General features: G+C 41.7%; 2 protein-coding genes across 2 annotated transcripts; both read left to right on the forward strand.

Moving 5' to 3' along the window:
* The first annotated feature begins 17,224 nt into the window (after window positions 1–17,224).
* On the forward strand, window positions 17,225–18,148 carry LOC130911259 (odorant receptor 131-2-like). Its single transcript, XM_057829106.1, has one exon. The coding sequence runs from the start codon at window positions 17,225–17,227 to the stop codon at window positions 18,146–18,148; it is 924 nt and encodes a 307-aa protein (XP_057685089.1).
* A 12,290-nt stretch (window positions 18,149–30,438) lies between these two features.
* Window positions 30,439–59,766, forward strand: LOC130911200 (prolyl 4-hydroxylase subunit alpha-3-like). Its single transcript, XM_057829009.1, has 14 exons — window positions 30,439–30,678; window positions 37,242–37,396; window positions 42,616–42,842; window positions 45,128–45,277; window positions 45,336–45,387; window positions 46,314–46,462; window positions 50,593–50,600; window positions 52,029–52,197; window positions 54,426–54,490; window positions 58,555–58,714; window positions 58,798–58,860; window positions 59,340–59,408; window positions 59,491–59,587; window positions 59,696–59,766. Exons 1-14 carry the CDS (start codon window positions 30,479–30,481, stop codon window positions 59,764–59,766), a joined length of 1,635 nt encoding a protein of 544 aa, XP_057684992.1. The 5' UTR covers window positions 30,439–30,478.
* The last annotated feature ends 1,182 nt before the right edge of the window (window positions 59,767–60,948 follow it).

Below are 60,948 nucleotides of genomic sequence, written 5' to 3' on the forward strand. Positions count from 1 at the left end.
AAGACGTTTCTCTTTCTTCCCTACATTTCACTTGACTCTTAATAGAAAAAACAAGTTTGCGCTGGGTACATGAATCTGCAGTGTTGAGACACCAATTCCAAGTACGCTGTTTTTTTTAGTTCGTGTCGTATATAATTCGCTATCCATTTTATAAATATGACAGATTATTTATCAGTTGTTTATAACAGCTCTATGAGATGTTATGTGCAGTGGCGCCTCCAGAAATTTTTCATAGGTGTGGCCAGATGGGGCCACTTAAAATCTTGGGGTGGCCAAGACTAAAAGCCATAATTTCAGGTTTTCATTATATTATTGCAGTAAAAAGGTCAGGGGAGAACTATCAGAAAGAAATTAGGACACCACTACTGATATACTTTGGTGTATTGTGTAGTATTTGATGTTACTAATGATTTGATGTGCATAGTCCGTAACTCTCCAGGCAACATTTTGATGTTTTATTGTGTTATGTATATATTAGGCATAAGGTGTACATTTAACTAGGGCTGTCAAACGATTAAAAATTTTAATCGAGTTAATCACGGCTTAAAAATGAATTAATTGTAATTAATTGCAATTCAAACCATCTCTAAAATAAGCTATATTTTTCTGTAAATTATTGTTGGAATGCAAAGATAAGACAAGATGGATATATACATTCAACATACTGTACATAAGTACTGTATTTGTTTATTATAACAATAAATCCACAAGATGGCATTAACATTATTAACATTCTTTCTGTGAAAGGGATCCACGGATAGAAAGACTTGTAATTCTTAAAGGAAAAATGTGAGTTTGTATATTGTGACTAAATATTGCCATCTAGTGTATTTGTTGCGCTTTCAGTAAATGTTACTGTAGCAACTTAACTGTTCTGCCCAAATGCATGATGGGAAGTGGTGCAACCATGACTGTGTGTGGTGGCTGCAAATGCTGTATTTTCTCTGCATTGGGTACACTACAGGGTGTTAAGAAAAAGATCAACTCCTGTCATTCTTCCCCACATCGCTTCCCACAATATTTATAGTTGCTGTGGGAGAGATGACAAAGCTTTTGTCAATTAAAATCACAGCCCCAATGAATGCTTTTATCTACTCCACTCACTTGACACTGCCTCTTATCTCTGTATTGAAGTAGAATGACGCCATTGTAGGCTGTTTGCGGCAATGCGTGAATGAGTCGTACTGCGAATGCGTTAATTGCGATAAATATTTTCACGTTATTAATTGAAAAATAATAATTACCGCCCGTTAACGCGATAAATTTGACAGCCCTACATTTAACAAAACAAAATGAATGCATTAATTTGGGATGAAATGCATAACTGATGCTTCAACAATCTAACGATATACTGGCAAGCGGGGTGGCCAGTGGGGTGGCCAACCAATTTATAGGGGTGGCCGTGGCCACCCCTGGCCACCCCGTGGTGGCGCCATTGGTTATGTGCCATAAATTTTAAATGTGCACAAAGATATAAAGGCACCGACACAACCAAGGATTTGCCTGTTTTTGACGGACTGCGTGGCACACAGTCAACACTGAACCGGTGTTCGGCCATTCTTTACTACGCGGCGAAACGTCCTACACAATGCTCAGGGCGCTTGCGCATGCATTCACACGCATGCGCACATCGGTTAGAGGCGGCGATTACTCACTATTTTTGTTTTTATTTAGTTATTTAGAACCTTTTCACAGCCTCAAAGATACGTTTTGCATGTATTACCCTCTCATACTTTTAACCATTGTGTTTTTTTGTGTTAGCTTTGAAGCAGTTGACCACATTAGTCACGTGGCGTGTTTAAACCCTCCTTATTTGATATAACTACATTTAAGTATTTTCTGCAGGCATTTTTTTTAATACCTTATTCCTGTATGCATCTAAACAAAACAAGTTTAGAGCGCACGGTAGTACTTTAGGTGTCAAATTCGACTAATGTAGGACGTTTCGCCGATGTAGGATATTTTGGCAGAACAACGGTAGTACCTTAGGTGTCAAATTTGACTAATGTAGAACGTTTCGCCGATGTAGCATATTTTGGCAGAACACCGGACCGGAACTGCAACAATCACGCATGCGGTGTACTTGGGCCTTGAGAGAGGTGATAAACCTACACAAAAACACGCCTCCAGCAACGTATCTATGAATCATCAGCGAGACACAGACAGCAGACAGAAACTGCATTTCAAGCCGTGATGTTTCTAAAAAACGAATTAGCAAAAAATGGAAGTTTAGTCGGACATACCTAAGGCTACGTTCATACTACAGGTCTTAATGCACGAATTCGATTTTTTCGTGTTTTTCCGACTCGAGTGAGGTATTAACTTGACGGTCTGAACGTGACAAGTCGCGTAGAACTGGACCATTTCAAATCCGATCTGGGTCACTTTCGTATGTGGATCAAATCCGATCTGGGCCACATTTTTCCAGACTGTCGCGGCGGTCTGTACTGTCCACTCTCCCAAATCGGATTTCATGCAGCAATTACGTCATCAAATAGCGAGAGAGACGCTACCGTACCGGTGCAGCTGTGCGTTATTAGCGCCTAGCTTGCAGTGACGACCCGTCTTCAGCTTTCGGGCAGAGGGCAACAGATTTTGATTTAAAATGTCCTGGTATTTCAAAGCATTGAAAAGCACCTCATACCCACTGTGAAGTATGGGGGTGGGTCAGTGATGCGGTGGGGCTGTTTCGCTTCCAAAGGCCCTGGGAACCTTGTTAGGATGCATGGCATCATGAATGCTTTGAAATACCTGAACATTTCAAAATCCGTTGCCCTCTGCCCGAAAGCTGAAGATGGCTCGTCACTGGGTCTTTCAGCAAGACAATGACCCTAAACATATGGCCAAATCTACACAGAAATGGTTCACCAGACACAAAATCAAGCTCCTCCCATGGCCATCTCAGTCCCCAGACCTTGTTTTGTTGGCAAAAGGGGGTTGTACAAAGTATTAACACCAGGGGTGCTAATAATTGTGACACACATTATTTGATGTCAAATAATTATTTCTTTATGTGAGATTTTTTCCCCACTGAATAAATGCACTTGTATTGAATGTTGGATTTTCCCCTTTTTTTCCATTAAGGTCCCATATTATTTGAATTTAAAAAATTATTAGAAGCTAAAAAACACATCGTAACCAGGGGTGCCAATAATTGTGGAGGGCACTGTATAATGACAGACATACAAATATGATCGACAGAGACAGACATATGAACATGACTGATATGATGACAGACAGATGTGATGATAGGTAGGTAGTTATAGTTAGGTAGATATAAGTAGATAGATGAATGATAACAAATTTTAAAAAATAAAATAAAATGAACCCCCCAAAAATTAATGCAGCCTCAATGGGACACAAGCCAGTGTCCTACTTGCGCCAGGCCTAAGCCCGTAGAAATGCAGAGGGTTAAAAAAAAAAAAAGCCTTCATTGGGGGTGCCCCCTCAAGATTTCTTAGTGCCCACTCTGGTGGATAAACCTAGATCCGGGCCTGCTTCGTTGTCTGATAATTGACCAGCAGCAGCTAGTACGTGACGTAACTTAGTTTCACAAGTCGAAAACACGTCAGAAAGCTGCTGTAGGAGGTGTGTAACAGCACCATTTAGCTCTTAAAAAGCACGTTATGATGATGCATGCTTCTCCTTCTTTTACAAAGGAATATTCTGACTTATATACTTACCACCAGTGTTGTTAATCTTACTGAAAAAAGTAATTAATTATAGTTACAAATTACTTCTCCCAAAAAGTAATTGCATTAGTAACTCAATTACCTGAATGTAAGAGTAACTTACTTATTACTTGGCAAAGTAATTGGTGATAATTACTTTTTTTTTCCCTCAAAAAAAAATAAAAAAAATACACATTGGCCACACAATGGGAAGTTTTTTTGTGAAGGTTTTTGGTACAATTAGCCCGAGCCCAATTCTTTACCCTAATTTACCCTTTACCCTGAATCAACTGTTAAAAGTTGTTAAAATTGCTCCTATTATTGCATTAGTTCCCTTCTCTCTACTTTCGACATATGAAAGTTTTAAAACTGTTTCATCATTTAAAGATAGATTCAAGTCAAGATTTTGCCGATTTAGAAGTATTTTAGATTACGGTAAAAGTTACTTAGGTTCGCTAGGAAGGTTCTCTACAACAGAGCCGTCCTAAAAAGTCTACTGCTTTAAGATGGCGGCTGTCTACTAACTCATTTAGTGCCATGTCTGTCATTTTGCATCTAGTTATATCTATGTACAGTACATGTGATATCTACCATGTCTTCCATATTTACCATAACATGCGAACGTAGTTTGTAGGCTATCGGCTACAACATGTATTATTGGAGCTATCTAGCATCGCATTTGCTCGGCGTCACAACTTTCTTGCCTCCTCACTACTCCTGCTCTGCTCTGTCGTCTCGGTGAGTCCGTCTCCCTCAGACTTTTCGACCAAAATAGTAACGCATAGTAACGCATGCCTTTCCGTCCTCAGTCACGGTAACAGCGTTGCCAAGATGAGAAAAGTAATTCATTAGATTACCCACTACTGAAAAAAATAACGCCGTTAGTAACGCCGTTATATTGTAACGCCGTTATTAACAACACTGCTTACCACTTACCGTATTTTTCGGACTTCAAGTCGCACCTGAGTATAAGTCGCACCAGTCATGACATGCCCAACGAAGAGATAAAAAAATTTTTACAAGTCGCACCGGAGTATAAGTCGCATTTTTGGGGGAAATTTACTTGATAAAATCCAACACATAGAACAGACATGTCATCTTGAAAGGCAATTTAATATAAAAATACAATAGAGAACAACATGCTGAATAAGTGTACAGTGCATGAACAACGAAATGCGAATATACTGTCCTCACCAGGACGCTACGGCTCGGTCGGTCCTGGCTATTCAGCGGGCTAAACTCCCAAATGACGATGCTGGACGTCCGTATAATTTGCTGAATCAATTTTGTCCTCGATACCAAACAGGTTCGCATCGACGTAAATAAATGATAATTAGGTTAGGGTGAGCAAACGTCCTCTTTTGCCCGGACAAGTCCTACTTTCACGTAGTATCTTTGTCGTCCGGGCGGGTTTTACAAATTCATAAAAATGTCCGTTTTTTATGATTTTTCACGGGACCAATTTGAAGAGAATCCCTCCGGCCGCTGGGTGGCAGAAGTTGACATGGCTCCTACTAGAAGGGAGGGAAAAAGTAGTTCTTGTTTTCGTTGGCAGTTTACCCCTAGCATGAGGCATGACCGCCATCTACTGGGTTGACGATTTGGCCACAACGCCTGCCCAGTTGTTAAGTTTTTTACGATAACAACGTATATAATGACAACTGTTGACCTCTGTCGGAGCTTTGACTGTAAAATGCCGTTTGGTGTCGCATCGTTGTGCTGCCGATGATTTTTATAGCAAAGTTTGATTTTTGCCTCAGCTAGCTATCAGTAAGCTAAACCACGCCAGGCATTATGGGAAACGAAGTTTTGGACTGCTACGTTTGGAAACATGCTGGTTGAATAGTTTGTCAGTTTATTTCGGTTTTTGTTTGTGTGCAATCTAGAACATTGAATGAGAATATAAATTGAATGGTGTTATGAACGTGGGCTGAGAACCCTCAAAACAGGCACGAGAGATAATGAGGATATGAGTTTATTGTAGCAGCAGTTATCGTTCACAGGGCTGTGGAGTCTGGCGTGAAGATTCCGGGCGACGGTACCAATAACGAGAGGCATAGGCAAGATCCTGGAACAAGGCAAAAAGTCGATGATCAGTTGAGTCCACACAGAGAGATGCAAAAACGCGAGAGGGCACTAACAGTAAACTGAAAGAGACGATCCAGCGACGGGGTGGAGCTCTGGCTGGCTTATGTAGGCTGTTGATGATGATTGCAGGCAGCTGCCGTCGCTCCACCCGTCAGGTGCTGATCCTAATTGATTGACAGACACTTGCCTGGCCCTGGGCCTGACAGTACCCCCCCCTCTATGTGCGCCTCCAGGCGCGCGACGCAGAGAACCCGGGTGGGCCCGATGGAAATCCCGGATAAGGGAACGACAAAGGATCTGGCGTGCCGGGACCCAACTACGCTCCTCCGGGCCATAACCCTCCCAATCCACCAAATATTGCAGGCCGCGGCCACGGCGGCGCACATCCAGGAGCCGCTCTACCCTGAAGGCCGGATGCCCGTCGATTGACAGAGGCGGTGGAGGAGACGGAATAGGGGGAGACAACGGACTTGCCCCGACAGGCTTAATTTGGGACATGTGAAACGTTGGGTGGATGCGGAGGGCTGCCGGGAGCCTAAGACGCACGGCACATGGATTGATCACACTCACAATTTCGTAGGGGCCGATGAAGCGCGGTGACAGCTTTCTGGACTCAGTCTTTAGGGGAAGGTCCTTGGAGGACAACCATACCTTCTGGCCGACCTTGTAGGAAGGCGCTGGTGCACGGCGGCGGTTGGCCTGCTTCTGGGTACACGCAGAAGAACGACCCAGCGCAGCACGGGCTCGGTCCCAGACCTTGGCACATTCGGAAAGGTGCGCCTGTACTGACGGGACTGCTATCTCTGCCTCCAAAAATGGAAATAAGGGAGGCTGATAGCCAAGCGAACACTGAAAGGGGGATAAATTGGTAGATGCATTAGGGAGTGAATTGTGAGCATACTCAACCCAGGGCAGGTGATCACTCCAGGTGGTGGGACGGGCCTGCGTGGTGCAACGGAGCGCCGCCTCCAACTGCTGGTTTGCACGTTCGCACTGTCCATTGGTCTGGGGGTGATAACCGGAGGAGAGGCTCACAGTAATACCAAGAGCGGAACAGAAGGCTGACCAGACGTGAGAGGTGAACTGGGGGCCGCGGTCTGAGACGATGTCGGCCGGAATCCCATGCAGGCGGAACACGTGCTGGACCAGTATGTCGGCGGTTTCCTTGGCAGTGGGGAGTTTGTGGAGGGCGACGAAGTGAGCAGCCTAGGAGAAACGGTCGACTATGGTTAGTATGACGGTATTACCACGAGAAGGCGGGAGACCGGTGACGAAATCCATGGCGATGTGAGACCACGGACGGCTAGGAATAGGCAGCGGGAGGAGGAGGCCTGAACTTGGCTTGGTGGACGACTTGCTACGGGCACACACGTGGCAGGCAGACACGAAGGAACGGCAATCCTCTCTCATAGTCGGCCACCAGAAACGCTGGCGTAATACTGCCAAGGTGCGGGTGATACCAGGATGACAAGTCAGGCGTGATGTGTGTGCCCACTCCAGCACCTTGGGACGGACTGATTCAGGGACAAACAGATCCCTCTGCGTACCCTGTCGGGGGTCCGGTTGCCCACCCTGAGCCCTCAAAACTTCGGCCTCTAGGTCCGTCATGGTGGCAGCCACCACACAGGAAGGTGGGAGAATTGGTGCGGGCTCCTCTTCGGAGTCGATGGGTTGATACAAGCGAGACAGGGCATCAGCCTTCCCGTTCTTTGAACCTGGGACATAGGACAAGGTGAAATTGAATCTAGTAAAAAACAAAGCCCACCTGGCTTGACGGGGATTCAGTCTGCGGGCGGACTTGATATACTCCAAGTTTTTGTGGTCTGTCCAAACCACGAATGGATGGCGTGCTCCCTCCAGTAGGTGCCGCCACTCCTCCAGGGCCAACTTCACCGCTAGCAGCTCCCGATCCCCAATGCCATAGTTGCGCTCCGCAGGAGTGAGCCTATGGGAGAAGAAGGCACAGGGGTGTACCCTCCCACCCCCCAGCCCACGCTGTGAGAGAACAGCGCCCACCCCCAACTCCGAAGCGTCCACCTCCACAATGAACTGCAATGCGGGGTCGGGATGAGCGAGCACAGGAGCTGATGTGAAGCGGGCCTTGAGGTCGCAGAAGGCGGCTTCCGCAGTATCCGACCACCGGAACGGGGCGCTGGTGGACGTGAGGGCCGTGAGGGGGGCTGCAATCTGGCTATAATTGCGGATGTACCGCCGATAAAAGTTTGCAAACCCCAGGAAGCGCTGTAGCTGTTTGCGATCGCCCAGCCTGGGCCACTGTGAGACTGCGGACACCTTCGCAGGATCCATCCGGAGTTCCCCGTCGGCCACTATGAAGCCAAGGAAGGCAGTCTCGGATACATGGAAGGCACATTTTTCTGCCTTAACATAAAGGCGATTCTCCAGGAGTCTCTGTAGCACTTGCCTCACATGCTGCTTGTGTTCTGCGGGGGTACGAGAAAAAATCAGTATGTCATCTAGATATACGAACACGAACCTGTTTAGCATGTCTCGAAGGACGTCGTTGACGAGGGCCTGGAACACAGCGGGCGCATTGCAGAGGCCAAATGGCATGACTAAATATTCGAAATGGCCCAGGGAGGTGGTGAAGGCGGTCTTCTATTCATCTCCCTCTCGGATGCGAACAAGGTGGTAAGCGTTGCGGAGGTCCAGCTTTGTGAAAATGCGTGCGCCATGGAGCGGTGTAAAGGCAGAGTCAATGAGTGGCAGAGGGTACCTGTTCTTGATCGTGATGTCGTTCAGACCCCGGTAGTCAACGCAGGGCTGCAGCGAGCCATCCTTTTTCCCAACAAAAAAGAACCCCGCGCCAACTGGGGAAGAGGAGGAGCGGATTATGCCTGCGGCCAACGAGTCTGCAATGTACCTCTCCATGGCCTCCTGCTCGGCCGCGAGATGTTGTAAAGGCGTGCCTTTGGCATGGCGGCACCAGGCAAGAGCTCGATGGCGCAATCATAAGGGCGATGAGGAGGAAGGGCCAAGGCGTGGTCCTTGCTGAAAACGTGCGCAAGGTCATGGCAACAGTCTGGAATGGCAGAGAGGTCAGGTGTGGGTGGTACTGGAGCCGGTGTATTGGGAATAAGAGCGGACTGGAGGCACTTCGTGTGGCACGCAGGACTCCAGGCTGTCAACTTGGGGTGAGACCAGTCTATACTGGGGTTGTGCTCACGGAGCCAAGGGAGGCCCAGCACTAATGGTGTAAGTGGGCAATCAAAGACATAAAAAGTGGTTACCTCATGATGGTTCCCGGATAGGCAGAGGTTAATTGGCTCGGTCTGACGTTCCACCCGGCACAAAAGCTGACCATTGAGTGCGGTGGTTCTCAAAGGAGCATCCAGCTGGCGGGTCTTGATGCCCAATCGCGACACGATGGAGCGGTCTATGAAGCTCTCGTCTGCCCCGCAATCGACCAACGCAGTAACCTTGCTAACGCGGCCCTCCCATGAGAGGGAAGCCTGTAGCAGAAGACAACGGGAGGAAGCGTTCGTAGTATGGCTCACCAATGCCTCCCTTCCTATCGGCGAGCCTGGGCGGACTGGGCAGGTCTGTAGAAGATGATTACTATCACCGCAATAAAAACATAAACTCGAGCGCAATCGGTGAGAGCGTTCCACTGCTGAGAGCCTGGTACGGCCCTGTTGCATGGGCTCCGACCCCCCTACTGGGGCCGAGGCCACCGCTGCAGGAGGCGACAACGGGACGGGCCTCTCCAAAGGATGCGTGGGGATGGCAGGCGGGGGTTCACGCCACTGCCGTCTACGCTCCCTGAGTCGACAATCTATCCTGATCGCCAGACTAACGAGCGCGTCGAGAGAGTTGGGTTCGTCACGAGAGGCCAGTTCATCCTTCAGAGACTCACTAAGGCCGCCGACGAACACTTCTTGGAGGGCTTCCTCGTTGAATCTGCTCTCGGCGGCGAGGGTACGGAATTCCACGGAGTATTCTGCCACGCTGCGAGTGCCTTGGTGAAGCGACATCAAACGCTTAGCGGCCTCCCTACCGCGCACTGGGTGGTCAAATACCTTTCGCATCTCCTCTGTGAAGCAGGCATAGGAGGAACATGCCGCTGAGCCCCTTTCCCACTCGGCGCTCGCCCACGACAAGGCGTTGCCACGAAGACAGCCAATAAGATAGGCGATCTTGGCTCGGTCGTTGCTATATGTGAGGCTTTGCTGCTCAAACACGAGGCTGCATTGGACCAGAAACGCCCTGCAAGCACCCAGGTCGCCATCATAGGGAGCGGGCGTCGGCACCATGGGTTCATGCAGGGGCTGCACAAGCGGTGTTGCAAACGGGGCAGGTGCTTGTTGAGGTGACGGAGGTCGGTGTGCATGTGGCAAAGACGTGAGCTTGGCTTGAAGTGAAAGCAGTGATTGTGAGATATTTGCTACCTGGGTGAGGAGGTATTGGATTGCCTGGTTGTGCTGGTCCTCCAACGGAGCTGGTTGGTGCTGGGGTGTGTCTTCTGTGCCTGCGGGGTCCATATTGTGGCTGGATCGTGTTGTTATGAACGTGGGCTGAGAACCCTCAAAACAGGCACGAGAGATAATGAGGATATGAGTTTATTGTAGCAGCAGTTATCGTTCACAGGGCTGTGGAGTCTGGCGTGAAGATTCCGGGCGACGGTACCAATAACAAGAGGCGTAGGCAAGATCCTGGAACAAGGCAAAAAGTCGATGATCAGTTGAGTCCACACAGAGAGATGCAAAAACGCGAGAGGGCACTAACAGTAAACTGAAAGAGACGATCCAGCGACGTGGTGGAGCTCTGGCTGGCTTATGTAGGCTGTTGATGATGATTGCAGGCAGCTGCCGTCGCTCCACCCGTCAGGTGCTGATCCTAATTGATTGACAGACACTATCTGACCCAGTTGGGACCGTGTGCTTTGGTCAGATAAGACCAAGATTGAGCTTTTTGGCAACAAACACTCTAAGTGGGTCTGGCGTACCACGAAAGATGTGCATGCTGAAAAGCACCTCATACCCACTGTGAAGTATGGGGGTGGGTCAGTGATGCTGTGGGGTTGTTTTGCTTCCAAAGGCCCTGGCAACCTTGTTAGGGTGCATGGCATCATGAATGCTTTGAAATACCAGGACATTTTAAATCAAAATCTGTTGCCCTCTGCCCAAAAGCTGAAAATGGGTCGTCACTGGGTCTTTCAGCAAGACAATGACCCTAAACATATGGCCAAACCTACACAGAAATGGTTCCCCAGACACAAAATCAAGCTCCTCCCATGGCCATCTCAGTTCCCAGACCTTGTTTTGTTGGCAAAAGAGGGTTGTACAAAGCATTAACACCAGGGGTGCTAATAATTGTGACACACATTATTTGATGTCAAATAATTATTTCTTTATGCGGGATTTTTTCCCCACTGAATGAATGCACTTGTATTGAAGGTTGGATTTTTCTCTTTTTTTCCATTAAGGTCCCATATAATTTGAATAAAAGAAAAAAATATTAGAAGCTAAAAAAACATCTTTTTCAGGGGGGCCAATAATTATGGAGGGCACTGTATGTATTCCGTTGTGTTTGAAATAATTAAAACACCTTTGCAATATAGTGTTACAGTATGACATTTATTCTTTATCTTATTCACATTCAGATCAAATTAAGACTTGTAAAATTGTCAATGTCATTTGGCTATGTTGCACTTAAGTCCTTATTTGATTTGTTTTTGAATTAGATGAACAAATCAACGTCAGACTTGCTCAACTACCATACTGTCACACTTGGATGAAATGGAGCGAACTCAAATGCAGAATTCAGTCTGTTGTTAACAAATGGTCAGAGGCAAGAACAAACTGAGGGTGCTCCAGGAGGAGGAAATAACGGGCTATGAAACAAAAATGATATAAACAAGAAACAAGGACGCCAGATGAAAAGCGCTGGAGTAGGTAGCTACTAGTACAACAAAGGACTAGGCATGAGGCGCAAAGAACAAACTGACAACTTACAATATCTGTCTTTCTGAAACGCATAAATATTACACATGAAGGAAGCCCACTTTGTGACAGTAATGTTGTTTTTATTGTTAAATAGATATGTGTTAAATAGATATGTGTTTAAAGATGTTCAGTTTGGAGATTAAAATAAACGGTTATTTTGAAAAGTCATATTTTTGTAGGAAGAGAGAGTATGTCATCAAAAATATAAAATCAATATAATGTTCAATACAGTATTGGTTTGTTTGTTTATTTTAGGAAACAGAGCATTCATAAAATTCAGTTACAGTGGGGCAAATAAGTATTTAGTCAACCACTAATTGTGCAAGTTCTCCCACTTGAAAATATTAGAGAGGCCTGTAATTGTCAACGTGGGTGAACCTCAACCATGAAAGACAAAATGTGGAAAAAAGAAACTGAAAATCATATTTTTTTATTCTTTAGATAATTTATATGCAAATCATGGTGGAAAATAAGTATTTGGTCAATACCAAAGGTTCATCTCAATACTTTGTTATGTACCCTTTGTTGGCAATAACGGAGGCCAAACGTTTTCTGTAACTCTTTACAAGCTTTTCACACACTATTGCTGGTATTTTGGCCCATTCCTCCATGCAGATCTCCTCTAGAGCAGTGATGCTTTAGGGCTGTCGTTGGGCAACACGGACTTTCAACTCCCTCCGCAGATTTTCTATGGGGTTGGGACTTGGAGACTGGCTAGGCCACTCCAGGACCTTGAAATGCTTCTTACGAAGCCACTCTTTTGTTGCCCTGGCTGTTTGTTTGGGATCATTGTCATGCTGAAAGACCCAGCCACGTCTCATCTTTAATGCCCTTGCTGATGGAAGGAGATTTTCACTCAAAATCTCTCGATACATGGCCCCGGGTCATTCTTTCCTTTACACAGATCAGTCGTCCTGGTCCCTTTGCAGAAAAACAGCCCCAAAGCATCTTTCCACCCCCATGCTTCACAGTGGGTATGGTGCAATTCAGTATTCTTTTTCCTCCAAACAAGAGAACCTGTGTTTCTACCAAAAAGTTCTATTTTGGTTTCATCTGACCATAACACATTCTCCCAATCCTCTTCCGGATCATCCAAATGCTCTCTAGCGAACCGCAGACGGGCCTGGACGTGTACTTTCTTCAGCAGGGGGACACGTCTGGCAGTGCAGGATTTTAGTCCCTGGCGGCGCATTGTGTTACTGATAGTAGCCTTTGTTACTGTGGTCCCAGCTCTCTGTAGGTCATTCACTAGGTCCCCCCGTGTTTAGGGATTTTTGCTCCCCGTTCTTGTTATCATTTTGACGCCACGGGGTGAGGAGGGAGTTGAAAGTCCGTGTTGCCCAACGACAGCCCCAAAACATCACTGCTCTAGAGGAGATCTGCATGGAGGAATGGGCCAAAATACCAGCAACAGTGTGTGAAAAGCTTGTGAAGAGTAACAGAAAACGATTGGCCTCCGTTATTGCCAACAAAGGGTACATAACAAAGTATTGAAATGAACTTTTGGTATAGACCAAAATAGAAAAAAAATAGACCACTTCTTTTCTACCATGATTTGCAAATAATTTTTTTTTTAAAAATCAAAAAATGTGATTTTCTGGGGGGTTTTCCACATTCTGTCTCTCATGGTTGAGGTTTACACATGTTGACAATTACAGGCCTCTCTAATATTTTCAAGTGGGAGAACTTACACAATTAGTGGTTGACTAAATACTTATTTGCCCCACTGTATTCTTGAGGCATGTTTTGCAGAAAGAAATTGCAATGTTGCAAAAATAAAGAAGCACTACGATTGTTTTTTGTTTTGTTTTCTCAGAAATACATTTTAATGTTACAACAAGAAAGAACCAAAAAGTGAAATACAGTTTAGGAAGTCTTTTTGTGAAGGAAAGGTAGGTATTAAGAAAATGTTCACTCTTTTTTGTGTGATAAAAATCAGTTTTCTTTTGAGGGAGAAATAGTACTGTATAGTGATATATTGAGCTCCCAAAAATTGATAAAAAAACGCATTTTTTTTTAGAGAAATTAAAGCATTTTAGAAACAAAAATCAATATTTAAAAGAATATTTTCTTAGAAAACAATTTTAATGAAAAAAATAAATATTTGATAATACTGTAGTAATAGGAAAATTGTCATAAAAGTAGATGTTACTTACAGAAATAGTAGTAGCGTTACAAAAATAAGGACATATATTTCGAGAGACAGCGAGAACCAAAAGTGGTATTTGGCATGTGGCAAAAATGTTTTGCCATGTGGCATTTTTTTTTTGCCATGTGGCAAAACGGTTTTGCCATGTGGCAATTTTTTTTTGCCATGTGGCAAAATTGTTTTGCCATGTGGCAATTTTTTTGCCATGTGGCAAAGTGTTTTTGCCATGTGGCAAAATGTTTTTGCCATGTGGAATTCTTTTTTGCCATGTGGCAATTTTTTTTGCCATGTGGCAATATTTTTTTGCCATGTGGCAATTTTTTTTGCCATGTGGCAAAATGTTTTTGCCATTTGGCTTTTTTTTTTTTTGCCATGTGGCAAAATGTTTTTGCCATGTGGCAAAATGGATTTTGCCATGTGGCATTTATTTGGGGTATGTGGCAAAATGCATTTCGGTTTGTGGGGGGGTATATGGTATTTTGGGGGGTATATGGCTGTTTTGCAGGCCATACAAGTCCATGCCATTGACGGCTATGCACGTCCAAATTGTATTTTCATTTTAAATGGCAGAAAAACATCTGTGGCTGTGTTTTTTGACTGTACACTTTACATTAGAGCTTATCGGCATTCATCTGGAACCCCAAGTAAGGCTCTGCCATTGACGGCTATGCACGTCCAAATTGTTTTTTCAATTTAAATGGCAGAAAAACATCTGTGGCTGTGTTTTTTGACCGTATACTTTAAATTAGAGCTTATCGGCATTCATCTGGAACCCCAAGTAAGGCTCTGCCATTGACAGCTATGCACGTCCAAATTGTTTTTTCATTTTAAATGGCAGAAAAACATCTGTGGCTGTGTTTTTTGACCGTACACTTTAAATTAGAGCATATCGGCATTCAACTGGAACCCCAAGTAAGGCTCTGCCATTGACAGCTATGCACGTCCAAATTGTTTTTTCATTTTAAATGGCAGAAAAACATCTGTGGCTGTGTTTTTTTGTTTTTTGACCGTACACTTTACATTAGAGCATATCGGCATTCAACTGGAACCTCAAGTAAGGCTCTGCCATTGACGGCTATGCACGTCCATGCCATGGATACCAGTGTTTTACCAGTGCAATTATTATAATTTTTTTTCTGCCAGTCAAGTGATTTGGATATGGGACCATGTTGGACAATCCCTTTGGGCTCCGTAATTATCAAAAGGTTAAGATGCTCTGGTCTAGAGGATCCACACATGTGCACAAAGATACCAAATGCCATACAGTCCGTTTTTACCAACTTGTCAGTTTTCTTCTAGTGGTATGTGCTGCTTTTACTTGCCTGTCAGTCTTCATCTGGCGGCATTTTCAGTTTTGTTTTTCTGTTGCTAACCAGTAAGAACAAGAAACATTCAAGCTCTAACAAAACATGATTGAAACATCTTTTTTTTTTTTTTGCACACAGGAAACAAGAGTGCAAGAATGAAATAAATAAAAAGTGAAATGAAAAAATGTATAAATCAACAAATAATGAAATAAATAAAAATGTTAATAAAGAAATATATATTGGAATAAATAAATAAATGTTGAGATGAATAAAAAATGGAAATAAAAATTAAAATAAATAAAAAGTGAAACAACTTTTAAAAAATGAAATATAAAATGAAATATTGAAATAGAAGCACTTTAATGACACTCTTAATTATTTATTTAATTGCGTATTTATTTAATTTTTGCACTCCTGGTCCTCCATAGTTAAAGAGTGACATGCTAGATGAAATCTCACAAATTCAACCAGTAATTGTTAAATGAAATCAAAAAACACAGCCACAGATGTTTTTCTGCCATTTAAAATGAAAAAACAATTTGGACGTGCATAGCCGTCAATGGCAGAGCCTTACTTGGGGTTCCAGATGAATGCCGATAAGCTCTAATGTAAAGTGTACGGTCAAAAAACACAGCCACAGATGTTTTTCTGCCATTTAAAATGAAAAAACAATTTGGACGTGCATAGCCGTCAATGGCAGAGCCGTACTTGGGGTTCCAGTTGAATGCCGATATGCTCTAATGTAAAGTGTACGGTCAAAAAACACAGCCACAGATGTTTTTCTGCCATTTAAAATGAAAAAAACAATTTGGACGTGCATAGCCGTCAATGGCAGAGCCTTACTTGGCGTTCCAGATTAATGCCGATATGCTCTAATGTAAAGTGTACGGTCAAAAAACACAGCCACAGATGTTTTTCTGCCATTTAAAATGAAAAAAACAATTTGGACGTGCATAGCCGTCAATGGCAGAGCCTTACTTGGGGTTCCAGTTGAATGCCGATATGCTGTAATATAAAGTGTACGGTCAAAAAACACAGCCACAGATGCTTTTCTGCCATTTAAAATGAAAATACAATTTGGACGTGCATAGCCGTCAATGGCATGGACTTGTATGGCCTGCAAAACAGCCATATACCCCCCAAAATACCATATACCCCCCCCCCCCCCCCCCCCACAAACCGAAATGCATTTTGCCACATACCCCAAATAAATGCCACATGGCAAAATCCATTTTGCCACATGGCAAAAAAAAAATGCTACATGGCAAAAATATTTTGCCACATGGCAAAAAAAATTGCCACATGGCAAAAAAAAATTGCCACATGGCAAAAAAAATTGTCACATGACAAAAACATTTTGCCACATGGCAAAAAAAATTGCCACATGGCAAAAAAGAATTCCACATGGCAAAATCATTTTGCCACATGGCAAAAAAAATTGCCACATGGCAAAAAAAAATGCCACATGGCAAAAACATTTTGCCACATGGCAAAAAAAATTGCCACATGGCAAAAACATTTTGTCACATGGCAAAAATAATTGCCACATGGCAAAAACATTTTGCCACATGGCAAAAAAAATTGCCACATGGCAAAAACATTTTGCCACATGGCAAAAAAAATTGCCACATGGCAAAAACCACTTTTGGTTTTCGGCCCTGCTGTTTCAGTGAAAAAGTAACAGTTTGATATTCAAATATATATAAAAATTCCACTGAGCAAGCATGTTTAAAAAAAAACTTGTGGGTGGGAAGCCAATAAAATTATACAGTTGTACAAAGTGCTGAATTTCTTTTCATCAGGCAAAAAGTCATTTTCCCCCAGAAAGATGGTAATTATGTTAAGAAAGACATTTTTTTCTCAAGAAAAGGCAAAAGTGGATACAATCTCATGTTTTCATGACACTGTATTAGAGAAAATTGAGTCATTTTCCCCTATAGAAAATGAATATTTTTAGAGTAAAGATTTGAAAACTTCATATTTTCTCAAAAAAGACAATATAAATCAGTTTTTCATCTCCTTCACGACAGGTGGCGCGTGCCCAAAATGTCTTCCCTTGAGCTCCGCGCAAACGTGACATGGTCGCTCAACCAGGCGAGGGCCATCATGATAGCAACTGTGCTGCCGTTGTTCTGCGTGTTCCTGTCATGTGCCGGAATCATGCTATACGCTATGGCCAAGCTTCCTCACTCCCTCGACACATCTCGTTACCTCCTCTTCGCGTGGATGGTAGTCAACGATAGCATCCAGCTGATGTCGTCCGTGCTCCTCTTCATGCTGGCCATGTTTGGTGTGCGGTTGGCGCTGTTCTGCTGCATCTCCCTTATCTTCATTTCTCAAGCCAGCTTCTTCAACTCGCCGCTAATCCTGGCCACCATGTCATTAGAGCGCTTTGTTGCAATCTTCTACCCGTTGCGCCGCCCGGCCGCCTGGCGAGCCGACCGCATCTGGATCATCATCCTGGCCATGTGGCTGCTGAGCTGCATGAGCCCCGTCTTGGACAACATATTCCAAGATCCACAAACCTTGACCGTCGGCAGTGAACCCGTGCAGTGCAAGAGCCATCAACTGAATGCCACTCCAGCCCAGGCCTTGCGCCGCGCAATCAACAGCGCGATCATCTTTACCCTTATGACTCTTGTCATCATCTGGACATACATAGGCATCATGGTGCAGACGCGCAAGCTGCGCAGGGCCGGGGATTCAGCGAGTCGCGCTCAGCGGACTGTTCTGATACACGCCGCACAATTACTGCTCTGCGGGCTGGCCTTCACGATACCTATTACTGAAACGCTCATTAAGCTAGACTCCATCCAGTCAAGACATTTAGTGATCTTCTTCAATTACCTCTGCTTTGTCCTTTTCCCGAGGGCCCTCAGTCCGCTCATCTACGGATTCCGGGACCAGACCCTGCGCGGGCAGATGGTTAAGGTCTTCGCGGCCAATGCCAGGTCGAAGGTCGGTGCCTGAAAATGGAGGCAGTCATGTTGTAGGAAATTATAATGCCGATTATTTTTTTCTCAAATAAAGGTGGAATTTTGGGCATGATAACAGTTTCAATGTTTTATCAATATTCTTTTATTTATCCGAGGTCGGATCATGGCTGTTATGTACGGGATGGAGGAACTAGTTGCGTATCGCAGACACAGGATTTTATGGATGTTGACAGGCAAAGGAAACAGTTCAGTTCAAGTTTATTGTCCTCTAAGAAGGGAAACTTATCTTTGGAGCTGAAACGAATACTCAAGCAACTCGAGTAACTCGAGTTTAAAAACTAGGGTGACCATTTTTTGATTTCCAAAAAAGAGGACACTCGGCCCGACCTCGAGATACTTGAATTTTACTCGAAGATCACTCAAAGATGCCTATATCACCCACTTTTTTTTTTTTACTCAACTGGTTACTCAACAGGCTTTATTCTTAAAAAAAAATACTCAAAAAAACAAAAACAAATAATGATTAAAAAATATATATATAATGCAGACTCATGGAAATGTAGTCCAGTCAATACACACACACAGTAGGCTATGTGCCAACTCAACAATTTTTAAAATTACTATCACGACAATTGTCGTTGACAAATTGTTATTCCCACTCAATTTTTATTCTCATTCAATGTTCTACATTGCATGAAAACATCAACTGAAACAAACTGACAAGCTATTCAACCAGCATGTTTCCAAACGCAGCAGTTCAAAACTACACTACCCGTAATGCTTAGCGCGGCTGCGTCCACTGATTGCTACCCAGTTAGCGAGTACGGAAGGCGAGGCAAAATCAGACTTTGCTATAAAAGTTTACAATCATCGGCAGCGCAAAGATGCGACACCAAACGGGATTTTACAGATTACACCAGTACAAATCAACAGTTGCCGTTATATATGTATTTATCGTATAAAAACAACAACTCATAACACAGATATTTAGACTGTAATACTAGCATTCAACCAAATAAACTAACGCAGAACAATTACAAGACTCATCCAATATACTGCATATCTGTGTACACATATAACCTTATATACAACAGAAGACACGTGACATTAACAGTAGATAAACTTACAGAAAGGTGTATGGAGCCACGTCTTTTAGAACTCCTTATTGAACTCCTTACTGTAGTCTGATCTCTCGCCAAAACGTCAGTAGATGGTGGTAATTCCCCTATGAGACAAAGGGTAAACTGCCAACAAAAAAGAAGATCTACTCCTTCTCCCGCCCCTACTAGTAGGAGCTACGTCAAAGCAGGGAGGCGCTGCCCCCTAGCGGCCGGGGGGATTCTCTTCAAATTAGTCCCGTGAAAAATCATAAAAACCGGACATTTTCATGAATTTATGAAACCCAGCCGGACCCTCCGGAGGGCACGTAATAAGAGGACATGTCCGGGCAAAAGAGGACGTTTGGTCACCCTATTAAAAACTGAACCGAGTAATTTTATTTACCTCGAGTAATCGTTTGACAGCTCTAAGCATCACGTTTTGCTCGGACTACTTTTAATGCGGGACAACACGTTGATGTCACGTGCAAATGACGCCGACGTTGCTAAATACTAGCCCGCACGATGCTACGTTGGTAGCAGGTAGCGTCTGATGAGTCTCATACATGCATGTTGAACTAGATGCGAAATGACAGACTCGGCCGCGTCTGGGCAGCGTTAGTAAACAGCCGCCAACTTAAAGCAGTAGAGCGCTAAGCGCTAATAAAGAGCGTTAAGCGCTAATAAATAAGATTACCGTTACTGTCACTTGCTCACGTAACGTTAGCCCTGCGGAGGGCTAGGTTTCTATTAATGATGACCACTTTCGATGCGTGGCTAACGTGTCTTACATACAGGCTTTAACATAACATAGCGTTGTGGAGTGATGAGGGTGTAAAATAAAAACTCAATAATGCTAGCTTAGTGGTCAGAGCAAACGCCATTCGTCCCTGACACGTCGTGCGCGGGTTCGAGTCCTGGTCAGAACGTGATGACCGGATCGCCGCGCGATTCCGAATCTTTTGATTTTACTATTAAAGTTTTTTTTGTTTTTTTTTTTGCAGGTGAAATGTCGCATTTGTACTTTGTATATGACTAACCTGTCATATAAAAACAGTTGCCACCTCCTCAATGCTGAAGCATTATTGGGCCAAGCATGAGAATGAAGTTTCTGATAATCCCAAAATAAACACAGGTATAGAACCATTCCTTTACTTTCACACAATCACTTTTCTTGTAATTTATTAGAAATCTGTAATTAAGCTATAATTTATTTTTTGTCCACTTCAATTACTTTCTGATGGGCTATGGTAGCACTTAGATGACAAAGTGGGGAGTCAAGGAGACAATGCAACTGTAGATGAAATTGCAAAAGTGCAACGATGCATGGCTCAGCCGAACATGGCACGTAATGCCGGTTTTCTTCAATACTGGAGGAGCCAATGGACAACTGGAAATTCTTGTGCATGCTGGCATCGTTGGTTCCATGCGAGTGTGTTATCCACAGCAGGCTTGTTTCAAAAAAAAAAAAAAAAAAAAAGTAACCAATTAAATTTTAAACATTAAAGAAAAAAAAAACTACGTTTTTGAATAAAATTTTATCTGAACAAAAAGTCCACAGGCATTCCTTATTCACCCATTCATTATTACTTACATTTTCACATTATAATATATGTTCACATGGATATGTGTTGACGTAATTATCGGGGTTTGATTGATTAAATGTTTGCTTGGTTGGTTGATTGAATATTTGCTTGTGCTCATATATACAATAAATAATACATATTGCCATATTTTTCTTACTTATATAACCAGTAAATGATTATTGCTTGCTATACCAGGTTGTAGTATAATGCTTAAGTGTTACAAAGAGTAAAAGAGGGTCGGGATGACAACTGTTTTGCTTCATGGCCGCATCATTGCGTAACTAGACCTTCCGAGGCATCTTCAGCACCTGGCGTCTGGACTTCCGTCTAGACCTTCGAGGACAATTTTCCATCCGAGGACATCTTCCATGGCCGCAGCGTTGCATAACTGAAGTGTCTGGAATATTTTGACTGTTTATATGATTGTTTTGACTGTTTACATGATTGTTTACATAAGCTCTTGCTCCCACACGTGTATTCACTTAGTTCCACCTACATGCACACACATATCCAATCGAAAACCACATGGGTGTCTCCAGCTTGCTCTCCCCTCCCTTAGGGCGGCATCCATTTTTGTTTACGACAAACCCCTAAATAAAATACCAAGGAGGATTTTTTCCCTATAGATCATTTTGGTGACTCTCGAGTCACATTTTGCTCTCCTTGGCCAAGAAAACTGAGTGTCTTCTCTCCTTATTTCTGGGTAATTTTACAAATGTCTACCTAAGGATCTATTTTTGATATTTTTGAACTTGACAATATGGAATAATGCAATATGAATGCAAAGACTTAAATGATTTGATTTTACATGCTGTGTCATCAATTCAGTGTCAGTCTGTCAACTGGGTTGCTTGTAGGGATTTTTTACGTCCAGCAAGAGTCAGTATTCAATGACACAGTATCCACACTGTGTCAACACAATGTGTCACTGTGTCGACACGCTTCATGAGGTCTCACGGACCCATCACTAGGGGTGAGTGCATGCCCCAGGTGGAGGACTTCCAAGTATCTTGGGATCTTGTTCACGTGTAAGGGTAGGTCAGAGCGTGAGATCAACAGTCAGATTTGAGCGACCTCCCCTGTTAAGTGGGTGTTAAACTGGTCTGTTGTAGTGAAGAGCCGGAAGGCAAGCTCTCAATTTACCGGTCAATCTACGTTCTTACCCTCACCTATGGCCATGATTCATGAACATTGGGTAATGACCAAAAGAACAAGATTGCAGATACAAGCGGTTGAAATGAGTCTCCTTTACAGAGTGGCCGGGCTCAGCCTTAGCGATAGTGTGAGGAGTTCGATCATCCGGGAGGGACTCTGATTAGAGCCGCTGCTCCTTTATGTCTAAGAGCCAACTGAGGTGGTTCGGACATCTGGTTAGGATGCCCCCTGGACGCCTCCCTCAGGAGTTGCTTCAGGCATTCAGGCATGTCCGACTGGGAGGAGACCTTGGGGGCGACCCACTTTTACTTTTACTTGACTCATAATATTTTGAAGTAACGCTACTCTTACAGCTTCTTAGGCCTTAATTACATTTTCAGACGTCTTCACCTTGTCTCTGTCTTGACCCCTAAAGGTCATACATTTGATCTCGGGAAAGTCTGGATCTCGTATAGTGTGGTCTCCAGCATTAAAGTTTCAATCCCCAATTCACAAAAAAAATGCACATGCACTATTTTAACTTTTAAATAGGTGTTTTTCATTGTATATGCACATGCACACATCACGTTTTGTGTTTTTACACATTACTGAGTCGACTGCTGTACTTACAGTATCATGTAAGAGATTAAATTTAAACACTCATGAATAAGCATTGCTTAATATATAAGTAATGTGATTTTAACTTGGGTTGTTCCGATCATGTTTTTTTGCTCCCGATCCGATCCTGATCGTTTTAGTTTGAGTATCTGCCGATCCCGATATTTCCCGATCCGATTGCTTTTTTTGCTGCTGATTCAATTCCAATCATTCCCGATAATTTTTCCCGATCACATACATTTTGGCAGTGCGTTAAGTAAAAAATGAATAAAACTCAGACGAATATATACATTCAACATACAGTACATAAGTACTGTATTTGTTTATTATGACAATAAATCCTCAAGATGGCATTTACATTATGAACATTCTTTCTGTGAGAGGGATCCATGGATAGAAAGACTTGTGACTTTGTATATTGTGACTAAATATTGCTATCTAGTGTGTTGAGCTTTCAGTAAACGATACTGTGGCCATCCCAAATGCATGATGGGAAGTGGAACCATGACTGTGCGTCGTGCTACCAATTGATATATCTTCTCTGCGTTGGGAAATAACTTAAGGTGTTAAGACAAAGATCAATTGTCACCTTGCTTCCCTACATTGCTTCCCATGATATTTCTAATTATAGGGAAAGGAATTGCAAGGCTTTAGCCAATTTAAAAAAGGCTCCAAAGGCTGCCAAAATTCACTCTACTTATTTTGTGCTGCCTTTTATCTCTCTATATAGGTGAAATGGCGTCATTACAGATTGATTGCGAAAATGAGTGAGAGGGTCGTGCAGCGCATACATTAATTGCATTAAAAATTTTAATGCAACACATTTTTTAATAAATTAATTGCCGCCGTTATCGGGATATTTTTGACAACCCTACCGTAAGCCTAAACTAAAGACTCTGGATGAGTGTAACATATTAAGTCTGTAATGATTAACGATTTAATGAATATATATATATATATATATATATATATATATATATATATATATATATATATATATATATATATTTATATATACACAGTATATTTAAAGAAGGCATGGCCGATATTTTTTTGCCGATCCGATACTTTGAAAATGACGTGATCGGACCCGATCGATCGGCATCCCGACATCTCTAATTTTAACTTTTAAATAGGTTTTTCATTGTATATACACATTAGCTTTGTGTTTTTACACATTACTGGATCCATTGTATTAATTATGTAAGAGTCAATTAAACACTTATGAAAAAGCATTGCTTTACTGAGCCTATTGTTGTATTTATCACGTAAGAGAGTCAATAAAAACACTTATGAAAAAGCATTGCTCAATTTATATGTAACCTGATTAGACAAATTGTATGACTTTTGTCCCTCTGAGGTTGCCGTACACAGCAAAATCTGTGGAGTTGATTTTTATTTGGTGTAAATTTGATTTTTATTTGGTGTAAATTATTTTTGAGTTGGTTGGTGTTGATTTGGTTGTTGTTTTCACACTACCTTTGTTAAGACTGCTCTTGGTGCGGTGTCAATTAAGTGAGTTGAACACAGACACCCTTGGCAGAGTTGAATGCACTGGCAGAGTTAATCAGCCACACCCAGTTTAAATGCATATGTCAGAAAACAAAGCAGGCACAAAGACTTGTGGGTGAAGTAACACCACGAGTCCACGACTGTAAGCAGTGTTGTCTGTAAATAGCTGGAGTGTGTTCGGTTGAAAAAACAGAAAAGAGAGCCTGACTTCTGTGCTTATTTAAACGATGCAAAGTCCCTCTGTTACCACTCGCGAGTGCAACATTAGGGTACAATTGTCAGTTAGGCCCATGTTTTGCATTAGGGTCCTCCACTCATCCAGTATATTAACAACATCACAATGATTATGTAAAATTAACACTCCTGATGTAAGAAAACAAAAGGTGGCTACACGTTTTGCGTGTGAAAAGGACTGCTTAACTTGTTCAAGCAGTTTATTAAGTATTAAATCATAATTACACTGCTGGCCCCTGCAATTCTGTCAGATAATGCTCAACTTGTCCCAGAAAATGATTGCAATTACAAATGCTTTGGGAGTAATCGTTTATTTTGCTTGCAATGAAAAAACACAAAAGAGAATGAAAAAATATTATTAAATCATTATCATTTTACACAAAACTCCAAAAATGTGCCGGACAAAAGTATTGGCACCCTCAGCCTTATCCTTGGTAGCACAACCTTTAGACAAAATAACTGCGAACAACTGCTTCTGGTATCCATCATTGAGTTTCTTACAATGCTCTGCTGGAATTTTAGACCATTCTTCTTTGGCCAACTGCTCCAGGTCTCTGAGATTTAAAGGGTGCCATTTTCAGATCTCTCCACAGGTGTTCAATGGGATTCAGGTCTGGACTCATTGCCGGCCACTTTAGAAGTCTCCAGTGGTTTCTCTCAAACCATTTTCTAGTGCTTTTTGATTGGTGTTTCTGCTGAAAGACCCATGACCTCTGAGGGAGACCCTCTTTCTCACACTGAGCCCTGCATTATGTTGCAAAATTTGTTGGTTCTCTTCAGACTTCATAATACCATGCACACATCAAGCAGTCCAGTGCCAGAGGCAGCAAAGCAACCTCAAAACACCAGGGAACCTCCGCCATGTTTGACTGTGAGGACCGTTATATTTTCTTTGAAGGTCTCGTTTTTTCCCGCTGTAAACTCTATGTTGATGCCTTTTCCCAAAAACATCTACTTTTGTCTAGGGCTGTCAAAATTATCGCGTTAACGCGCGGTAATTAATTTTTTTAATTAATCACGTTAAAATATTTGACGCAATTAACGCACATGTCCCGCTCAAACAGTATTCTGCCTTTTGGTAAGTTTTACAGCAAGGTTTTTTGTGCTGTCTAACAGCGAACTCTTGTGGTCGCTTTGCGACATGGTTTATTGCTTTCTTGCCAGTTCAATATGGCTGCACGACGTCTCGGGCTAACGCCTACGTTGTAATGTTGTGCTTATATGATCCTTGGACAAGATTTGTCCGTAAGTATGGTTGTTGTAAAGAATGTACATAATATGTTAGTAAGCGAAATGTTATATTTTTTTGTATGAGACGCTTTTTGTTTATGTTTAGTGAACCTGTATAGCGTGCTAAGCTAACGTTGTTGCTAATGCAATGCTTGTGTACTTTTTTTTGTAGTTTCACTACGGTCTAAAGAGGACAATGGTTTGAGGCCATTTTATTAATAAATTAGATGAAAAAGGAAGAAGTCTGATTATTAAGGCGTTGTTCACTAGCATTCTAGCTTTGGAAAAAGTAGACGCTTCGGAGTGAGGACAGCATAGACAGATTTAAATGACAGTAGAGTGAAATGCCCACTACAGTCCTTATGTACCGTATGTTAAATGTATATCCATCTTGTGTCTTCTTCTTTCCATTCCAACAAATTATTTTACAGAATATATTTATAATTTACAGAAAAATATGGCATATTTTATAGATGGTTTGAATTGCGATTAATTGTGATTAATTACGATTAATTAATTTTTAAGCTGTAATTAACTCGATTAAAAATTTTAATCGTTTGACAGCCCTACTTTTGTCGCATCTGACCAGAGAACATTCTTCCAAAACGTTTTTGGCTTTCTCAGGCAAGTTTTGGCAAACTCCTGCCTGGATTTTTTATGTCTCTATGTCTGAAGTGGGTCTTCTTGGGTATCCTACCATAGAGTCCCTTTTGCTTCAGACGCCGACGGATAGTACGGATAGCTTTACACTGTTGTACCCTCGGACTGCAGGACAGCTTGAACTTTTTGGGATGTTAGTCGAGGTTCTTTATCCATCATCCGCACAATCTTTGGTTGAAATCTCTCGGCAATTTTCTTTTCCGTCCACATCTAGGGAGGTTAGCCACAGTGCCATGGACTTTACACTTATTGATGAAACTGCGCACGGTAGACACTGGAACATTCAGGTCTTTGGAGATGGACTTGTAGCCTTGAGATTGCCCATGCCTCCTCACAATTTTGCTTCTCAAGTCCTTAGACAGTTCTTTGGTTCTTCTTTTCTCCATGTTAAATGTGGTACACACAAGGACACACACTCAAAAAAATGAATCAGGCAGGTTGTAAAGTTTACTAAAAGACAGTGTGCATTTTCAGCAAGAAACCATCATGTTTCCAAATTGAGCATGATTGAATCATGCAGTCTCTACATAAACATGAACAGTGAATGAGGAGCTCGATTAGATATTGTTGATGCGACATAATGTTAATGTGTCTTTCCAATTAATTGCAATAGTCTCGTGATTTCTCACGAGATTTAAAAGTAGGATTGCCAACTCCCTGAAAAAGTAAGGGACACCTAATTGGTACCGTCACCATTGAATTATTATTTTGTATGTGAAAAGAGATTTTTTATTACATGGGACTTTGAAAGGCAAAGGCCCAGCTAGTAAAATTCCTGAACTGTATTTTTATTTCTTTCTTTCATAATCTTATTATCCACATTTTTTCGGCGCAGTGGAGACTCCAAACCGTTTGACTGACCGGCACCGTTTAAATATCAAAATGACCGGAATTCCATTCATTTTTAATGGCAAACATTTTCCCTTCATTTTCAATGACAGGAAAACATAGGTGGTTGTGATTTTTGACCACTTACCATTACAGCCCACTGACATTGAAGTGGCGCCTTAGTAAGTCAATACCACTGTCAGCTGCAGTTGTGGTCAAAGGTTTACATACACTTGTGAAGAACATAATGTCATGGCTCTCTTGAGTTTCCAGTTATTTCTACAACTCAGATTTTTCTCCGATAGAGTGATTGGAACAGATACTTCTTTGTCACAAAAAACATTCATGTAGTTTGGTTCTTTTATGACTTTATTATGGGTTAACAGAAAAAGTGATCAAATCTGCTGGGTCAAAAATATACATACAGCAACACAAATTAGCAATTTCTTGTGAGTGATTATTGACTTGAACAATCATTGACTTGAAAACAAGTCAGGAAAGTCACTTGGAGCCATTTCAAAGCAGCTGCAGGTCCCAAGAGCAACAGTCCAAACAATTGTTTGGAAGTATAAAGTGCATGGCACTGTTTTATCACTGCCACGATCAGGAAGAAAACGCAAGCTATACCTGCTGCTGAGAGAAAATTGGTCAGAAGGGTGAAGATTCAACCGAGAATCACCAAAAAGCAGATCTGTCAAGAATTAAAAGCTGCTGGAACACAGATGTCAGTGTCCACAGTCAAGCGTGTTTTGCATCTCCATGGACTGAGAGGCTGCCGTGCATGAAGGAAGCCCTTGCTCCAAAAGCGGCACCTTAAGGCTCGACTGAAGTTTGCTGCTGATCACATGGACAAAGATAAGACCTTCTGGAGGAAAGTTCTGTGGTCAGACGAAACAAAAATCGAGCTGTTTGGCCACAATGCCCAGCAATATGTTTGGAGGAGAAAAGGTGAGGCCTTTAACCCCAAGTACACCATGCCTACTGTCAAGCACAGTGGTGGTAATATTATGCTGTGGGGCTGTTTTTCTGCCAATGGAACTGGTGCTTTACAGAGAGTAAATGGGATAATGAAGAAGGAGGATTACCTTCAAATTCTTCAAGATAACCTAACGTCATCAGCCCAAAGATTGGGTCTTGGGCGCAGTTGGGTGTTCCAACAGGACAATGACCCCAAGCGCACATCAAAAGTGGTAATGGAATGGCTAAATCAGGCTAGAATCAAGGTTTTCGAATGGCCTTCCCAAGGTCCTGACTTAAACCCCATTGAGAACTTGTGGACAATGCTGAAGAAACAAGTCCATGTCAGAAACCCATCAAATTTAACTGAACTGCACCAATTCTGTCAAGAGGAGTGGTCAAAGATTCAACCAGAAGCTTGCCAGAAACTTGTGGATGGCTACCAAAAGCGCCTAATTGAAGTGAAAATGGCCAAGGGACATATTACCAAATATTAGCACTTCTGTATGTATATTTTTGACCCAGCAGATTTGATCACTTTTTTCTGTTCACCCATAATAAAGTCATAAAAGAACCAAACTTCATGAATGTTTTTTGTGACAAAGAAGTATCTGTTCCGATCACTCTATCAGAGAAAAATCAGAGTTGTAGAAATAACTGGAAACTCAAGAGAGCCATGACATCATGTTCTTCACAAGTGTATGTAAACTTTTGACCACAACTGTACAGTATGTACGTCCACGCCATTGACTATTATAAATGTCGGTACTATTGATGCCAATGTACTGGATTCCATTGAGGCATATATAAATTGATGCCATTGACGGCCATTTACGTTAAAATTCGGGCTGTCAAACAATTAAAATTTTTAATCGCGTTAATCACAGCTTAGAAATTAATTCATCGTAATTAATCGCAATTCAAACCATCTCTAAAATATGCCATATTTTTCTGTAAATTATTGTTGGAATGGAAAGATAAGACAAGACGGATATATACATTCAACATACTGTACATAAGTCCTGTATTTGTTTATTATAACAATAAATCCACAAGATCGCATTAACATTATTAACATTCTTTCTGTGAAAGGGATCCACGGATAGATTCTAAAAGGATAAATGTGAGTTTGTATATTGTGACCAAATATTGCCATCTAGTGTATGTGTTGAGCTTTCAGTAAATGATAATGTAGTGACAAAACTGTTCTGCCCAAATGCATGATGGAAAGTGGGTAACCATGACTGTGTGTGGCGGCCGCAAATAATATATCTTCTCTGTGTTGTGAACAATGCAGGGTGCTAAGAAAAATTTCAAACTCCTGCCATTCTTCCCCACGCTTCCCGCCTCAATAGTTATAAATGTTGTGGAAGAGTTGGCAAAGCTTTACGCAGTTAAGAGCACGGTCCAAATTAATGCCTGTATCCACTCCACTCACTTGTCACTGCCTCTCAGCCCTATATATACTTAGAACATTGCCATTGTAGGCTGATTGCGGCAATATGTGAACGGGCCGTTCCGTGCATGCGTTAAATATTTTAACTTGATTAATTAAAAAAATTAATTACCGCCCGTTAACGCGATATTATGTTGGCTCAACATGTATGCTTTATGTTAAAAGAACACAATTGCTAAATGCTGAAGGGAAGCAATATTATCAGGTGCAAATTCTTTCCATTATTTTTTTATGTCAGTTCAACACCCCATTTTTTTGAGTGCAGGATACAGGTTGAGACAACTTTAATCCATTTTAACTGGCTGCACGAGTGATTTAGTTATTGCCACCAACTTTTATGTGCCACAGGTAAGTAATAGGTACTGTTAATTACACAAATTAGAGAACCATCACATGATTTTTCAAAGAGTGCCAATAATTTTGTCCGGCCAATTTTTGGAGTTTTGTGTCAAATGATAATGATTAATTTTTTTTCCCATTCTCTTTTGTGTTTTTTCATTGCAAGCAAAATAAATGAGGATATTACTACCAAAGCATTTGTAATTGCAATCATTTTCTGGGAGAAATCAAGCATTATCTGACACAATTGCAGGGTAGCCAATACTTCTGGCCAGCAGTGTACAGTTACATAAAGCAGTCTTGTGACACCACTTGAAATAAGGTTTCTGCATAAATAATATGTTTCATTTTTTTGAGTTTGTGTCACGTGAAGTGTCCACTACTTTCATTTATCCGCATTGCATCAATGGCCAGAAGGTGTCAGCCTGGTTCAATAAGTTACAACACAAACTGCACACGTTATCATTAAAATGTGTCTGGCTTTAAACCTTGAGAACAATTCCACAACATCTGCTTTTGTTCTATTTTTTAGGACAAGTGACAATTATTCAGAGACTTATTTTTGGCACCGTTTTCTCCCAATGCATGATGACGACTTTCAAGTGGAGGATGAAGATCTTCCACCCGAGTTGGGACATCCCGAGGAGGTGGGAGCGAAACTCGAGCAGCACGAACTCCACCGTGGTGCATGTGAAAGTGTTGTCTGCCTGCATATGAACTCACTGGAGATGAAGCCGATGGCGTGCGTGCTCCTGACTTGCGCGTGTTTGTGCACGCTGGCCCCGACGTGCGCGTGCGAAATGTTCACATCGCTGATGGATGTCCAGCAGGCCATCACCGTGGAGAAGAAGCTCATCGGACACTTGAGGACGTACATCCACAAAGAGTGGAAGAGGCTGCAGGACGTCAGGCGGTGAGCAGGAAACTTGTCAAAAGTTAACTTATCTGCTACCAATGACTGCGATAGACGTCCAATCAATCCAAGCAATCATTCGCCGCCAAATCTCTCAATCAAAATGGATAGGACGTCCAGCACCGTCAAAGGCACAGAAACATGGTCGTCAATAGGCCTGTCGCAATAACAAATTTTAGTGTGCGATAATTTATCTCATAAATTATTGCGATATGTGATATCATTGCGCCCCCCCCCCCCCCAATTTTTTAAAAACTAATTTACAATAACACAGTGAGAATACAGTATATATTAATAAATCAAGTACACCCATTTAAACGCGATAAATATTTACTCTTAAATTCAAAAATACTTTTTAAGAAATCACAACTAAAAACAATAGACCATGCCTCTTAAGTAAAAGACAACAATATTGATACCGCAAAGAAACACAGAATAAATAAAATGTGTTTTTCAAGAAAATAAAATAAAATTGCATTTAATAACTTAAGCATTTAGGCCAGGGGTGTCCAAACTTTTTGCAAAGGGGGCCAGATTTGGTGTGGTAAAAATGTGGGGGGCCGACCTTGGCTGACAACCTCTACATAGAACAATATATTTAAGCAAATTTTAGCAAGCCATTCTGTGTGTCACATTTGCCTTATTATCTTTTTTAATTACCGTATTGGCCCTAATATAAGATGGTGTTTTTTTGCATTGAAATAAGACTGAAAAAGTGGGGGTCGTCTTATATTCGCGGCCTAGACGTTATACCCATTCACGACGCTAGATGGCGCCAGATATCATTGAAGCGATGTTCTGTCATGACAGATCTCAGCTACTCTCAAGTTTAACAACATTGCATTATTTTATTGCAGTGTTTTTCGATCAGATTAGTTTTAAGACTACAGTTACAGTAAGACTTCACTTTGATGGTTAATGCAGTTATTGCAATTTTGTTGTTTTATCACAATAGATTGGTTTATTTACATTTCAAAAACCAGAAGCCATTCATTTACGAATGTGATTGCACTTTAGTTTACATATTTAAATGTTCAGATATTAAGATTTGAATGAGGCAAAATAACATGCTTTTTCTCTCAAATATATTGTTATAATTCTTTGTTTCAGATGTACTGTAATTATTTTCTGTATAAAAAATAATTTGGTGTTCAAAAAGTTTTTATTCAAACTTGAGTCTTGAAAAAGAGGGGGTCGTCTTATAATCAGGGCCGTCTTATATTTGGGCCAATACGGTAATAATTTCAACAGTCTCGCAACTAGCCTTGTGGCGTTCTCTTTCGACTCTCGGGCTCTTGCGAAATACTGCTGCTTTGAAATTAAACTAGCTTCAAGTTGCTTCAATTTCTCGCTGCCTGTAATCTTGTTGTACAGGTCAGCGTGTCTTGTTTGGTAATATTGCCTCACATTGAACTCTTTAAAAACAGCGACTGTCTCTTTGCAAATGAGGCAGACACGGTTGTTGAGTATTTTAGTGAAGAAATAGTCCAGTTTTCACATATCCTTAAAGCGTCGGCCGTCGCTGTCAACTTTTTTTGTTGATTGTCGCCATTTTAGAAAATCAGGAGTAAAGGGTCACACGGGGTAATGTTGCTTAGAGTGCTGCTGCCTTTTAGTGGGTCAATGAGGAGCAGCATTTAGTGTGTAAGCTACTTCATATGCTGGTGGCAGTACTGCTGACCAATTTATTAAGTCTGTGTGCGGGCCAGATGTCATTGATTTTATGACAGAGGCTGGGGGCCGGATGAAATTTGACCACGGGCCGCATTTGGCCCCCGGGCCGGACTTTGGACATTCTGATTTAGGCAAATGAAAACTTTTCCCGTCATAGCTTCTGCAATGGTGTTCCATAGGGATGCAACGATACAGTTAAGTCACGGTTTGGTATGATTTTCGATACGGAGGACACGATTTTCGATCCGACTCAATACATTTAATGCTCTGAAAAAAAAATAACAATTATATTTTATCTCTCTTAGCAGCTAGGTTTACTACATGAGCAAGACATCCTATTTGTGGTCCGAATCCATCTGTGTCATCTGTGTCAAAAATTAACAATATTTGCAACATTATCTATAGTAACTGGTATGGATTGATTTGGCCTTCTTAACTTCCATTCAGTCATGACAGTTTAGAATTCATCGATGTAGTATATGGACTACGTGTCCCATAATCACTCTGGGCTCACGTAGCCAGTGGCATGGGACGTACACATCTAGTTAGCTATTTCATGATATCTAGTGTGTGCGCGCATTAAAAAAGTTAGCAAACGCCGCTGAAGTCACGTCTGCTCATTACTACACAACACCAGCATATGACAATCGACTTTCATAAACAGGACGAGTTTGAAGCACAGCGCTCTTAATTTCATTCAGCTGTTCGTTGTCAAAGCGAAGTTGTTCATAGCAGCCAAGTCGGTAACAATGTTTTGGCAGACTTCGTTATGAATATCCGGCGTTGTGCCGAAAATAGCCGCCCCGCGTGAAATGTCACTCCTGACGGGAGCGCCCACACGTCAACAACACCGGCGCATCGGAGTTGGAGATGGTCCGCAGTCACTCCGGAGCACTGACGCGGCCGGTATACATTGAACAATAGGAACGATTGGCTCCGGTGCTAGTTTTTGCCGGACCTGAAACAAAGATGCATTTTGCGCGGTTGGTAACAAGGAATCCGCACGTGCACGCGAGGCGATAAATCGCAGCGGAAAAATTACCGCCTTCATTTGCATTTATCGTGCGATAAATGGAATTATTGCATATTGCGACAGGCTTAGTCGTCAACGCACATGATTCTAAAAAGGTTTTCTTTTAATTGTCAAGTCAAACAATCTAGTTTATTATATAATGTAATAAACTTGTTTTAATTTTTTTTCTATAATTATCAATCTTTCCACTCATCTTGTATATCTGAGTAAATTGACAGCCAAATTGCCTTTGATCTAATGCATATTGTAGAGATATGTAATGCAATCATTGTTAGCCTCCTCTCACTAATAGTCATATGTAGGAAGAATTGACGTGAAATTTAAAGTGCCTGTGACACGATAAAAAAAAAAAAATCTTAAATAGCATTATTGTGTGAATTAAAATCATGTCTTCAGACAATTCAACTCTACAACAATTTGGCATAGCGCAGATGACGACTAATGAGTCTTTCAATCTGTCGTTTAGCTACTCCTATCATTATCGCACTGTGGCGTGCAGCTGGGTGATGACGTCGGCAGAGTAACAATTTCAGCTGATTTAGAATTCAGCCCAATGGAGGAGGAAGATTCAGAACAAGGAAAATGCGACAGAGAGCAGCAAAATATCATCATTGTTTTTTTCGCTCCACTCCAATATTTCCACAGGATATTCTTTTTATCTAACTATTTTTCCCTAATTGCTAAATAAATTGTATGGTCATGACAAATAACAGTCTTGTGCTAAATGGAATATAAGATATTAAAAATGCATTTATTCAGTGCAACAGGGCTAAAATACTGCATAATGGTCAAAACTGCCAACTTCTTAAACCTTCCGAACGGTATTTTATGCCACCGGAGTTAGACCGGCTTTTGTCATTTCCTTGCCCCGGCTTTGGAGATGGAGGAAAGAGCATACAACAAGAAACAAAACAGGACGCATGAGAGTTAGGCGACATCCTAACCTGAACCGAGCGGCTCTTCCAAGTCTTTTCCTCTCCTTTCGAAAACGAAAAATCACACAAAACTCTACCGACTCGTGTCACACACGGTGGCAGGTTTGATTGTCTTCACCAATCGGCCAGTCCCCAGTGGGTTCGGCTTATTGTCCTGCTGCGGCCGCAGCAGGCAGGCAGTTCTCGTCACCGGGGACGCAGAGGGGAATGAACGCTGAAAATGGCGCATTCTCGGAGGACAAACAACGTCGGAGCGCGTGGCTGCCCAAGCCCAAGCCGTGTATAGCGCTCTCGAGGCGGGCACGTGAAAAGGGCCGAAGGGGGGTGGAAGTCATGCCAAAATCGAGTCCCGATGACGAAAGAGGAGGGCTCCCTGGGCCCAAGCCGAAGGTAGCGGTCTATAGGCGGGCAGGCCTTTATCGGCCGGTGACCACGGTGTGCGATAAGCCGCTGGTCGTTGGCCGAGTGGCCTTCTCAGTAGACAGGGACCATTGTCACCCACAAAATGCAAGCCACCTCCTCATTAAAACGTTTGCCATGATCTCAGTATTTGACATAACATAAAACACCTAGCTTACTCACTTCGTCATCCGTCCAATGGTCTCTAGATTGTCGGACTTGTTTTCCCCATTCATCGCGGTGAACAGGATCTTTTGGAAATCCAAAAAGCCTCCCACCCCTCATCCTGGTGTAGCAACAAAAGCCTGCAGCACATTGGTGTGACCCCAAAAAATAAAAGAATCCGCAAAATCCGCAGTCCTTTTGCATACAATAGTAATGACTGCTTTGTGAAGATGATTAGTCTGCTGTCATCACATTCGCCTTCTTCCTCAATCCAGACTCCGGCCGGAAGTCACTGATTTTCATAGCCCGGGATTCAAAAAATTGAATAAATATAATGGGGCAAATAGGTATTTAGTCAACCACTAATTGTGCAAGTTTTCCCACTTGAAAATATTAGAGAGGCCTGTAATTGTCAACATGGGTAAACCTCAACCATGAAAGACAAAATGTGGAAAAAAAAAAAACAGAAAATCACATTTAAAAAAAAAAAAAAATTTTAAGAATTGATTTGCAAATCATGGTGGAAAATAAGTATTTGGGCAATACCAAAGGTTCATCTCAATACTTTGTTATGTACCCTTTGTTGGCAATAACGGAGGCCAAACGTTTTCTGTAACTCTTCACAAGCTTTTCACACAATGTTGCTGGTATTTTGACCCATTCCTCCATGCAGATCTCCTCTAGAGCAGTGATGTGTTGGGGCTGTTGTTGGGCAACACGGACTTTCAACTCCCTCCGCAGATTTTCTATGGGGTTGAGACCTGGAGACTGGCTAGGCCACTCCAGAACCTTGAAATGCTTCTTACGAAGCCACTCCTTTGTTGCCCTGGCTGTGTGTTTGGGATCATAGTCATGCTGACAGACCCAGCCACGTCTCATCTTAAATGCCCTTGCTGATGGAAGGAGATTTTCACTCAAAATCTCTCGATATATGGCCCCATTCATTCTTTCCTTTACACAGATCATTCGTCCTGGTCCTTTTGCAGAAAAACAGCCGCAAAGCAGGATGTTTCCACCCCCATGCTTCACAGTGGGCATGGTGTTCTTCAGATGCAATTCAGTATTCTTCCTCCTCCAAACACTAGAACCTGTGTTTCTACCAAAAAGTTCTATTTTGGTTTCATCTGACCATAACAAATTCTCCCAGTCCTCTTTTGGATCATCCGAATGCTCTCTAGCGAACCGCAGACGGGCCTGGACGTGTACTTTCTTCAGCAGGGGGACACGTCTGGCAGTGCAGGCTTTGAGTCCGTGGAGGCGCATTGTGTTACTGATAGTAGCCTTTGTTACTGTGGTCCCAGCTCTCTGTAGGTCATTCACTAGGTACCCTCATGTGGTTTTGGGATTTTTGCTCACCGTTCTTGTTAACATTTTGACGCCACAGGGTGAGATCTTGCATGGAGCCCCAGATCGAGGGAGATTACCAGTGGTCTTGTATGTCTTCCATTTTCTAATAATTGCTCCCACAGTTGATTTCTTTACACCAAGCGTTTTACCTATTGCAGATTCAGTCTTCCCAGCCTGGTGCAGGTCTACAATTTTGTCTCTGGTGTCCTTCGATAGCTCTTTGGTCTTGGCCATAGTGGAGTTTGGAGTGTGACTGACTGAGATTGTGGAACAGGTGTATTTTATACCGATAACGAGTTAAAACAGGTGTCATTAATGCAGGTAACGAGTGGAGTCTCGTTAGACCTCGTTAGACGAAGTTAGACCTCTTTGACAGGCAGAAATATTGCTTGTTTGTCGGTGACCAAATATTTATTTTCCACTCTAATTTGGAAATAAATTCTTTAAAAATCAAACAATGTGTTTTCTGTTTTTTTTTCCCCACATTCTGTCTCTCATGGTTGAGGTTTACCCACGTTGACAATTACAGGCCTCTCTAATCTTTTCAAGTAGGAAACTTGCACAATTGGTGGCTGACTAAATACTTTTCTGCCCCACTGTATTTCGATCGCTTCCGCACACATCCAAGCGGTCCATTTCATTCAGGAGCATAAAATACCACGTGTAATATGAAATAAACAATTTTTTTTGTCCTGAGCACTTTAAATATGTAATATTGTTTGTTTTTAATTTTTAATCATAAAATAGGGTAAGTTATTAAACACAAATACTGATCGTTCAGGTGCTTGGTAATTCATTAAATTTCATAATAATACAGTCACTGTACACAACGTTTGTCTACATCCAAAAGAATACACAGAAATACATTCATTTGTAAAATGTCATAAATTGTTTAACTTTTTTGCTCTTATGTGTGAAAGAATGGGAAGATTTGGAATTCCACGCAAGATTTCCTTTAAGGTTGTTGGAAAAGATAATGTGCACTCACACTGACCAACTGGCACACGCAGGTTTTACAGCAAAGTTTGGCGCCTCCACAGTGAGCTGTACAGAGGGCCGTCCAATGGCATGGCCAACCCGCTGCTGGCATTCACGCTCATTAAGCGCCTACATGCAGACTGGTTCAACGTTGTAGATAGCCAACAGGCAGCGGACAACACTCAAGGTTGCGCTCACACACACACACACACACACATGCACACACACAAGCACACCAGTGGCAACTCTGGAAATTTTTCACAGGGGTGGCCAGATGGGTGCACTAAAAACTGGCACACAAAAACTAAAGGCCATCATTTAAAAACATATTCAGTATAGTGTTGTAATCCAGCCCGTATAAAATGATCAGAAATACTTGCCTACTGTATACTTTGGTTTATTGTATTTTATTTAATGTTACCAATGAGCTATTGTGCACAGACAAATAACAGTAATGTAAGCATTTTAACGTCTACAAATATTATGATTTATTGTGGAATGAAAATATAAGGCATAAGGTGTACATTAAGTGTTCTACTCTTGACTGGTGAAGGAATCTGACCTTTTAGCCAGACCTTCGGAGTCACATCAGCCGAACCGCCGGACCCATGCTGGCGCAGCTCCAGCAACCCAGGCCGGCTAAACTCTAACAACCCGGCCAAAAGGCCAAACTTCACGCGTTCACCTTAGTCTTAACCCCTTGTACTGACTCACCTTTGAAAGCTGGAAAAAGGCTTCGAAGCACAAGTTGACAATTTATTCAGGTCGACAGCGATCATACAGTACAGAGGGACCCAGGCGAGGATTCAGGGTCACCATATCACAAGTCAACAAAAGTTTCCCGAGAAAAATGACAACGATTAGTTAAAAATTGTCTTTTTGAAGGCTCTCGTGGGGCGGGCTGTGGGCAGAAGAAGGGTGTGTTTGGGCATTGCTAAGCATTATTGTCTGTTTGTGGATTGGACAAGAGGATTTGGGAGTTACTGTTGTCAGGGCAACGAGGGTTGTCGATTTTGCCACCTCAGCATCAAAGGAGCTCTTGGAGTCTTATCAGTCGTGTTATCAGCTGGATTTCGGGCGTTCTCCGGTGTTCCTTGTGTTGGGAGAGGGCGTCCCGCCATTTGTTCTGGACTGTCCAGGAAAACTGATTGCGAGAGTTGGTGGTGCAGACATGGGCTTGCCAGCATAGGCGGAGTTTGACTTTTGGGGCAGGCGGGGCACAATATGTTGATGACCCCATAACGCAGTGTCGGCAATAAAATTAACTTACAAGTATATTTATAATAGTAAGTTGAAAATTAGCATGTTTTGTTTCCCATCATTCGTGAGGGGAATTCTAAAATCAGGCTGCTTAGACTATACTTTTCGCCAAGATCTTCATACACTGAATATGGTACGCCCACCAGTGCCGTGCCAATGTAGTTACCTCAGTCTGGGTGGAGCCACTACACTGCACTGATTTGCTTGATTTCCGTGTTTTGATGATGTAGTTATCTACAAGGTTTTAAAACATGGCACATCCATCCAAAAAAAAACTTTTTTTTTCTGTTGTATACCATAACATACGTACTTAACGTTAAAAAAGGCAATGTTTCACTGTTTTTTTCTGTTGTCTACCATAACATACGTACTTAACGTTAAAAAAGGCAATGTTTCACTGTTTTACTCGTAGGATGACCTATAACCGTTCTTACTGCAATTCAAGTCCTGTATGGAGTTTTTCCAGTTCAGTAAACGTCAATGTCCAAAATATATAACTGTGGGTCTTTTCTGGCTTCAATTAATTGTTTAAGTCAACAACCCTCATACCTAATGTGTGTGTGTGTGCTCCCGCGGCCAGGGGACACAATTTTTGACGGGGGTAACTACATTGGCAAGACACCGGTGGTGGCTCTGTTGTACAATTAGTGTCTTTAGTGGGGCTAATTGAAACTCTGCTCAGTAGGTGTTGTCGCTTTTGAACGTTAGGTTTAAAAAAAAAAAAAAATACGTATAGCGTTGCCTTTTCGGTCCTTGGGTGGTTTTGGCTAAGCATACAAATGTCCGTCTAAGGTGCTAGTCACATAATCTGTTCAAAAAATAATTTTGACCCATTATAAAAATATCTTTTTTCGTTCCTTTCATTCTTTTTTTGTTTTGTTTTGTTTTTATATATTTTTTTTGTTTTGTTTTGTTTTGTTTTATTGCTTTACAACTTTTATAGACAATATTTTACCGGAAAATTCTTAATTTTAAAATCATATATTGTATAGGAAAGTCAATTACATGCAAAGACACTTTTCAGCCATCGGGGGGGGGGGGGCTGGCCCCCCTGCGCCCCCACCCCCCCCCCCACCCCCAAAAATCCGCTTATGCTTGCCAGCGTCAATCTTGCTCAGTCAGTTGCATGACGGAAACATTGGGCTGCCGTGATAAGAATGCGTCATGTATCTCTTATGCCCAATATTCTGCTTCTTTTCCTTAAACTATGGTACAAGTGCTATTTGTTTCATATTGGGTGTGTTAGAGTAATACAAACAGTCAATATGAGAAAAGATACTATTTCCTGATTGATTACATTAAGTGTGTTACAATAATGCAAACAGTTAGACCGTGCCTACGAGAAAAGGTACTATCTCCTTCACTGGAAAATATTTATAATAACCAGATTTAAAATCTGTTATTCTTTAAAATATGAATCATACTGTTAAAAATAAAAACTCCAAATTAACTAAGACCCCCAGGGACTAGAGCCTAGTTCGGGCCTAAAAAATCCAGCCCGACCCAACACAGCCCGCTGATATTGAGGCCCGACCCGGCCCGAGCTCGATCACTTAACTAGATTTGCAGGCCCGAGCCCGAAAAACCCGATTTTTTTTTTTTTTTTTTTTTGGAGTGACGTGGAAAAAACGCAGCAGCAGCAATTTATTTTCATTTCTTCGAGTTGGCAGAAAAAAACGCTTTCTTTTTCTTTCTTTAAGTTTTCTTAATGTTTAAATAATCTACATATTTTTTTGAAAATTATCAAAGCATTCACACAACGAAATAACGCTGGGAAAGTTTGTTAAACATATTTCTGAGTGTGTGGGATATTGTTCTCACATGGACGCGCCTATCTGACAAGGAGAGGGAACAGCAGCAAAAAAAAAATAAAATAAAACTACAAATGCTTTGAAATAACATTCTTTATTGTAACGACAACAATACCAAAATAAAAAATAAAAATGAAATAAAAGCTTTAAACTGTGGGCTGGCCTTGACTGCAGTCGGCAACTTGCGGCCCCCGCCTCATGTCTTGCTCTTTACAAAGGATAATAAAGATGTTTGAGCAGTTTCTTTTTTGCCCGCACAGCTTTTAAGATGCCTGCTCAGCGTCGAAGTGCCAGTCTTTTTGCTGTCGTACGAGAGCAATGTGCCGCACTTGTTACATTCGACGAAGCCGACACAGTTATTTGTTGCATCTTCCACGATCAAATGAAATTCTTTCCACACCTCACTCTTACCGGTGCATTCTTGCCTCTTCCATTCCCCCGTCTTCAGTTTGTTTTTAGCTTCTTTCTGCTCCATATTGGAAAAGTACCAAGAGGATGAGTTGTGTACACTCAGTGAAGAGAGGGAGAAAATGAAAATGAGGGCGGCGCCTCGGCCGTGCGCAAACGGTACAGCGGGAGGACAAGAAGAAAAAGCGGCCGGCGCCACGGCGTTCGTGCACACGCACAAGCAAAAGCGCAATACAGAGAGCCTGCTCTCCATTTAAAAAAATTTTTTTTTTTTTTAAATAATTTATTAGTCCGGCATGGCGGCCCGACCCGACCTGACCCGAATGTCGGGTCGGGTGCGGGTTCAGGCACAAAATCTAACCTCTACCAGGTACCCAAAAAGCTGTGACACAAAATTTTGGGATAACTGAAGTCACCCACATAGCAAGTCTCTAATTAGTTATACCACACCTTTTTATATCTGTAATAATAGCCTGTAGCCATTTCAATCTGAACAAATAAAACTGCTGATAAACATTAATCAAAAAGCTTTAAATGATGATGTCATGATTAGGCCTGCACAATATATCGTTTGAACATCGCAATCGCAATGTGCGCATGCACAATACTCACATCACAGGACGTGCAATAGTTTTTTTTTTTTTTTTTTTGCTTTTAACATGCAAACTTTTGTTTTACTTCATAAAATCATCAAGTGTTTTCATGCACTTTCAGAAAAAAGTTACAGTGGTATGAAAAAAGTATCTGAACCTTTTGGAATTCCTCACATTTCTCCATAAAATCACCATCCAATGTGATCTGGTCATTGTCATTATCACACTGATGAAAATGCAGGGTCTGCTCTTAGTAAAACTACCCAAATATGTATAGGTTTTCATATTTTAATGAGGATAGCATGCAAACAATGACAGAAGGGGGAAAAATAACTAAGTGAACCCTCTGCCTAAGGGGACTTATAGAGCAATTGAAAACAACATTGTTGTTCGATTAATGTTCGCAAAAAGGCACTTGGACACTCCACAGAAGTTTTGGCAAAATATTTTGTGGACTGATGAAACCAAAGTGGAATTGTTTGGGAGCAACACACAATGTCATGCATGGAGGAAAAATGGAACAGCTCACCAACATCAACACCTCATCCCCACCGTGAAGCATGGTGGAGGGAGCATCATGGCTTTGGGCTGTTTGCTGCCTCAGGGCCTGGACAACTTGCATTCACGAATGAAAAAATGCATACGAAAATTCATCAGGATGTTTTGCATGACAACCTGAGGCCGTCTGTCAGAAAGTTGAAGCTCAAAAGAGGATGGATGCTGCAACAAGACAATGATCCAAAACACAGAAGTAAATCAACTTCAGAATGGTTTCAGAAGAACAAAATACACGTTCTGGACTGGCCAAGTCAAAGTCCAGACATGAACCCCACTGAGATGCTGTGGCATGACTTAAAGACAGCGATTCATGCCAGATATCCCAGGAGTCTGACTGAACTACAGCAGCTTTGTTGAGAAGAATGGGCCAAGAATAGTCCTGATCAATGTGCCAGACTGATCTGCAGCTACAGGAAGCATCTGATTGAAGTTATTGCTGCCAAAGGGGGGGGGCACAAAATATTAAATGTGATGGTTCACTTACTTATTTTTCCCCTTCTGTCATTGTTTGCATATTATCCTCGTTAAGATACGAAAACCTATAAATGTTTGGGTGGTTTTAGTTAAAGCTGACACTGTTTTTTCATCTGTGTGATTTTGACAAAGATCACATTTGATGGTGATTTCATACTGAAATATGAGAAATTCCAAAAGGTTCAGATAATCTTTCATACCGCTGGATACACATAAGGACACACAAAGTTGTCATGACGGGATGATGTATCAGCTTCCTGCTCTACCTCCTCCAACATGGCGCCTTCCAATGCGCCGGTCAGCCCTCAGGTGGAGTTACGAGCAAGAACAAAACGACTTGCCCAAATCGGAGGATGTGCGCGGGGCGGCCCGAGGCCTGTTGAGGCTGCAGGACGTCTACGCGCTCAACGTGGCCAGCCTGGCTGCTGGTCGCTTCCAGAGAGCCACCGGCGACAACCAGCTAATGGACGTCTACACACCTGCCGTGGCTACGCCTCTCTCTGGAGATGATTGCTTTTCAGTAGGGAAGGTATGCTATCTAAACTAGTCTAGAGTTCATTTTTTAGAATTTTTTTTTTTTTTTTGCACTGTGCAAAAAAAGGAAAAAATATATATGTGAAACATTTATTACTGTATGTTTAGGTTTCTAAGTAAATACAGTGCGGCAAATAAGTATTTTGTCACCCACTAATTGTGCAAGTTCTCCCACTTGAAAATATTAGCGAGGCCTGTACTTGTCAACATGGTTAAACCTCAATCATGAGAGACAATGTGGAACCCCCCCCCAGAAAATCCAATTGTTTGATTTTTAAAGAATTTATTTGCAAATCATGGTGGAAAATAAGTATTTGGTCAATACCAAAAGTTCATCTCAATACTTTGTTATGTACCCCTTGTTGGCAATAACGGAGGCCAAACATTTTCTGTAACTCTTCACAAGCTTTTCACACACTGTTGCTGGTATTTTGCCCCATTCCTATATGCAGATCTCCTCGAGAGCAGTGATGCTTTGGGGCTGTCGTTGGCCAACACGGACTTTTAACTCCCTCCGCAGATTTTTGAGATCTGGAGACTGGCTAGGCCACTCCAGGACCTTGAAAAACTTCTCACGAAGCAACTCCTTTGTTGCCCTGGCTGTGTGTTTGGGATCATTGTCATGCTGAAAGACCAAGCCACGTCTCATCTTCAATGCCCTTGCTGATGGAAGGAGATTTTCACTCAAAATCTCTCGATACATGGCCCCATTCATTCTTTCCTTTACACAGATCAGTCGTCCTGGTCCCTGTGCAGAAAAACAGCCCCAAAGCATTATGTTTCCACCCCCATGCTTCACAGTGGGTATGGTGTTCTTCGGATGCAATTCAGTATTCTTTCTCCTCCAAACACGCGAACCTGTGTTCTTTTTTTGTTTCATCTGACCATAACACATTCTCCCAGTCCTCTTTTGGATCATCCAAATGCTCTCTAGTGAAACGCAGATGGGCCTGGACGTGTAGTTTCTTCAGCAGGGATACACATCTGGCAGTGCAGGATTGGAGTCCCTGGTTGCGCGTTGTGTTACTGATAGTAGCCTTTGTTACTGTGGTCCCAGCTCTCTGTAGGTCATTCACTAGGTCCCCCCGTGTGGTCCTGGGGTTTTTGCGCCCCGTTCATGTTATCATTTTGACGCCACGGGGTGAGGAGGGAGTTGAAAGTCCGTGTTGCCCAACGACAGCCCCAAAACATCACTGCCCTAGAGGAGATCTGCATGGAGGAATGGGCCAAAATACCAGCAACGGTGTGTGAAAAGCTTGTGAAGAGTTACAGAAAACGTTTGGCCTCCATTATTGCCAACAAAGGGTACATAACAAAGTATTGAGATGAACTTTTTGTATAGACCAAATACTTATTTTCCACCATGATTTGCAAATAAATTCTTTAAAAATCAAACAATGTGATTTTCTGTTTTTTTTTTCCACATTCTGTTTGTCATGGTTGAGGTTTACCCATGTTGACAATTACAGGCCTCTCTAATAGTTTCAAATGGGAGAACTTGCACAATTAGTGGTTGACTAAATACTTATTTGCCCCACTCTATCGAGTAGAACAGAATATTAAATCAAACAATAATTTAAATTAAAAAGAAATATGTGAATGTAAAGTGAAATAAATTAAGGGTCATTCAGGGGCCCCTATGATCCTGAGGCCCGGGACAGCATGCCCCCCGTCAATGGGCTTGAGTATGAGTCAATACAGATTTATTTTGATTTGATCATTTCACCTATCAATTAATTAGGATCATATTCGTGAGAAATGTGGCCCTGACTCCCGTTCAATAATCTTTTTGGTCTTTTTAATGTCCGGTCCCCGGCAAAAAGTGTTCATGCAGGTTATGCTGTTATATCATCTCTACCAATGTTGAGACCAAACCTATGCCCTTGGCTGGCAGCAAATGATTGCTTTAACTGATTGGCATGGCAACGTTAATGGCAGCCAATTTAAAACCTTCTCTTATGGAGTATGTATTCTTAGAAAAAAACTGCATTTTATTGGACCATGTGAGCAAGCCTAAGAATTTCATGCACGTGCAAGTCATGATTGGATGAAAAATTCAAAATGCTCTTGTTTCCAAAAGTATGCGGCGGAAGAAAAGTTCTTCTCGTAGGAATCACGAGGCCCACGCACCACAACACATTCCAATGTCAGCCAACGCTCATGATGATATTTGGCTGGAAAGAACATTATCGACAGACCTTAACGTTTTCTTCCTATGTACTCGCATTTTTACCAAAGATCAAGTTTCCTTATGATTACAACAGCCATTCTTTGAGGCAGGTGGCCTACGATCAGGAGGACTATTACCACTCAGTCCCGTGGCTGCAGGAGTCCGTGAAGCTTTTTCGGGCTGCCAGTGTCCGATGCAACCCTGAGGATGAAGCCACACTAGCGGATGCGTTGGACCACCTGGCCTTTTCTCACTTTAAGGTAATACACACAAACACTGCCCTAAAGATGATATCACTAAGTGAGTTTCCTTTTACAGACTGGTAACATCTCTCATGCTCTCAGTGTGTCACAGGAACTGCTGCATTACGGTAACCTTTCCAGCCTTGCTCAGAAATATGAATCATTCTGTACTATCTGTTACATAGTACACCAACATATACTTGAACTATGGGTAATTGAATGGTTCCTTGTGTTGGTGGGTATAGCTAATGTCACAAAATGGCTGCACTCGTAAGTGCTATCACTCGCCTTAATTTCTCCATTATCAGAACTGGAAATCCCGGCTTTTTTTTTTGTCTATAAAGAAATGTCAAATGACCAGTGTTGTTAATAACGGCGTTAGAATATAACGGCGTTACTAACGGCGTTATTTTTTTCAGTAGTGAGTAATCTAATTAATTACTTTTCTCATCTTGGCAACACCGTTACCAGTACTGAGGTTGGAGAGGCGTGCGTTACTATGTGTTGCTATATTGGTTGAATGACGCGATAAAAGTCTGAGGGGCAGTTTGCATGGCGACTTTGCGACACAAAGACGCAATGACTGAGTAGCGGACTCGCCTCGCGTACATATGGTGTCGGCGAAGACGAAAAATTCTGAATCCTGCCTCCAAAGTGGAAGAATCCGATTGCAGGGGGTTGAGGGGGGCTTCCTCGGCATGCATATCAAAGGCTCCTGCGGCGCGAGACCGCGCCGTTAAAGTCAGCACTCGTACACGTCACATTGGGCGTGCGCAGCGGTGCTACTAAACATTCAAAACAGCAAATATGGCGAAATGTCGGCTTTAATTTACTGTTTTAATAATATTTTTGAATTAAATATGTTGAACGTTTCAATTTTTGTGCCTGTTTGAACAAAGGAAAAATGACATTGCTTCAAGTGGGCGGGCATATTTTTTTCCGGGCTGAGGGCACTTGGTGGGGTGCATTCATAATAATAATTTCCAAGCCTCAAATTAATGGGATGAATGTTTTAATGCAGTCCCACCTACTCATTCATACATCAATGTTTCAGACCCAATGAATGGAAGAGTGTTGCAGAACGTGGAGAAATATGAGAAGCTGCTGGTGGCATCGGTGCCAGTAACGCTGGGCAGACCTGCTAGCAAACATTTGAAGACCAGGGAAGCTTATGAGCAATTGTGCCAAATGGCAGCACCTCAGGTCTGAGTATACTTGACCTTCCTTTAACCTAAAAACAGGAGTGAAAGTGGGCCAGAACGGTCAGGAACGCAGTTCCGGTATAAGATTCAGGGCCAGAACGCAGTTCCGGTATAAGATTCAGGGCTGGAATGTTGTTTCGGTTCACGGTGCTTTGATTTCGAAAATATGACCGCAACTGTCAAAATGCTATGTAAAAAAAAAAATACTAAGCCGCCACACATGCATTTCATCTCCAAGAAGAAAACAATCTACCAACATCAGATTTATACACAAGTGTTAACAGCAAGCATAATAAAGTGCTTGTGTAGCGTAATCAGTTTCCACCAATATTTTTTTTTTTTTCACGGAGGGCATGGAGGTTTCCCCAACTGCTGCAGTTATCTGAGTCAAACGATGATGAGTCATGTCAATGTGCGAATACACGCAGCAAAGCAAAACACCTGGACTCTTTTTATCAGTTCAACTGGCTGACATCCTGACATGTGATCAGCAGAGATAGTCATAGGCGGAGTTTGACTTTTGGGGCAGGGGGGGCACAACATGTTGATAAACCCGAAACGCAGTGTCAGCAATAAAGTTAACTTACAAGAATATTTATAATAATAAGTTGACAATGAGCGTTTTTTGTTTCCCATCATTCTTGAGGGGAATTCTAAATCAAGATGCTTAGGCAATACTTTTCGCTAAGATCGTCATCCATTGAATATAGTACGCCCGCCGGTGTCGTGCCAATGTAGTTACCCAAGTCAAAAATTGCATCCACTGGACGGAGCCATATGGAGGTAGATTTGTGTCTTTATTATTCAATGAAAAAAAAAAAAAGTTGCATCAATCAAAATATACAGGTATATTTTTCAATTTAAAAAAAAGTCGTTTCAGTCAAAAAAAAAAAAAAAAAAAAGTGTTTGAATGCAAAAATAAGTTTGAAACTCAAAAAAATGCGTGTGAAAGCTATTTTTCCTTGATTGGATTTTTTTTTTTTGATTGAAGCAACTTTTTTGATTGAAGTAATGTTGATAGGTGTTTGGGCCACATTTTGGGTAGGACGTTTTTGTCTTGATGATTCAATCAAAAAATAAGTTGCTTCAAAAATATATAAATTTTCAAAAAGAAAAATCACTTAAATAAAAAAACTAAAAAAAATAAAAATCATAGAAAACATTTTTGAATGCGAAAAAATATTTGACATTGAAAAATTTGCATTTGAACACTTAATTTTTCATTGAAAAAGTTTTCTTTGATTGAAGCTTTTTGTGTTTGGGCCATTTATGAGTAGGACATTTGTGTCTAAATCATTCAATCCCAAAAATGGTTGCTTCAATTTAAAAAAAAAAAAAAAAAAAGTATTTTCAATCAAAGAAAAAAATCATTTGAAAATTAAAATTGCCCGCCTCTAGTTTTTTTTTTTTTATACAAAGCAAATGACCGTCTAAGGTGCTAGTCACATGATCTGTTCGAAAAGTAATTTTGACCCATTATAAAACTATTTTTTTGTATATTTCATTCATTTTTGTTGCAGTTTTATTGCTTTACAACTTTTATATATATAGGAAAGTCAATTTCATGCAATAACACTTTTCGGCCACCAGCTCCCCCCCCCCCCCCCCCCCCCCTTAAAATCCGCTTATGGAGATAGTTATCTCTGATTGGTTCAAATGTGCATGTTTTCTGGAACAGCAAAAAAAAAAAAAAAAAAAAAAAAAAAAGGTTGTTGAATTGATGCGACAAAAAAGGGCAATGCAACATAAAATGGATCAAATCTTTGAGAGCAACCGAAATAGTTGAAGAGGCTTATTTATCATATTTAGTTTTATTTACTTTGATGGGGAGGTTCAGAACATCTTAGCTGTCAATGTGCACTTTGAACTTATACTTGTTGATTTATGTTAGGCTACTTATTCATTTCCTTATGATGAAAAAAAAGTAAATGTTTGCTCGATCTTCAAAATATATTGCTCTGCATAATATAAGTCATTTGTACTTATTTTTCTGAATGTTTATTTAAAAAAAGTAAATGTTTACATTAACTTCAACTTTGATAGACATGTTATGTTATTAAGTAGTTAAAATTGAGAGATTTGGCATTTAGTGTGTGAGGAAATGAGGGAAAATAAAAAATTAGGAGATGGAGGTTGGGGTTATTGCTGTTTTTGTTAAGATTTATTTTGCAAATCATTGAAAAAAATATTTTGAATGAAAATCAGTTTTTGTATGTGTTATAGAAATAACTGTGCTAAAACAGTTTTCTTTGCATTTCAGTAGTGTAAGGGGTTTGAGCCCCCCCCCCAAAAAAAAAAAAACACTTGATTCCCTTAATTTATTGTTGGCCACTGACTGTGATAGAAGTCCAATCCATCCATTTTGACGAGGAGGCCTGTCAACGATCATTTGCTGCCAGCTTGTCCCAATATAAATGGATTGGACGTCCATCACTGTCGATGGCACACTTATATACAATATAGTAGTATTTATATATACTAGTGTGTGTATATATACAGTGGGGAGTGGGGAGAACAAGTATTTGGTATCAAATACTTGTTCTCCCCACTGTATATATATATACAGTGCCTTGCAAAAGTATTCGGCCCCCTTGAACCTTGCAACCTTTCGCCACATTTCAGGCTTCAAACAAAGATATAAAATTTTAATTTTTTGTCAAGAATCAACAACAAGTGGGACACAATCGTGAAGTGGAACAAAATTTATTGGATAATTTAAACTTTTTTAACAAATAAAAAACTGAAAAGTGGGGCGTGCAATATTATTCGGCCCCCTTGCGTTAATACTTTGTAGCGCCACCTTTTGCTCCAATTACAGCTGCAAGTTGCTTGGGGTATGTTTCTATCAGTTTTGCACATCGAGAGACTGACATTCTTGCCCATTCTTCCTTGCAAAACAGCTCGAGCTCAGTGAGGTTGGATGGAGAGTGTTTGTGAACAGCAGTCTTCAGCTCTTTCCACAGATTCTCGATTGGATTCAGGTCTGGACTTTGACTTGGCCATTCTAACACCTGGATACGTTTATTTTTTAACCATTCCATTGTAGATTTGGCTTTATGTTTTGGATCATTGTCCTGTTGGAAGATAAATCTCCGTCCCAGTCTCAGGTCTTGTGCAGATACCAACAGGTTTTCTTCCAGAATGTTCCTGTATTTGGCTGCATCCATCTTCCCGTCAATTTTAACAATCTTCCCTGTCCCTGCTGAAGAAAAGCAGGCCCAAACCATGATGCTGCCACCACCATGTTTGACAGTGGGGATGGTGTGTTCAGGGTGATGAGCTGTGTTGCTTTTACGCCAAACATATCGTTTTGCATTGTGGCCAAAAAGTTCAATTTTGGTTTCATCTGACCAGAGCACCTTCTTCCACATGTTTGGTGTGTCTCCCAGGTGACTTGTGGCAAAGTTTAAACGAGACTTTTTATGGATATCTTTGAGAAATGGCTTTCTTCTTGCCAGTCTTCCATAAAGGCCAGATTTGTGCAGTGTACGACTGACTGTTGTCCTATGGACAGACTCTCCCACCTCAGCTGTAGATCTCTGCAGTTCATCCAGAGTGATCATGGGCCTCTTGGCTGCATCTCTGATCAGTTTTCTCCTTGTTTGAGAAGAAAGTTTGGAAGGACGGCCGGGTCTTGGTAGATTTGCAGTGGTCTGATGCTCCTTCCATTTCAATATGATGGCTTGCACAGTGCTCCTTGAGATGTTTAAAGCTAGGGAAATCTTTTTGTATCCAAATCCGGCTTTAAACTTCTCCACAACAGTATCTCGGACCTGCCTGGTGTGTTCCTTGGTTTTCATAATGCTCTCTGCACTTTAAACAGAGCCCTGAGACTATCACAGAGCAGGTGCATTTATACGGAGACTTGATTACACACAGGTGGATTCTATTTATCATCATCGGTCATTTAGGACAACATTGGATCATTCAGAGATCCTCACTGAACTTCTGGAGTGAGTTTGCTGCACTGAAAGTAAAGGGGCCGAATAATATTGCACGCCCCACTTTTCAGTTTTTTATTTGTTAAAAAAGTTTAAATTATCCAATCAATGTTGTTCCACTTCACGATTGTGTCCCACTTGTTGTTGATTCTTGACAAAAAAATTAAATTTCATATCTTTATGTTTGAAGCCTGAAATGTGGCGAAAGGTTGCAAGATTCAAGGGGGCCGAATACTTTTGCAAGGCACTGAATATGTGTATATGTACAGTATATATATATATATATATATATATATATATATATATATATATATATATATATATATATATATATATATATATATATATATATATATATATATATATATATATATATATATACATACTATCACTCGTGAACAAGACCCCAAGATACTTGAACTCCTCCACTTGGGGCAGGATCTCATCCCCGACCCGGAGAGGGCACTCCACCCTTTTCCGACTGAGGACCATGGTCTCGGATTTGGAGATGCTGATCTTCATCCCAACCGCTTCACACTCAGCTGCGAACCGCTCCAGTGCGAGTTGGAGGTCACGGCTTGATGAAGCCAACAGCACTACATCATCTGCATAAAGCAGAGATTCAATGCTCAGGTCACCAAACCGGAACCCCTCAACGCTTCGGCTGCACCTAGAAATTCTGTCCATAAAAATTATGAACAGAATCGGTGACAAAGGGCAGCCTTGGCGGAGTCCAACCCTCACTGGGAACGAATTTGACTTACTGCCAGCAATGCGGACCAAACTCTGACACCGGTCGTACAGGGAACGAACAGCCCTTACCAAGGGGCTCGGTACTCCGTACTCCCAGAGCACCCCCCACAGGACTCCCTGAGGCACACGGTCGAACGCCTTCTCCAGATCCACAAAACACATGTAGAACTCCCATGCACCCTCGAGGACCCTGGGGTGTAGAACTGGTCAACTGTTCCACGGCCTGGACGAAAACCACACTGCTCCTCCTGAATCTGAGATTCGACTTCCCGACGGACTCTCCTCTCCAGCACCCCTGAATAGACTTTACCAGGGAGGCTGAGGAGTTTGATCCCTCTATAATTGGAACACACCCTCCAGTTCCCCTTCTTAAAAAGGGGGACCACCACCCCGGTCTGCCAATCCAGAGGCACTGTCCCCCTCCGTGAGTCATCACCTTATCGTTGTGGAGGGGTTTGCGTGTCTCAATGATCCTAGGAGCTATGTTTTCTGGGGCTTTAAGCTCCTCGTAGGGTCACCCATGGCAAACAGAACCTAGGTGAGGGGCCAGACAAAGTATGGCTCAAAAAGACCCCTTATGATGAGTAATATAAATGAACTCCAGTTTCCCTTGCCCGGGCGCAGGTTACCGGGGCCCCCCTCTGGAGCCAGGCCTGGAGGAGGGGCTCGAAGGCAAGCGTCTGGTGGCCGGGCCTGTCCCCATGGGGCCCGGCCGGGCACAGCCCGAAAAGGCAACGTGGGTTCCCCTTCCCATGGGCTCACCACCTGTGGGAGGGGCGAAAGGGGTCGGGTGCGTAGGGAGTTGGGCGGCAGCCAAAGGCTTTGGTAACAATGTAACTAAATTTCTATCCTGTAGAGCCTCCTGTTCTCCAGGATAAAAAGTATCCAACTGTCATGCGACTACTTCACCAACGGGAATCCCTCGCTGACGCTGCTACCCGCCAGACGTGAAGTGCTGAGTCTGCATCCTTACGTGGTTCTCTACCACGACTTTGTCACCGACCGTGAATCCGAACACATCAAGGACCTGGCGCGCACTGGAGTAAGTGTACGCTTTTAAGTTCCTCGGTGTACTGTTATCTATATCGGTGAATTTGTCGCGTTAACGGGCAGTAATTATTTTGTTGAATTAATCACGTTAAAATATTTGACGCAATTAACGCATGCACGGAATGACCCGTTCATTGGTTGCCTCATAACAATTTACAGTGATGCCGTTTTATCACAATGACAGCGAAAAAGCAGAGAAATGCCGCGCCTTTTATTGGCTTAAGCTTTGGCAACTCTTTCATAACAAATATAATTATTGTGGCGAACGACGTGGGGAAGAATGACAGGAAACGATCTCTTCTTTAACACGCTTAATTGAACCCAACGCAGAACATACTGGATACCATTTGCAGCCACCACTGACAGTCATGGTTGCCCAACTTCCCATCATGCATTCGGGTGGAGCAGTTAGGTCACTACAGTATCATTTAGTGATAGCACAACAAAAATAATATTCCTATCTCTCAAAAAAATAACTATTACAAAAAGAAAAGCACTCAATGCAGAGAGAACTGCCATTCCCAATCAAAATAGCTATGCAACATACACATAAAACCTACTCAGACTTTGCCATGGCTAGATTTCTTATCAATTTAAAACTCGCTATTGACACCTTGTGGTGTATTTCAATCACTACCTTACGCAGTTAAAGACACTGTGGAAGAACGGCAGGTGACGTCCCGCTCGGCGATGTCAACAATGGCGAGCTATTAGCTTATTTTTTGATTGACAATTTTACAAAGTTTATTAAAACCAAAACATTAAGAGGGGTTTAATTAGGGCTGTCAAAATTATCGCGTTAATGGGCGGTAATTTTTTTTTTTTAATTAATCACGTTAAAATATTTGACGCATTTAACGCACATACCCCGCTCAACGAGATTAAAATGACAGCACAATGTAATGTCCACTTGTTACTTCTGTTTTTTGGTGTTTTGTCACCCTCTGCTGGCGCTTGGGTGCGACTGTTTTTATGGGTTTCAGCACCATGCATTGTGTAATTATTGACATCAACAATGGCAAGCTACTAGATTATTTTTTGATTGAAAATTTTACAAATTTTATTAAAACGAAAACATTAAGAGGGGTTGTAAAATAAAATTTCTATAACTTGTACTAACATTTATCTTTAAGAACTACAAGTCTTTCTATCCGTGGATCCCTTTAACAGAATGTTAATAATGTTAATGCCATCTTGTTGATTTAATGTTATAATAAACAAATACAGTACTTATGTACCGTATGTTGAATCCGTCTTTTGTCTTATCTTTCCATTCCAACAATAATTTACAGAAAAATATGGCATATTTTATTGATGGTTTGAATTGCGATTAATTAAGATTAATTCATTTTTAAGCTGTAATTAACTCGATTAAAAATTTTAATCGTTTGACAGCCCTAGTTTTAATATAAAATTACTATAACTTGTACTCAAATTTATCTTTTAAGAACTACAAGTCTTTCTATCTGTGGATCCCTTTAACAGAAAGAATGTTGACAATGTTAATGCCATCTTGTGGATTTATTGTTATAATAAACAAATACAGTACTTATGTAATACTTATGTTGAACGTTTATGTCCGTCTTGTGTCTTATCTTTCCATTCCAACAATAATTTACAGAAAAATATGGCATATTTTAGAGATGGTTTGAATTGCGATTAATTAATTTTTAAGCTGTGATTAACTCGATTAAAAATTTTAATCGTTTGACAGCCCTAGTTTAAATGTAAATTGTCACAGCACTGAATGTGCTTTCACAGAAGTCGTCGGTGGGCTACCACAGTCTCTTTCCTATGAGTGCTGTAGGTTTTGGCACGGCTCACCGAGAGTTTCCATCATTTAGGCGAGCTTTATTGAAACACGCCGAGCTATTGCATTACGAAATAAGCTCTCACGTTACATCATGTGTTTTTATAAAGTGACAAATTACGTCCTTGAGAGAGCGTGACACCACTTTCAGTCTAATACGGCCGTTCCAATTGATCGCTAAACGGCTCCGGAACATCTGGGACCTTCTGGCATCTGCACTTGCACTTGTGGCTTGCGGCGAAATTCCCAGGCATTAATTAACATAAATTGACTTGTAAGAGATGTGGCAGATTTAGGGGGAAAATGATTTTCTTTTTCTGACGCCTCGTGGAATTTTCTGTCGCTGGATGAGTGTATAATATCTAACCCAGATGTGGTTATTAATATTTTTTCTTTTCCTTGCTGTTAAGTTGAGAAGATCGGTGGTGGCAACAGGAGAGAAACAAGCCACGGCAGATTATCGCATCAGCAAGAGGTACTTCTTGAAAAGGGGCTTATTAGAAATGAAGGTAGTTTTGAAGTTCATGAAAGGCAATGTCATCACCATTTAATAATCAATTCTTGAGAAGGAGCAGCACGATGTACTATATTTTCCGCACTATAAGGCGCACCTAAACGCCTTCAATTTTCTCAAAAGCCGATAGTGCGCCTTATAATCCGATGCGCTTTATACTGTATATGGATCATTATTAGTTAATCATGGCATGACATTCCCTTTAGCGCAGCTCTATCTCGTGGATGCATACCGCAACCCCAGCCACTACTACTACTACACTGCCTACAAGGCGATGAGCCCTATATATGGAAACAGTTTTAAAACAGGGCATTCAATGAAGGTGTGCCTTAAAATCCAATAAGCCTGACAGTACGGAAATGACGGTAGAAGCAAGAGCAGTATAACATTATCAAAGTGTAATATATGCCGAATAATTGGGGATAGTGACAACAGAAGCAAATTATGATATACAGTGATCCCTCGTGTTTTGCGTTTAATAGGGACCTGAACCTGCTGTGGTAAGTGAAAAATTGCAAAGTTCTTTTTTGTTTTTTTTATTGAAAAAAATCCGCGATGGACTGAGGGCGCAAAGTTTGAAGCGCGAAGTAGCGCAGGATCGCTCTATTTTTTTTTTTATATATACATGTATGTGTATGTATATGCATGTATGTATGTATACAGTGTATCACAAAAGTGAGTAAACCCCTCGCATTTCTGCAGATATTTAAGCAAATCTTTTCATGGGACAACACTGACAAAATGACACTTTGACACAATGAAAAGTAGTCTGTGTGCAGCTTATGTAATAGAGTTCATTTATTTTCGCCTTAAAATAACTCAAAATATAGCCATTAAAACTAAACCACTGGCAACAAAGGTGAATACACCGCATGGGAACTACGTACACATCCCTATATGTCAAAATTGAGTACTGCTTGTCATTTTCCCTCCAAAATGTCATGTGGCTCATTACAGGAGTGGTGTCAGCATTGCTGCAGAGATTGAAGAGGTGAAGGGGTCATTCCCACCACCATGCTTGATTCTAGGCATGACACACTTATCTTTGTATTCCTCACCTGGTCGCCACCACACATGCTTGGGACCATTGGAACCAAACAAATTATCCAAACAAATTAAATCTTTGTCTCATCAGACCATAGGGCATGTTCCAGTAATCCATGTGCTTTGTTGACATGTCTCAGCAAACTGTTTGAGGGCTTTCTTGTGTACCGTCTTCAGAAGAGGCTTCCTCCTGGGGTGACAGCCATGCACACCAATTTGATGCAGAGTACGGCGTATGGTCTGAGCACTAACAGGCTGACCCCCCACCTCTTCAATCTCTCTGACCTCTCTCTCTCTGACAGCACTCCTGTAACGAGTCACATGACATTTTGGAGGGAAAATGACAGGCAGTACTCAATTTGGACATATAGGGATGTACATAGTTCCCATGCGGTGTACTCATTTTTGCTGCCACGGATTTAGATATTAATGGCTATATTTTGAGTTATATTGAGGGGGAAATAAATGAACTCTATTATATAAGCTGCGCAAAGACTACTTTTCATTGTGTCAAAGTGTCATTTTGTCAGTGTTGTCCCATTAAAAGATATACTTTAATATCTGCAAAAATGTGAGGGGTGTACTCACTTTAGTGATGCACTGTATGTATGTACAGTATGTATGTATGTATGTACTGTGTATACATGTATCTGTGTATAAGTGTATGGGTATATGTATGTATATACAGTGGGGCAAATAAGTATTTAGTCAACCACCAACTGTGCAAGTTCTCCTACTTAAAAAGATTAGAGAGGCCTGTAATTGTCAACATGGGTAAACCTCAACCATGAGAGACAGAATGTGGAAAAAAAAACAGAAAATCACATTGTTTGATTTTTAAAGAATTTATTTCCAAATTAGAGTGGAAAATAAGTATTTGGTCACCTACAAACAAGCGAGATTTCTGGCTGTCAAAGAGGTCTAACTTCTTCTAACGAGGTCTAACGAGGCTCCACTCGTGTTAGTTGTTAGGACACACCTCTGTTATTGAGAGAGTTGGTATGCTCTATTAGCCACAGGAGCTAAGCTAAGGAAAAGCTACGAGTGACGTCACCACTTAAAATTAGTATCTCAATAAAAGCATAATACCGATCTACAAAACCGTTGCAGCACAAACTAGCACAAATGACAGACACAATTCTGAATTGAAATGTGGGGCTAGCTGACCTCAGATTTACCCAAAAAGAATTGTAAATATCTCTAGAGCGAAAGCAGCACTAACAAAGCTTTTACAGTACAAACGATTGACATCATTTTTATATAAATATGTCTGATGGGGGGAGGGGGCGAACTTCACAGAGGTCCGTAGAGATGGTCAGAAAGCACATACAGCAATATACAATGTGTCGTCCTTTTTTGTTTTTTTCTTGTCCGTAGATGGTCTCAAAGCACTTATAGCAATATACAATATGTCGTCCTTTTTTTTTTTTTTTAAATCTTAATTTTTTTGTACTTCCGGGTCATCCTCTTGCCGTCGTGTTGTGGGATTTTGCTGTTATGTTGCGGGATTTTTGCTGCTGTGTCTTTGCATTCACCTTCTGAGCCATTCGTGCTGCGAACCATTTGCTGTTGTGTTGTGGCAATTAGGGTTCGTGCTTTTGCCAATTTGCAATCGCGCTTTAGGAACTGGGGATCGTGTTGTGGCGGTTTGCATTCATGCTTTTTTTCTTTTGCAAAGGGTTTGCAATTGGGGTTTATGCTTTTTTTTATTTGCAAAGTGTTGAGACTTTGCATTTCGCCTGACACCTCTCAGCCACCATAATTTCCTGCTCCTGTTCAAATCCACCCCGTCAGTCGACTGTCGCTCGCTCACACGAGCTCGGTCATCAAGATAAGCACATCCCCCGCCCCTTGACGTAGTTAGCACTTTGCATTCAGAAAGCCACATGGCAGAGCTGATCACACTTGGGTTGGGTTGTGAGACCAAAACATTTGAGATTTTTTTGTCGTCACAAATGTATTGATTATTTCATTCATTATAACTTTATACACGTTGCAATGGTCTGTGCGTTTGTTTATTTCATTGCAGTAATTTATACATAAAGTTGCCTGTGTGTGCTATAGGAGAAGAAGAAAAAATGGGCAGAGCAATGAATGAATAAAATAAAACCATATTAAAAAATAAAACTCTCAAATAAAAACTGAAACTATCATGGCAAGAGTCAGTGTAAACTGACCAACCCTTGTGGGTTAGAGTAAGGTTGTTTGCTTGCGTGCTTGAGTGGCCTATTTGAGAGACAATGACACACTCATTTGCACATATACAGATGCTAATTGTGGATACCCAGAGTTGTGGGGATCATCTGATCCCCTTCTGGGCTTTCCAGTAGGCTAAAAAAATGTTGGGTTTTCTAGTGTTAAGGTCCTGGAGTGGCCTAGCCAGTCACCAGATCTGAACCTGATAGAAAATCTATGGAGGGAGCTGAAAGTCTGTGTTGCTCGGCAGCAGCCCCAAAACCTGAAGGCTCTGGAGAAGTTCTGCATGGAGGAGTGGGCCAAAATCCCTGCTGCAGTGTGTGCAAACCTTGTCAAGGACTACAGGAAACGTTTGGTATCTGTAATAGCAAACAAAGGTTTCTGTACCAAATATTAAGTTCGATTTTTGTGATTTATCAAATACTTATTTCATGCAATTAAATGCAAATTTATTATTTAAAAATCATACAACATGATTTTCTGTTTTTTTGTATTAGATTCCGTCCCTCACAGTTGAAGAGAACTTATGATACAAATTACAGACCTCTACATGCTTTGCAAGTGGGAAAACCAGCAAAATTTGCAGTGTATCAAATACTTGTTCTCCCCACTGTATGTACCCATTGATGACATAATGATGCTTTTCTTTAAAAAAACATTATGAGCAAAAACAGCATAGAACTTGTTCTGAGCATTCTCGACCAGTAACAAGCTCAAGCTGCCGCTTAGCCTTGGAGCCATTGAATGGCATGCAAACCATCACAATATGTTACTGATCATTTCAGTGCGTGGCTGAAGGACTCGGCGCACGCTGTGGTCGGCACGCTGGACCGGAGGATTTCCATGGTTACGGGTCTCAACGTGACACACCCGTTTGGCGAGTACCTCCAAGTAGTCAATTACGGCATCGGGGGTCATTACGAACCTCACTTTGATCATGCCACAGTGAGTCTTGGGTGTGTAACGGTTGATATTCTCATCCTCACATTGACAGTTTTTTTTTGTTTTGTTTTTTTAACTGTTGCTAGTCACCGTCCAGTCCTGTATTTAGACTGAAGACTGGGAATCGGATGGCCACCTTCATGGTTTATGTGAGTATTTACAAGAGAATGTTCAGGGATCTGGAAATTTGTAAAGATTTGTTTTCAGCAGGGATTTCAAACATATTTGAGTGTATAAATATACATTAATTTTATTAAAACCAAGCACTATTTCTGGACTAACATCAAAGCTGAGGCATATTTGCCAAAATAGGGGGACATTGTATATAACACTAAAAACTTACTGACAAGCTGCTAATCCTCCTGCTGCTTTCAAACAAACCAATTTTCCCCAGTGCATGTGTGAAAATGTGGAAACTAAAAATAGGCAACATGAATCTGAACTTTGGAACTGACGACGCCAATGAGCTCATCCTTAACAACAGGCATGCCTTTTGATTTATTTAGTCTTTCCCTACCCCATCATTGTCTTCAACCCCCTATTTTGAGCTTCTTGCACGTTTTTCAAATCACGGCTGGATATCATTTGTTGCGCTATGATATTTTATTTTTTTGTCCGTATCAAACAGCTCAGCTCTGTGGAGGCAGGCGGCTCCACAGCGTTCATTTATGCCAACTTTAGCGTTCCCGTTGTAAAGGTAAACATTCTCAAATGTACAATGTGGACCTCCGCCAAGAGAGAAACACTCAGTTGAATCTGCATTTTTGGGTGATTTACAGAACTCTGCCATTTTCTGGTGGAATTTACATAGAAATGGCAAAGGTGACGGTGACACCCTGCATGCTGGCTGTCCTGTGCTTATTGGAGACAAATGGGGTAAGAGAACATGTGAACCACAAAAATGTTTTCAGGTTTCTAGCCACATAAAAATATTAGACTAAAAAGTGTTAAACACGCTGGTGGTCTTCCATCTCTTTGTTGCAGTGGCCAACAAGTGGATCCACGAGTACGGCCAAGAGTTCCGACATGGCTGCAGTCAGAATCATGAGGAGTGAGAGAGTGGGTGGAAATGTTTACCCCGGGCCTCTTCTGACTCAAAGAAGTAGTCGCAATCGCAATTGAGAGGCACATGTGCAGGGAGGGACTCAGGGCCAGAGATGTCAGCATAAGGACCCACTTTAAGGATCCAGGCCCCAATATTGCTTCCAGGGTACCTCTAGGGACAGACTACTCGACCGAACGGTTCCTTGAGATAGACAAAAGGCAGACAACATGACTGGTTTCACTTAATAGTGAACAAAATGCTTTTGCCTGCAGGAAAGAAGACATCCAATATGCAGGAGTGTCTTTTCACAGGAAGCACGCCAGAGTTTGATGTTTCAAAATCAACACTGCCCAGTTCAGCTAGGTGGGGAGTCTGTTTTTTAGTCTTTTAATAAACACTGGAAAAACCTTAGTAATTGTGATCTTGTTTTCTGAAGGTGCAAAATATTCTATTTGACTATGTGTCATTTTGTCCAAAATGGAGATTTAAGGAATGTGACCTTTTAGCCAGATTGCCGAAATCACGCCAGCCGAACCGCCGGACCCATGCTGGCGCAGCTCCAACGACCTGGACCGGCGAAACTCTGACAACCTGGCCAAAAGGCCAAACTCCGCACATTCACCTTAGTCTTAACCCCTTGTACTCCATTTTGTAAGCTGGAAAAAGGCTTCGAAGCACAAGTTGACAATTTATTCAGGTCGACAGCGATCAAACGGCAAGGTGAAACAGAAACAGACTCAGGCGAGGAGGCAGATTCGTTCCAAGGTCACCATATCACAAGTCAACAAAAGGTTCCCGGGAAAAAATGACAACGATTAGTTAAACATTCAGTCTTTTTGAAGGCTCTCGCGGGGCGGGCTGTGGGCAGAAGAAGGGTGTGTTTGGTTGTTGTTTAGGATTATTGTCTGTTTATGTATTGGACCGGCGGATTCTGGAGTTACTGTTGTCAGGGCAACGAGGGTTATGGATTTTGCCACCTCATCGTCAAAGGGGCTCTTGGAGTCCTATCAGTCGTGTTATCAGTTGGATATCGGGAGTTCTCCGGTGTTCCTTGTGTTAGGACAGGACGTCCCGCCATTTGTTCTGGACTGTCCAGAAGAACTGATTGCAAGAGTTGGCGGTGTAGACGTGGGCTTGTAGATGTCTTGCCTCGTCAGTGTCAATCTTGCTCAGTCAGTTGCATGACACACAC

The sequence above is a fragment of the Corythoichthys intestinalis genome, unplaced genomic scaffold (assembly GCF_030265065.1).
Source record: "Corythoichthys intestinalis isolate RoL2023-P3 unplaced genomic scaffold, ASM3026506v1 HiC_scaffold_23, whole genome shotgun sequence".
NCBI classification, from domain to species: Eukaryota; Metazoa; Chordata; class Actinopteri; order Syngnathiformes; family Syngnathidae; genus Corythoichthys; species Corythoichthys intestinalis.

Excerpts from the sequence above, each read along its gene's own strand:
- LOC130911200 (XM_057829009.1), top strand. The coding sequence starts at position 30,479 with ATGAACTCACTGGAGATGAAGCCGATGGCGTGCGTGCTCCTGACTTGC. Across the intron at positions 54,491-58,554 it reads GATTATCGCATCAGCAAGAG|TGCGTGGCTGAAGGACTCGG; the intron begins GTACTTCTTGAA and ends TGATCATTTCAG. Across the intron at positions 59,588-59,695 it reads GCTTATTGGAGACAAATGGG|TGGCCAACAAGTGGATCCAC; the intron begins GTAAGAGAACAT and ends TCTTTGTTGCAG.
- LOC130911259 (XM_057829106.1), top strand. The coding sequence starts at position 17,225 with ATGTCTTCCCTTGAGCTCCGCGCAAACGTGACATGGTCGCTCAACCAG.